Source organism: Pagrus major, chromosome 14, assembly GCF_040436345.1.
Source record: "Pagrus major chromosome 14, Pma_NU_1.0".
In the NCBI taxonomy this organism is placed as follows: domain Eukaryota; kingdom Metazoa; phylum Chordata; class Actinopteri; order Spariformes; family Sparidae; genus Pagrus; species Pagrus major.
The window spans coordinates 20870227-20933942 of NC_133228.1; the positions used below are offsets into that span (position 1 = coordinate 20870227).

General features: G+C 40.1%; 1 protein-coding gene across 1 annotated transcript; it reads right to left on the bottom strand.

Moving 5' to 3' along the window:
* Positions 1 to 372: 372 nt before the first annotated feature.
* LOC141008202 (liprin-beta-1-like) lies at positions 373 to 27606 on the bottom strand. The gene is made up of 25 exons (XM_073480450.1): positions 27447 to 27606; positions 19857 to 19936; positions 18147 to 18352; positions 16496 to 16576; positions 15098 to 15211; positions 14896 to 15006; positions 12630 to 12722; positions 10734 to 10842; positions 8672 to 8733; positions 8514 to 8580; positions 7409 to 7527; positions 7129 to 7202; positions 5617 to 5653; positions 5127 to 5274; positions 4127 to 4262; positions 3928 to 4050; positions 3698 to 3848; positions 3205 to 3316; positions 3031 to 3119; positions 2705 to 2827; positions 2489 to 2614; positions 2035 to 2223; positions 1196 to 1357; positions 982 to 1047; positions 373 to 855 (listed from the first exon to the last, which is right to left on the bottom strand). Exons 2-25 carry the CDS (start codon positions 19918 to 19920, stop codon positions 766 to 768), a joined length of 2652 nt encoding a protein of 883 aa, XP_073336551.1. The 5' UTR covers positions 19921 to 19936; positions 27447 to 27606; the 3' UTR covers positions 373 to 765.
* Between the last annotated feature and the right edge of the window lie 36110 nt (positions 27607 to 63716).

Genomic DNA, 63716 nt, shown 5'->3' on the forward strand with positions numbered 1-63716 from the left:
TTAGCCTTTTTCCTGAAAAAAAAAGCTTTTTTCCTGAAAAAAAAATTGCATTTTTTCCTGAGAAAATTTGCATTTTTCCTGGAAAAAAAATCAATTTTTTCATGAAAAAAAATCACTTTTCACATGAAAAAATGAGCCTTTTTCTTGAAAAAATCCCCAGCTTTTTTCTTGAAAAGCTTTTTTCCTGAAAAAAAAAAAGCTTTTTTCCTGAAAAGAAATGAGCCTTTTTCTTGAAAAAATTAGCTTTTTTCAAGAATTTTTTTTTGCTTTTTTCAAGAAAAAATTTGCTTTTTTCAAGATTTTTTTTTGCTTTTTTCAAGAAATTTTTTTTGCTTTTTTCAAGAATTTTTTTTGCTTTTTTCAAGAAAAAAATTTGCTTTTTTTCAGAATGTTTGCTGTGATTTGAATGAGGTGATCTAAAAGATAAAAATAAAACAACTTTACGTACCACGAATAAAAAGTCTGACTGCAGCTGAGGACATAAAAACTGGAGAATTGCACTCAGCTGAGGAAGACTAACCAGTTCTCTTACCTCACTGATTACTGAAAACAAAACACACATACTAAAATGATAAAATAAATGCAGTAAAATCTTCATGCATCATATGTTGGACGGCTTCAATAAATATAAAAGATCATGAAAGCTATGGCTGAACTTCTGGATGATGAAAACACTGGAAAAGGTCTGACGTGTTCTACTACGGATGTTGTTGGGAGGTGGAGGGAATCATGTTGGCACAGTTTGTTATTTCTTCACAAAGCGACTCAAACGCCAGAGTTTTCTGTTTCTGCTGCGTTGACCTCTGGAGGGCAGACTGAGACCTCGTGGAAGAACTCGTCTTCCTTCAGCATGCTCTGAAACACACAGAGGAGCAGAGACGAACTCAGATGACGACTCAGGTTTGTACAGTTTACAACATTGCTGGTCATTCTTATAAGTCAGGTGCAGTCATACTGTACGGGAGCAGCTCAGTGTCTCACCGTCAGATTATTGATTCCCTCTGAAAACGCTCCGATCTGTCTCACCGTCCCTTCAGAGTCTTCCATCTGCCAAGAAATAAACAAACAGAAGAACAGGAAACAGACAAATCAGATACAAAATAAAGAACCTTCATTCAAAATGCTTCAATCACAAACCAAACGTCTCGACGTGTCGTCTGAAAGAAGCTGAGCAGCAGTAGAAGTATCTCCGTACCTGTTCCAGGTGTTCCAGGTTCTCCTCGTAGATCAGGACTCTTCCTCTCTGGAAACTGCTGCTCTTTGGCATTTCCACGTTCATGGGGCAGACGTACTCCTCGCCATCATCCTGACGTTTCTTCCTCAAAGTGCCAAAACCACCGAACGACAGACGTCTGGGCTGAAGGAGACAAAGGGAGACAATCAGCAGTTTGTCCTTATGGGAGTCTGCTGACAGAGAAGCTACAGATGTTCAGTGTTTTGCACTAATTTGAAACAGATGAGGCAATTAGTTGAATAATTTATCAGCAGAAAATAAATTGGATTTATTATCAGACATTTTTAAAAACAAAATAACATTCTTTAGTTCCAGTTTCTCAACTGAGGATTTCTGCATTTCTGTTTTTATATATTTTTTTTAATTAAAGTTTTTATTGAAAATTTTCTGGTGCAAGATATAAATCCTCTGCTCCAGACTCAAAACAAACAAACTATCCAACATTAAAGAAAATACCATAATACACATTAGAAAATCACATTATTTTCATATATAATTCCACAACAGCTTTATAATTATACAAAATATCCTTTATTTTTAAAAGAGTTACTTACCGGACAGTAAATTAAATATCTGTTAAGGTGACAAAACAGCATTCTGACCATAGAAAGACACTAAAGCTTCTAGTAAACACCAAGAGTGAGATTTTTTCAGCAAATATTCATCAATAAAAGACTAAAATGAGCCTAAATGTGTCTGCTGACTGACCCACAATGACTTCAGTGTCCTGCAGAGAGGCTGCTCTCACCACAGTGACGGTAACAGAGAGGTTTGTTTGTGACGAGTGGACGGGCAGGTACCTTGACCTTGGCGGTGGCGGTGAGGACAGTGTAGTCTGGGTTTTCCAGACAGTCCTGTTTGAGCCGCTGCGCCTCGGAGCCGATGAGCAGGTGGAAGTGTGTTGCCAGGTGGCGTCTCAGCAGGGTTTTGTTGGGAGGAATGTTGAGCAGGAGGGCGAGAGCTTCCACGTTGAAACGAGGCTCCAACACCTGCAGAGAGTCGCAGACGTTTAGGAAACATCACGGTGAGAGGTCAAAGAGGGAAATTATTTTTTATATACACAACAGTGATCGCTGTCATTCAAGACAAAGTGTGTTTCTTCTGATTTTAAGAGGCGAGTGTTCGAGAATGATTTGCGACATCACAAATAGTTTAAATTGGCTGCTAACGTGTTCTTCTTGCTGTGTTTCCCCTCTGTGTCTGCTGAGTATCATCAGGTTGACCTTAACTATAATCTACTCCCTCCCTTCTCACCATCAGCCCTCCATGAACCCCGCTGCCTCTCAGATTTGGAGCGTATTCGGCCAGATCCACAGACCGCAGCCACTCCATCACTCTGTGGTTGGTCCACTGGGAGATCTCTGCTGGTGTGAAGTTGTTCTGGGAATCAAAAGAGTTCAGATCAATTTGAAACAGCTTTGAAACGGAAAAGGAAGAGGTGAGCGGAGGTTGTGGCTTCCTGTGCGATACCTCATCAGAGGGTCGTCGTCTGAGACAGTTTGGATCGTAGGAGTTGAGGCGGAGGACTTGAATGGCCCTCTTGATGCTGAGATGATGGAGAACACTGCCCACCTTCAGAGACAGCAAGTCCTCCTGGGAAACAAAATAAAAGAGTTATCACAAAAGTCTCTTGAAAGGTTAATTCCGGGGGAACGTTCACTCAGAATATCAAATCATTAAGAAGAAGACCTTTTGCCATAAAAGTTTCTCGTCACTTTCATGTCAGATGAGTTTTACGAGCCTCCACACAGGTTGAACTGCAACGTGACAAGGTTTAAAAAGTTCTGTCAGCTCACCACAGTCATGTAGTGCAGCACGCGTCCATCAACACGAGCCTCATCAAAGTGACTTTTGTACTGTGGGAGGCCGATGTCGTCCAGCCACCCTGAAACAAACATCAGTGCGTTTAATTTAAAAGTCTCCAGGAAAAGTGCAGACATTTTTATTAATAACGATGAGGTCACACTCACTGTTCACCCAGTTGTGGTCCAGTTTGCCCTTGAGGTCGTCGTCCTCTGAGCCGAGAGCCTGTAGAGCCAGCTGCAGCTTCTTCCTGTGGAGAGGCTGCTTCATGCACAGCTCCTGAGCACAGAAACACACACAACATTATAAACAAGAAACTTTTACTGATGGCAACAAACTCAGATCTTCATCTGCATTCAAAATTTTACTTACAGAAGTGTTAACATCCAAATCTAATCTAATCAAACCAATCTAATACAGCGATCTAATCCTAAGTGGTTCCTTAACATGATCTTATATATTGATAAAAGATTTTACTTCAAATAACAGTGACTTTTAGAAGTCTAGACTTGAGCTCGGAAAGTTAAATTTAATAAAGTTTATAAATTACTTTAAATACTTCAGACCACACCTTGCTCAGATTTTGAATAAAGAAAAAAACAATATATTTCTGTGACAAAGACACCAAAACCTTCACATTCCTGCTGGTGGCGGCCTCACCTTCTCCAGATCATGTTGTGACGCCTGCAGCAGTGTTTGTCCGGACTTGATCCAGCTCTGACACTGGGCCACATACAAGCCGAGGCCCTGCTCGTGAAGCCAAGCACACACTTCATCTTTACTCCACCGCGAGAACGGAACATCGACAGCACTGACGGGAACAGAGCAGGAATTATTGATCATCTGGTACAACTATGACATCAGCAGTTTACTCTTTCTTTGACACTTACTTTTGTTTAGATTCACGTGACCAGCCGAGTCGAGGGCCGGCTGTGGCTCGGACTCCGCCCCTCCTGAACTCCATCTCTGCTGCATCATCAAGGTTGAAGGAGGTGGAGTGACTCCTCTTTAACCTGCAGGAGAATCACATTAGTAACGATATTTGCCTTCCATGACTTTAAATACAGCGAGTACATCCGCGAATATTACCTGCCAAAGAATTTCCTGAAGCCTTTAGACTTCTTTTTGGTTTCAGGTGAGGACGGCAGAGGAGCTCCATCATGTGATTTTCGTGGAGGAACGCCGGCCAAGTCTAGATGCTCTGTGCCTTTACGTTCTGTCTCAGCTGTAAAGATAATCACACACATTAACATGACAACAAACGTACTTCAACGAGGCCAAACCAAGTCTCAGATCAGCTACAAAACTACAGCACAACAACTACAGAAGCACCACTACGACCGAGTTAACTTGAGTATTACAGCTGACACCACTCATGCAAAAGAACTTCAACCACTACGACAACTTTCTCATTTAAAGTGAATGAGAAAAGATTCACAATTTATCTGATAAGTACCATAAAACGGCTTCATTGCAGATGGTTTAAAGTCATGGATAAGGTACAACTGGACAGAAACACCTCACAGCAGAGTAACAGACAAGAAACTCTTGAAAAACATCTTTTCAACAATAAGTTAGAGCAGTGATTCCCAACTTTTCTCGTGAAACTGAATATAGAGAAACAGAAAATTAATACTCGTTTTGGTAACGCTTTATATAAAAAGGTCGTTGTAATAAGCATTAGTTAAACTCAAGATGTGTAATGTCTGCTGCTCAGTGTCTCTCATTCAAAACAAAACAAAAATCAGTGGTCAAATTCAGGAGTAAAAGTTGGGATTCAGAGAAGTGTTAATCTATCAGAGAACAGTATGACAGTATGTGACCATCAGAGTTAACCTACAGTAAGTTAAAAGATCACACTGCTGTGTCAGTATTGTGTTTATTCACATCCAGCTGTATAATCCAGAGCAGCCATACTGCAGGCCAACAAGCCCTCTCTGCTCTACTGTACCTAACACAGGCGCACTGGCACTCCGGGTTCGGTCTTCACAATTTACAGAGCCGTGAAAGAAACATGAGGATCAGCAAAATAACAGAGATAAATGTGATAAATTCAGGGACAATATAGGAATTAGGAGCTCAGTGTCACCGAGGTTTGGAGCGCTGGCCGCCTGCTTCCCTCCTCGCAGCTTGAAGAAGCCACGACCGAAAGAAGAACGAGCCTTCTTGGTGCCAAAACTCTCATCACTTGTGGCGTTTGACTTGGTGGGAGGTGAAGAACCAGGTTTATTTTTAGCCTATAAGAGTAAGACAGTAGAACAATCAGGACATGGCTAAAGATAAAACATTTTAGTTTAAGTTTAAGTAAAAGAATAAAAATGTAGTTGTGCCATTTCACCACTAGGTGTCAGAGCAGGACTGTCAGGCTCATGAAGCGAGTCCTGTGATTGGTCCTGTGACCACATGAAGAGTCATAAAAGAAGCTAAAACACTCTGACAGTCATTTATTCAACCTGCTCACATGGATAAAAATCACATTCTCCGCATTCAAAAGGTCAAAATGAAAAATTAATGAACACTGAGTGTTTGCAAACAATATGACAGTACAGTCAGGTGTTTGTAGTGTGTCCTGGTCTTACCTGGTCAGTGCTGCCCGGCTGCAGGACATCTGAGGAACTGAAATAACAAAGTACAAGTATTATAGTATTACAGTTTTAGTCAAGAACAACCCCCTGAACTCCACAACCTGCCAGCAGGATTGAAAGCCTCTTTTCTTTAAAAACAAGCTAGCTTAAAATAACAGCATTCATCACAGCCAGAGACTGTAAAAATAGAAATAATCATCAGAGTTTCACAATTCAAACAGTCCTTAAATGAATCATGTGCAACAAACGCATCGCTTTATCGCTGTGCCTCATTTAAAATTTCACCCAAAATAAACCGTTTGACTAACTAGATCCTGTAAAAAGCGTGAAAGTCTGTGGTCCTCGGGGTAACTGAGGACTCTTGAATGACTTGGCTGAGAACAATAGTTGACAAGAAAATCTGTAAAAAATTCAGCTGAACTGCAGGCTGTGTTTACACAGAGCAGATAGGAGAAGACAAGAGAGATAGCACCACAGAAAAACATGAGCAAGTGGTGCCATCCATCTCCTTATTTTTCCAAAACACTTGCTGGCACCTCAGAATTCAGCTGACATTTGTTCTTTTTTTATGATTTATGGCATTATAAATGTTTAATAATTCATAAAAGACATTAGTGCTGCTTTCATACAAGTACAGGACTTATATATCGCTGTGAAAACAGACCCAGCAGTGAGTATAAATGTCCTCGGAGAAAAACACTAAGAAGCTCCTTGAGGTTCAGAGGGGAGTCCTGAAATACCCTTCATGTCAGGTAACACAGACGAACCGTTTCTTTAGTGACAAACCACATAATTAAAAGTGACATTACATGATGCAAATGTTATTCGACGCCCTCATTCCATCAAACAGAACGAATGAGTCCTTTATTTGACACAAACATCCACACAATGGAGAGAAATTAGATGACTGTTTTCAGCTGCAACAGCTTCACGACTGGACAATTCACAATCAGTTTTAATTGCTGCTTGATTAGACCTCTTGTTAGGACTTGATTGTCATTTTCCTGACCCTCCAGATTTCACCTTTATTCAGACGACTTCACATTCCCAGCATAGCTACAGTATGACCTCCTTCAACCTGAGCAGAGGTCTATATGTTCTGTCACACACATTTTTTCCAATCAGAATAAATACATAAATTATCTGGTTGAGGTAGATCAGACTTTTTTCTGAGAGATGATAGGTGCAAAGCTATACGGTAAATGAAGAATTGTGGTAATATATTATGTTTTAAATGCGCCATGGTTGATTTAAAATTCATTTTTTGGCACCTTTTGAGTGAGTTAGCTATTCTGTCACCCAAAGCACTGTTACTCTATTACCCACAAACCCTATGTTTCAGTAATGCCAAGAAAGAAAGGTCCAAAACATCAGCCAGAATCATTTAATATATTGTGCAGACATTTCAGTGTATTTAATTCTATCCATGAGACGAAAAATAAAGCAGAGACGATGGGGGTTTAATAACACGTGGGAACAATAATTAGATCTGAAAGTCAGTTTTACCTCTCTGCTGCCTGCAGCTGTCGTTCTCTGTCCAGTTCATTCATTTCAGACAGCACAGCTATACATGGAATCGACTGAGACAACAGACAGCAACATGATTAATCAAACATATTTTCTCAACATTCACACAGCTCAAAAACTAATAACCAGAACAGAAGCTCCGAATTCCAGGGAGGAACCATTTCAGGGTGGGAGGCTGAAAATTGAGCTTTTCTAAAAGGAAGTGTGCAGTCTGGGGTTCATCCTGTGTGCGAATTGTTTTGACAGAGGTTGTGTTTACCTCGCCAGAGCTCCTTCCTGCTTCCCCCACCAACGCCAGGGTGACCTGATCCACCTCCATGGATACAGGAACAGAGGGATCATCTGGGATATCTGCATAGTCGTCCTCCTTTAACTTGTCTGAGAGAGGACGGTTAGGACAGTGATTAGGGATGTACTGCAGCCGGAAACCACAAAGCTCAGTTTATCCACATTTTTAGGATACATTAAGGGAAATAATGAAGCGTACAGGAACAGAGGTCTTCTTTAAATTTAGTTTTTGTTATGTTGGTGGTTGTTTTGTGGTGTAGGTGTCTCAGATAATTGCTGAAATATATGTTTCTGGTGGATACTGCAGTGCACTTTATGAATTTCACCTACTTATTATTGCTGGTACTGTTAACGGCCATCAAGGGACCAGTGTTGGAAACTAGCTTCAGCTATATTCATGTACAGCACACCGGACACTGCTACTGCAACTGTCAAAGGTTTTCTGTTCTCGTCCCTAACAAATAAACTAATGTTAAGAATAATAAAAAGAATTTAAGTTGATAATAACTTAAAGTATCTGTTTACTTGCTTTATTCTGACACAGGTGTACAGAATATAAAGATGCTGTCATTTCTTCTACTGTATGAAAGCACAATTTGCTGTAATTTTTGGTTGACTCGGAGTCTAGACTTCATTATTTATGTTTACAGTAATACAGCATAATATAAATAAAACTCTCTCTCTCGCTCTACATCATGTCAAATAGTGACCTCTGCTTACATTGCATGTTTTTTCTTAGTGCTATTTTTATAATCTCGGGGACACGACAGCTGCAAACTCTGTTTCTGAGGAGAATTAGTTACATTTTTCCAGCATTAAATTGATGATGAACAGTTTATTTTCAGATGTCCTTAGTGCCATAATTTGACACAGATGTCTTCATTTTGATTGCTGTGTGAGATTTTAAAGCCAAAGTCAGGAACAGAGCGTTTTGATTTGGAAATAGAGACTCTGCTGTGTGACAAAACATTTGCAAAAAGTCCCCAAACTTTGATTTAATATTGAAGCGGTGACAGCAATCTACATATCAAGTTAAGTAAATAACATGAATGTTTGTTCTGTGATCACAGTCTGACCTTTGACCGACTCCTGCACTTTCTTGCACTTTGTCAGCGTCTCCTCCAGCTCTTTTATCCTTCGTTCCTGCAGATAAAAACATACATGATGTTCCAGGTTCAGCTGCTTCAAGTAAATCAAAGCAGCTGCTCAGCAACGGCATCACATCACACTGTACCTTCTCATCGTTGGATGACGCCAGTGTCTCCAACACTCTCTTCATCTTCAACACTTCTGTATCTGGATGAAAAAAAAAACATGCTTTATACTTGTGGAAGGTTTAGTTTACCTTCAACTCCCACTGGCTCTGAACCAGCCAGCACGAACCAGAGATAATGAAGCCACTAAAGTTCAGCGTGCTGGTGGTCAGAAGGGCTTCTGTTTCAGCTTGTTGTGGCAATGATTGATTCAATTATCACCACAAATTATCAGAAATAGGGACTTTCAGAGTGTTTTCCTGGGAGCGCTACACAAGTTTTCTCTATTAAACATGTGCCAACCACTTGGTAATCTAATCCAAACCTTGTTTATCTGCAGGGGGAAAACCTGATGTGAACTGAAGTCTGTTGACCAGAGTAGAGCTTGTCATTACACTGAGGGATCTTAATGGGGTTCGAGGTTTGGAGTTAACTCAATCAAATCCGAATGATCCAATATCCAATCTTATTATCTTATTATCTTTTTTTATTATCAAATGACATATATAAAAAAGGGGTTGTTCATAGTTAGAATTAATTCTGAGTCATGTTTCAACCCAGAAAACTAGAGTCAGCTTCAGTCTCGCTTTTATTATTCGCAGTAAAACTCTGGTTAACCAACTGTATACTCCCTTTGCAGCAGCAGAGTTGGTAGAGACCATAAACAGAGCAAAGAGAGTGAATATTGGGCATCAAACAAGACTCTAATTGAGTTTTTTTAAATCAGAAAGAATGTCTGGAGAGCTTGGAAGTTCAGACAAAATGGGATGACGCAGCCCTTTAGTAGGGTGACCCTGAAGAAGGCTGTGACACAAAGCAATGCTTGTTTCTAAACACGCATTTGTCAGTGTTTTTAAGAATAACACCATAAAAAAACATCTGAAGAAAGGCTTTTTAACCTGAAGAGTGCCTCGGATCTTTCTTTTTTGAATCTTAGTAATATTCTTTTTCTGCTCGATGTGTAAATAATAATTGTTTGCAAACATGCTCGCCAAAACAACTGTTTAAGGTGACAATACTGTATGTTAGTGTTGTGTTTTTTCAAGATATCTCTGCAACAGAATACATAAATGTCATTGATGTCAAAATTGCTATTTTTTCCACATTCTGTTGACAAGTTTAGTTCATTTTTAAATGTTTTCAACTAAAAATCTTTCAAGAATAATATTATGTTTCAGATAAAAACTTACAAATTGACATTCAAAGTAGAAAAACAACCTGAATGCTTTGTACAGCGCTCTTTGCATTTGAAAAAAAGAGATTTGACAGGAAATATATTCCGCAAAAAAATGTAGGTACTGTAACAATTTTGTTCTCAGAATCCAGAGCGTAACAGTATGAGTCATGGTGACCTACTGGTCGGACAAACTTTGGTCGAAGCTCAGTGCTAACGATCATCTACCCTGTGTAAAGTGTCGTTGAGCTTTGAACTTCCTGTTCTCTGCCTCTGTAGTCTGATCTCAGAGAAGAAAAGCCAGCAAATAGCATCTTTCTGAGCTTTTTAAAATCATTTTCTTTTGTATGTTGCAGTTTGTTTTTTCTTCTAAAAGCAGACATCTAAAATCTGTAGCTTCACAGAATGATGTTGTCAGTGTCTGAACAAACAACCTGCACTTGGACAGTGAGACAGCAGACAAAACAAATAGCTACCAGTATATCTGGTTATACTGTATACAGGCAGACACGTATATGGCTCCCCTTTAAATAAATGGCATTCCTTTACCATCAGTGGATAAGATGAGGTCAGCAGAGGGTGGAAGGAGTGAAACGGTTAGATATGTTTGGTATGGAGACTACAGACGAACAGATAAGGAGTTAAGTTTTACAAAAGGGCCTTGAATCGCCTCATTACAGTTTAGACTGTGAAGAAAGTAAATAAATAATTAAAAGCGCCCATTATTTTTCCAGGAAAGGTTGCTGGAGGGGGATCTGGTGTTGTTGGAATGTGAAATGTCTATTTGTCTAATCCCCATAAACCCTTTTGTAATATTAGAGTCCATGAAAAACAAGACGATCCCAGACAGTAATCAAAACAGCTCCCACCTCCGTCAGCTCTGCTGTGGCCGTCCGCCCTCAGTCTGCTCTCGTCCTTCAGCCTCCTCAGCTCCACCTCTCGCTCCTCCAGCTGCCTCTGCAGAAGCTGCAGCTCCTCCTTTAATGAGAGAAGACTTGAAGTCATCATTCTGCCATTCATGAGATTCTCATTACTTTATTTGTGAAGGAGACTTGGAGAGACGAATAGATTCAATTTAGTCTTGGTTTGAATTACCTCTTTTTTCTACAAGCTTTTAGTGTCCGGACACATAATACGGAGCATTATTCTCTGGAAGCATCTAAGTGGCAGCCATGATGAGAGCTAGTCAAATTCTCTAAATCTGATGGAAGTTGATTTCTTAATTCCTTTAGCTGGGATACACTGGACCTACCTTCAACTAGAGCTGCAACAATTATTCGATTAGTTGTCAACTATTAAATTAATCAACAACTAAATTGATAACTGATTCATTGGTTTCAGTACTTTTTCAAGGAAAAACAGTTGACTGGTCAATTGAAAGAAGGATGGTTGCTACTTATTTTCATAATCTATTTATCGTCAAAGTCATTTTTATGTAGCAACGGGTGTTGTTTCCAGCCTTTTAGATTTCCTTCTTTTCTTTGCCTCATACTGAACTGAATAATTTTGTGTTTTCGACTGACAAAACAGGATATTGGAGGAACTTATCTTGGACGTGATTGATATTTTAACTGTTTTTTAATGAGGCCTATTTTCCTTGTCTTAATGTGTGTGTCATTGTCACTGTTATGTCTGAAAATTAGAAATTAGAAATCAAAAAAGGGGAAAAATTCTCATATTTCAGCTTCTTTGATGCGAGTATTTACTGGTTTCTTTACTCCTCTATGAAAGTAAACTCAAAAATCAATCTTTGGGTTGTAGACAAACGACTATTGAGGACTTCATCTTGGGCTTTGGGAAACACTAACCAACATTCTCACAATTTTCTGACATTTAACAGGCCAGAGACTGAACAATTAATCAAGTCAATAATCAACAGATTAATCGTCAATGAAAATATCATTAGTTTCAAGGAAAAGTGTTTAGGAGAAGGACAAATTTTAACAAACTGAGTAGTGCTCCTCATGATGAATAAACTCTTACTTTCGTGTGTAAAATCAGGAGACAACATTACTAAGAATTAGTCAGTCAGCAGGTCAGTTAGTGATTTGGTTGGTTAGTTCAACACTGTGGGTCTTGTGAGATGATTCAGCGGAAGCTATTACTAATCACTAAACTGTGGACACACTGAAAAACAGACAGAAAACTCACAGACATTACCGTTCAACGAATGACTTTGATGTACCGATTAACAAGATGTGTAGCTTTAAAATTAAAGAAATATACATTAGAGAGAAAATGGTTGCCGTCCGTAACAGCAAGTTTATAAATATAACGTTTCAGTCTACAGGTGTTAATAAAAAGAAAGGCTAATAGAGGATCTGAACCTGGTACAAATCCTGAAACCGGTACAGGTGGAAGCACTTACAGCGAGTGTGGTGAAAGTCAGGAAAGCATTGTGCAGCAGTGGAGAAGGAGCAGGTTTAGAGCATCTAAAAGGGCCAGAAAGGAGAAGAGGACAGGCTGGAGATTAAACCTCGTTCACCTCGGCTCCAGTGAACCGCTCAGTGTTCCACTTTGGACGCTTGACAGGTTAGCATGTTGCAGAAGGATGTTAAAATCACAGTAGAAAGGAGGGAGGACGAGGAGGTGAAAAAAGGGGGTAAAAGGGAGCAAAGGAACAAGGTCACTGGGGAAAAATTCACAGGTTTTAAAACACATAATGATGCATTCAAAGGGTAGAAATAAATTCAGATCTTCTGTCAAACGTAAAACAATTAGGTGTCTGCTGACTGGACCTTCAGCAGTTATCTCTACACACTCACTTTTGTAGTTTTGAGTTTCTTCTCACACTGCAGTCTTTCATTCTCTATGTCAGTCACCCTGAACCGCAGGTCCGTTACTTCCTGGTACAAACCCTGGGGAGGAGGAAAGAACTCCCATTACCCATTAAACTGAGACAGAAACCTGCACTGGGGAGGTTTATGGAGACTGTGTGGGAGAGAGTTCAGAGTTTTTTTTTAACAAGAGGGGAGATTTCCTGCCAAAAGCACCAAACATTATTTGTCTGACCGTTTGTCCCACTGGAGAGAATTTGAGAAGCTCGGTCTGCACATGGAGACAAATCCTGGACCAAAGGGGGGCGACATGGTCAATTAGTGTGAAACGTCTTTTTTTTAAAATAACAATCAACAGCAACAATGCCCTTTGGAGAAACTGTCTACTTTCACATCATTCCCAATCATTCATTTCAAACTTTGAGCTTCAGGCTGTTTATTTCAACGGAACCCCCGAGAGGCAAGTGAGAAAAAAATCTGGTGATCCATTTTGAATTTTTTGAATTTTTCTTTTTTTTTCCTGGAAAAACTGGCGAAATAAAGTATTTCCAGGATCATCTTTCTCTGAAAGTTTTGGCAGACGAAGTGTTTGTAAGAATTATTGGAACTCATTTCAGCAACAAGAGGCTGTAACAGTACTCCTTGTTTTAGGTAGGAGACTAAAATCATTTCTGTTTTCTTCCAGGTGAGTTTTAATTTCTCCATGCACTTTAAACACAAGGTACATGCAGTGTATGCTGGCAAACTAAACTAGCAAACATTATTGTCATGTTTTGTGTTCCTGACAAAACTTGTTTTTCACCTGTGCTCACAGATGGAGAAGAAATTAAAAGAATTAGAAATAGATCAGTATGTGTTTTTGAGTAGTCGTGTTACATTTTCCAGGATAAATTCAGCTTATTTTAATTGCAATCACTCGACTTTGAGTGGCACTACACTTACACTTCAGAGTTTCTGCAGTTCAGGTCCAATCATGCCTTGATTGATGTAAGCTGTTTCCCAGTTCATTATACACTCTAACCGTATACATTATGTTCTTGTGTTTACGCTACATTCATTCGGGAGCGGTTGACCACCACCGTCAGAACATTACCACCACAGCTCAAAAAAACAAAACAAAATAACACATGCATTAGCAAAAGGCCTAGTGTGTAGAAGTGACCTGTGAATCATGATCAAGTAACTGAATATAAATAACATTAGTGCTGCAACCACTTATAAAACTAGAGCCGAAATAAGACCAACAGGGATGGATGTGGAAATTACCCCCTGCCACCACTGCTACAAAACAATTACAGAGGAAACGCTGAGAAATCAACATGGCTTACCATTTTATACTGACAACAAATGACACAGTACATGCACCATCAGACATCCATCAAAGTGTGATTCGAGATGGTCACAGCCAATTACACAAGAAAAACATATTTTTTCTGTTGCTGTCCATCAACAGCAAAAAACTAGCGGTAAATTAAAAGTGTTGGCTGTGTAAGTTTGTACATTGTGGGCTAGATCTAACCCCCATCGTCATGAAAAGCCATTCAGTCAAGTAAAGACAACCACCTGGATAACTTTTAATAATGATTCAGAGTCTGGAGTTATAAGGAGCTCTTTTCATGTACGTATGTATTTTCATTTTTAAACAGACCAACTGCCGTCAATGGAAAGACTTGTTGGTTTGACTGGGTTGTGACTCTGAGAAGGGTTAAGATTTTGGATATAAAATAAGCCAATCAGGTGCTAAAGGTAGAACAACTGACATTATGTGTTCTTTACAGTTTGATTTAAAGTTTAATGGAGGCTAAATGGAAACAAAAACAAACTTGCATGGAATTCAATCAACTCCCTCCAGGCTTTTACTGTGTCGAAACCACATAATATTCTCCATATATATGTCCCAGCTAGTGGACAGAGTGTATGGAAACTATAACTCTCACAGCCCCTCAGAGAGGGGAGAGGAGGGAGAGGTATGGGTATGGATGTGGGTGGAGGGGCTCTGGCAGGAAACAGCTGCTGGAGCACAAGAAGTGTTTAAGCCTCTTTTGTAACCCTCGGAGAAGTTCACGCTGCACCACATGACATATCTCTGAGCCCTCCAGTGGAGTGAGACAGACCTTTGTGACTTTAAAACAATGACTGTGCGGCTGCCAGGACTCAAACAGCACATAAAACAAAGTGCAGGTGCGACTCTCAGAGCTTCTCAGCCATCTCTGCTCCACTTCACACGGAGTACATGTTAAGGACAGCGGCGTACCTCATTGTCCCGGTGATCTCTCTCCACAGCAGACAGCTTCAGCTTCAGACTAGACACCTCAGTCATCAGCTCCAGCTTTTGGGTCTCCAGCGCTGACCGGTTCAACAGCTCCTGTAGAGCGAGACGTACGCTCGGTAAAGTTGCACTTCTGTGTTCAATTAAACTCCAGAAGGAAAGTTGTGTAACTTTGTAGCAGCCTTACTTGTTGCAGCAGCTCCTCTGTAGCATTTAGTTTCCCCCGATGATGCTCCAGGCAGTTGTCTAGGTCCCGTATCTTTTCGCCTTGAACCTCCACCTGGTCTGTTAGAACACTTACCTGGACAATGGTGAGACATAAGGGATTTATTTTAAACTTGAAAGCATTCAAAAAATACATAGTGCAGGGACCTCCAAGGCCACATAAACACCTACAATTTAAGATTTTGATAACAGAAACTGTTGGGAAGACTTTGGTATACATTTTAAACCAGATTTTTACACAAATATACAACATTTGCACAAAGATGAATCCGTAGCTGCTATTTTAGGACGGAGATATTCTTTATCTAAACCAACAATGAACTGATTCTACTACCAAGTGTTGTCTGTGCAGCCAGCTCCTGATACATCTTCTTCCTCTTTGTCACAGAGCCCCATTGTGTTCCAAAAATTATTCCAAACACACATCAAAGAGCCACATTGTTGCTGTGTGTGAGATGGGACTTTATCACCACTGACACGGACACTGTTCGTTACGTGTGACGTAAACTGCTGAACCTTTTTATGTCCTTGTGACCTCTATGAATAAATGTCCGTGGGGCTGAGTGCCAAAGACAGGGCAGTAACACTGGAAGTGTTGAGAGATGGACTGAGAAGGAAAGCTGTATGTAAACAGGCCTTCCCTTTAAGAATTTTGCCCTACAGATACTCGACATTTGGGGTCGATGGGGCAGATTTTTTTCCTCGTCTACGAGGGTTTTTGGGTGAGTTTTCCTTACTTGAATCGAGAGTCTAACGACAGAGGTTTGTTGTTCACTGTACAGATTGTAAAGCCCACTGAGGCAATGTGATATCTGATTTTGGGCTCAATGAATTAAATTTACTTAACATAAAGTTGACTTGACTACCAATATTAGGGAGCAAAAAATACCTATATCAATATATCGGCCAGTATACACACATTTTACAACATATACACTGTTAACCAATATATCTGTGATAGGAACCAGATATATCAATCGGGCTCTGATAGAGAGAGGAATGAATAACCTTTTCCCTGCTCCTCCAAATATTTTAAAAAGGTACAGACGTTAGTGAAGACTTGGCCAAATTTGGAGACGAAGTTTTATGTTTTCTCCAAAAATCTGTCAACCGGTATTTATCGATTTGTCTTGAACTGAGGGATCTTTCTGCCAAATTTCTTGAAAGTCTGTCGAGCTGTTTTTAAAATATCCTGCTGACTAACAGACAAACATACAAATCAGCAAACGAGAATGAGAACACGTCCTCTTTGTCAGTGGTAATTATCCAGATGCAGCAACTTACAATACCACTTAATTGTCAATTCAAGAGTAATTGTGCTGCTGTCTTGTGGCTACAATGAAGAGCTTTGCTCACAAACCTGAAGAATGAGACACTCTTTGTCACTCTCCAGTCGTGATAGACGTTCTTGGTAGACTGCTTCTGAGCCGTGGCCGTTCGTCTAAAATGAGAAAAACAATAGCTGTCTTAACAAAAAACAGTATTTGCTGCATCTGTGACATAATGTTTTCCTCTGCTATTTCTTTTGAGAGGAGAGCTCATGAAGAAAACGGGAAAGGGGGAATGCCTTTAGCTGTCACGTTGAAATACAGCTCTGGCAGAGGCATCCAAATGAAAATACACACCAGCCTTGAGCCACACAGATTTTCTGATGGGTGAATGCCACCTAAGTGTATGACCATATAACATCCCACACAATGAACTCACATGGTTCCCTTGACCAGATATGCGAGTTTGAATTCTCAGAGAAACATGTGAGGTTCAATAGTGCTGTCACATGCAAGTGATTTGAAAATTGAATCAAAAGCAAACTCTTCTCTCAGATATCACACATGGAGAAACGAGGCCGTGAGGGAAGAAAAACAAGAGCCTTGGCCCGAGACAACGTGAGTTTGGAGGATGGAAACTATTTGCAGCAGGACTCCTATAGAAACTCCATCATTCACGAAGGACGTCATAACAGCACTTTCACATAAACAGTCACGGCATGAGCAGGATCAACAGATGCAAAGCAGATCAAAGAATAAGTCATACAGACACTCATATTATCATACACAGACATGAGCTGCAGAAAAAAGATGGTAAGAATGACACGTTTGTTTTATTAATCTGGACAAAAATAAACACTTTCTCTCTCTGGACACTGACAATAAGAATCAGGGACACCATCTGCACTCAAATGCATCCAAGAGGCACGAGATGAATTGAAATCCCATAATTGAAACAACCTGAGGAAGAGGAAGAGATGATTTCTATCCAGATGTTGAACACACTATCATATGGGCTGTCCTATGTGATAAGAATAGCTGACGTTACACTGGGATTGAACTGAAGTTAGGTGTTGTTCACCCTGTCTTACTAAAGTGACTTTCGACTGGTGACCCTAACTTTTAACTGATCTAGATCTGCAACAATTAGTTGATCGTTTGTCATTTTTCAAGCAAAAATGTCAAACATTTGCTTGTTCCAACAAGGAACTTATTGACACTAGGGCCGCAGCTAACAATTATTTCCATTATAATTTATGTGCCGCTTATTTTCATGATAAATCGTCAATAAAATGTCCAAAATATGCTCATCCAGTTTCCCTAGTGGCATCTTCAAATAACTTTTTTATCCAACCAATGGTCCAAATCCCAAAGACTCTTCATTTACTATAATAAGTGATAAAGAACGAGGAAGTGTTAGACTAACTGTTACAGCTGTAATTTGCGTGTATCACGACGGATTGCAATCTGATCTGTGGTCTTGTCAGTGTAAACGCATGTGTATTAAATCTCATCTGGATTTCATGTGTCACAAGAAAGCTGAAATGACAGGTGTAAATGGCACCAGAGATAAATGCTCCAATCACAAGTTACAGCACCTCAAGAGCGAAAAATATGCAAAGAGCCAAGACTGTAAAGACTCGGAGCGTGGTTAGAACAAACCACAGCAGTAAATGACAAGCAAAAGATTCAAAGAAAGCAAACACATACAACTAAGACCACACATAGAACGTAAATGTTTACCAGTCGTCCATGCAGCCACTCTGCCAGCCCCTCTGCTGTGGAATCAGGGATCTGACACCGCAGGTTGTCCCTCTCCTCGTTGTCCATCAGCTCCAGCGCCCCCCGCAGGTCCTCCAGCAGATGAAGCACCCGAAGGCCACCCAGGAACGGTGAAGTGGGCGACTGGCAGTCAAACAACCCGTTGGAGTAGTCCATGGCCTTGGAGCCTGGGGAGATGAAGAGGAAGAGTTAGATGTGGGATGACACAAAGAAACCCTCTTTATTTCACATGAGTCATAAAAAGAAGTTGTGAAATTAGAATAGATCATTGAGCTGGCAGAATATTCAAAACTAAAAATCTATTTGTTGGATTCTCACAGACAGAAAAGGAAAGATTTAAAGCCAATGCGACATTTGGTGCTGATCAGTGGGTGTGGTGGGAGCAGGATGACTAATTAACCAGAGCTGTAAATTTTAGCTTTTATGCAACTGCATGTTTACGTCTTTTTTCAGAAATTGTAAGTTGTGTCTGTCACCACACGCAGCCAAACTTCTTCATCGGCTCTGGGTGCCAAACAAACAGTGTAGACATCGCCGTCATCATCAGTTCATTAGGTTCCATCCAGTTTACTCTGCTTTGTATATTTTATTTAATCAAGTATTTTAAATGTAATCATACTTTTGTATCGTACATCATCTGCCCTGAGAACATCCAGTTTATAAGCTACTCAGAATCTTTTAACCGAGAACATTGAGTATCTTTTACCAATAATTTAACTTCCTCTCAAGCTAACATTTCTGCAAAATAACTATATTTAGGCACATATTGGTATCATCTCCACCCCTGCACAAACACAAACACAGTCCAGCAGACATGCCAGACAAGCAAATGTTTATAGAGATTTTATCAAACATCATGTGACACAGTTTAAGCAAAAAATATTGAAAATTATATCCCATCTATCTGGACAAATCAAATGTTCTGATTTTTCTTAAAAACTGGAACAGCATGTTGACAAAATTCAAGCGCATGATGTTCTCATTGTCTGCTGCAGCCTACTCCACACCATCTGTCATCTCTCTTAAATGTCAGACATAATGAAGATGTCCAACAACAAAAAGGGGGCTAAATAAACAAATATCCCAACAATCATGGCTTCCCCACAGTAGCGAGGGAGTGGGGCTTGATGACGGCTATGGTTTCTGCGGAAACAGGGGGGACTGGGCTGGATGTCATGTGATCAGTCGCCTCGCTCCCATTGGAAAGGTCAGTGCTATAATTACACACATCAGCGGAAAAGTAGGGACTCTGAAACTAAAGCCTGCTCTGCTCATCTGCAGCGGCACAAGTAGCCGGAGTGTGGCCAAAAGTTCCCAAGCAGGAGTTTGTAGTCCAAACTCACAGAGCTTGAATAATCATTAGTTTCCGTCACTGCAGGGACAATGGAAACTTTCTTTCATTTCTCATGGTGGAGGAATGCAGTGGAAGCAGAAAGAGCCAGTGAACCAGCAGCACAATTTCAGCTTTTATTCTGAACTTTAATGTATATTCAGAAGGATTAAATTAAACTCCAGGTAGGAGTAGAAGGAGAAGGGCACATTGTTTTACCGTCCACTGGACGTAGTATTCCCAGCTTGCAACTCAATGCTTTCCAGATGTGGCTAGACCCATGCCCACTTAAAAAAAGTGCTATTGCCAGGTCTTAAAGTCCAAGCGCACCATGTGGTTACCTGCTATGATCCCATCCATTTGCTCCAAGGCGGCTGCCAACATATCGCTGGCGTCAGACATCATCTTCTCCTCAATGAATCTGAAAGAAAAAAGAATAAGAGTAAGAAAAAAGTACAAGAAAGATCCTGAAGCACTCTGCCAAGGATAAGACATTAACAAATAACAGAGTACGCTTTGAATTCAACCACTGCACAGAGAGGGGGTTCCCCAGAATTTACATTACCCAGCAAGATGAGAAACGTAGGCAGCAAACCAACTTACTTCAAACAAATGATTACTTCAAAGTCAAGTAGCAATCCTCTGCAAAGTTATGGTTTTGGAAATGAAAAGAAGATGAGGCAACAGTATTTAAACTACAATGGTACCAGGACCCAACAGTCCTACAAGCCTAATCCAAAACCAAATAAAACATATCAAAAGCATACATCTGGATTTTTATTTGGATCTGCATCAAATTGTACTCACTCATAGACACCGGCCACCTAAGTATGCCCGATTCTTTTCAAGATCCATGCATTATTCCCTGATAAACTAACGAAAATGTCATAAAACCCCCTATCTCAAGGTGTAAAAGAAAGTGAGGAAAATGTACTTGATCCGTCTCTTTATCCAGTTCCGCACCAAAAGTTAATGGGATCTATTCTGGGCCAAGACCCATCCTCTCCAGAAGTTTCTGTGTAATCCCTCTGACAAACAGAACAACAAACGGCAGTCTGGCTGCTTGAGAGACAAAAAACAAAAGTGATTTCCAGGACTTATTACCCAGCAGCCCTTATTTCCGGCAGTCACGGGTGCACATGGGCTGGCTCCTATCTGGAATAATGGCACTATTCTCCCAGGGGTCTCAGGCCTTGAAGCATCGGCATGCTTGGCATCTCAAACTTCCATAACAAAGTTGGACAGTATCCCCATGACCGCTGGATTCAAACACTTATCACATGTCTCTCCTTGACGTGCATCGACCACTTATCACTTCAAACGAAATCTGATTAAAAAACAGGTCCCCCCCCCCCCAGCGGGGGGGAGGGTGACTGAATATACAGGGGGCACAAAAACACTAGAATGAATGGCCGTCATGAATTTTGGGGTAGTACAGTACGGAAAGAGAGCAGCTAAAGCCTAGGACTAACAACATAAAAACAGTGGCTCTACTTGTTCCCATGTTAGCGGGGGTAGGGGCTGCAGAGTTTACTTCATTTCCTCCCTCTCTGGGGTCACAGTGTCACACCCAGCAGGGTAAAACATGGGCATTAGGAGCATAATTAAACCAATAGCCTCAATATGAGCTGGGGGCTGGGGTCTGCTGTTAACACAAGGGGCCTTGAGTGCTTCATTGCCTAATTTCAACAACACACTCCACAGAAAAAGGGGGTTAAGTTCCTTCCAAAACATCATACACACTGCTGTGTGTTTGCCTGACTCCATAAACATACTATTAAGATTTATCATGAACAGATTTCTGGTTATGTAGACACACATGAGCTGCAGCTGCAACGCTTAATCGATTAGTTTCCAACTATTAGAATAACCAACTATTTTGATGATCAATTATTCGGTTTAAGTATTTTTTTAAGTCATTTTTCTTGATTAGAAGCCAATGAAGACAATGAAAATCATGGTTATTTGCCCAAACATGAACCATTTCACAAGATTTAAAGCACAAAGTAAATGGCCTTCTGGTCACTAAACGTGCCTCGGATTTCAAAATAAAACAACCTGCTTTCCAACTATCTTTTACAGTTCCCACGGGATATGCCACAGATACACATCTTGCAATTGATGTGTTTTCCTCTGCAGGTTTTTCCAGAGTTTAGTGGGAAAGCCTCACTCACCCTCACCAGCGTGGAAGCTGTATTTGGTCAGCTGCTTGTTTTCACTCCATGTGAGAACCCCAAATCTTGTTGTTGATTTTTGTTGGGAATCCAAAGTATTTTCTCTCTCCATGTGAGTGCAGAAAACAACAAATAACATGAAGAGCAAAACACCGACGTTTGCTCTATTAGTCTCTGCTCTGCTATCTTCTATAATCTACAAAGCCTGCATGCATCGTGTGGGTGTGGAAAAAAGTAGGATAAAGACATTTTGAGATAAAGCAAGATCACAGTGTGTTACCACAGCTGAGGGTGAGCTCATCCTCTCTCTGCTGTCTTGTGATTAACGCCGCATCAAATCTGGTATCATGAGTTTCATGGGAAATCCCACTCTGTGTAGCTGAGAGAGAATCAAACCACACATTTGCTGGTGGCCATCTGGCAGAAGATGGCATTGAACCTTGCCATTAGTCTATCCATTCTTCAGACTCATAAAATCTTACCAGACCCCTTTAAAAATGCCAGGCTGAGGTATTTTCTACTTCTTTTCAGGTCAGTGATGAGCAGCTCATCCATAAAGAATTTTCTGACCAAATCCTCAAGAGAGAAGACCACAGATGAGGGTCCACTTCCTCAGACATGTGACGGTGTTGGTGATGATGATTGATAACGCCACAGTGGAGGAGTGAGTACTACACACATTCCTGAGCAGGTTAGTTCTCCTGAAGACCAAACACTGAAGCCTGGTACTGACATCCCCGCTGACCTCTGTGACCTCCCTCCCTCCCTCCACCCTTCAGACAAAACTCTGAGCACTTTATTGAGTTGGAAACTAAGACACGAGTCAGGTCATCAATTAGCACCCTTAGAAGACAAAGGCCAACGATGAACTCATCCTACTAATGTGCATCCAAAGCCAAAGAGCTTTCATTTTTGTCCAAGAACTATGAAAAACACTTTAATGAGCCACACTGTTGCGTTTATAGACACGTTCCTTCATTACCATGGATGCAGCACCTGCCATTTTGACTCAATACCACATATACTGTCCGTCTGATGTAAATACTCTTTACAGCAATTAACGTAAATTAATCAGGTTTATACTCTCTGCTAACGGCGCATCCTTGATTGCAAAGTTTCCACTAAAAACTGGTGGAAAAAGCGTGCTGGTTCGCGAGATAGCACAAGGATGAGATTTGTTGATACTGACAGGAGTTTTCCATGGATCAGGTTCTGGTACAGTTCACTCACCTAATTTGGACCGTTTTGAGCATTTTGACCAAAAATACATTGGTCTGGAATCCCATTTGCCAGGTTTTCCTTGACCTGAAGGGTGAACTGAAGTGGGCGTGTCATACTCTACAGATTGTTAATAATTTGGTGGAAAATGGGTATGAAGTACTAAAGAAAGGACACTACCATTATCCTTTAGCTGTTACTGTTTGTACACTTGCACATATATTCCTGTCAAGGCGGCATAACTTTTCATTGGCTAATATTTGAATACTTTATGCCAAGTAGAAATCATTCGTATTACAAAGGTCATTAATGTGTTGAATAAAGGTCTAGTGACAGCTTCTTCAAACTGACTTCTTTGTCCAAAATGATACTATAATCAGTCACTGTATGTCTGAACGCACATCATTAAAGGCTTTAAGCCCTGACTGGCAGGCTAATAGTATAAAACCACATTAAAAACACAATGACTCTGCTTCCAAAAGAACATTCACATAATCCTGTTAAAAAGGGCATCAATGTCGCCTATCTAAATGTATCTGACAGTAGACATATTTCCAAGTCTATTTTATAGAAAAGACCCATCTGTCTGAAAAGCAAACTTGAATTTTCTAATGCTGTAAGGTGGTTTTAACATCAACCAGATGGAGAGAAAGATATATGGAGGGGGAGGGACAAATCTGAAAAGAAAATAGGCTGGGATTACTTGACCCTACGCTGAGTGGTCGGGGTCTAAAATACACACTCACACACACACACATATACACAAACACACGCCTCTGCTGGTGCCTGAAACACTCGTGCTCCAATACCCTAGTTCCAGCTGTGGTACAGATGTGCATTTCAGATTTGAACTGGCTCAGAGTACTTATAGAAACAGCATTAGTTGTTGTAGTACAGTAACACAAGTAGCAGTCAAGAGATTAGAACTACTTGTTGGATAAAAAGCCAAATTTGTTTGAGAAATCAAATCACAACAAGTATCAAAACTAGGAATGAATGACAAATATTGGCCTGATAATGGGAACTTTATAATATCGGTTATTTATCGATGCTGTGAAGCTATAGCCAATAATACAGAAGATGCATGCACTTTTAAGTTGATACAGCATGAGAACTTGGAACAAACGTTATTCTTTAACGATTGAATCCATTACCAAGATTTTCTTTTCAATTGACTAAATCAATTAATTTGTTGTTGCAGCCCTACAAACTATGCTATCTCCAGGCCATAATCTGCCTTCTGTCTGCGCTCTTTAAACAGCTCAAAACTTGTCCTAAACAATGCTCTCACTTCTCTATCCATGTCCTGAGTAATTTAACTCACATACTACAGAATTATCATCTATTTAAAAAGTCTAGTGGTATTAGCAAAAGTCACTGTGGCAGTAGGTAAAGTAGCAGTGGTGTTGGTAGGGGAGGTTGTAGTAATATGATGCAGCATGGTTTAATTGCAGTATTTTCAAATATGTATCCATTTTCTCTGTTTAACGATCCAAAACCAAAAAGCTGTTTTGTTTTAGTGTCATATAAGACAAAGAAAAACAAAACAAAGTCTCAAATTGTAGAACTTGGAACTAGCATTTCTGCTTGACAAAAGACTCAAACTACAGCTACTACAGCTTCAGCTCTATTAGTTGCAGTACAGCAGTAAAAAAAGGTAACGTGGCCATGAAGCATGACCTGGCATTTCTGGAAGTCAATCCCACGTGAAATCAAACCACCATTTAAACACTCTGCCTTTTTGTTTACACTTCCCCCTCCGATGATCCGCCGGACTTCTAGTTTGGGCTGCTGTGAGGTCAGACTGTTTGACAGAAACGACAATACAGACTTTAAACTACTGCTTTAAGTCTGCACAAACAACTCTTTGTCTTTCAGAGACTCACATGATAGCACTGCGACATTGATCCCAAGTTATTGCAGTTTTTCCATGTGGCCCTAACTACATCACAGTCAAAAATCACATTGGAGGGGAAAATAATAAAGAGGATTGTGGAAACGGGGCAGGAGGAACTGAGTAAGAGATCACAGCAAGCCAAGAAAAACTGCCTTTCTAGCTTTTGTTATCACAGTCTTTGCACAGAAGCAGCCCTTTCTAAGGATGAAGTCTTATTTTGGGCATTTCACAGCTGCGGCTGTAAACTTGGACTCAGGAGATCAGTGAGACGCTGCAAAGTAAAAAGAGATCCAGAAGAGTGCCTACAATGAATGGCTCCAAAACAGAGGCATCCCCAGACTCAGGAAGACCTTCACTCAGTCCTGTCAGGAAGCGTTTCCTGGCACATTCTGGAGAAATGTCTTCCTCTTACTCAGAAATTGCCATTTCCCAGAAATCTCCGCACTGACTGGACCAACAAAACAAACAGCGCAAATCCCCAAAAGCCACTAGTACAACTCTTATATAAAACCGTTCCTATGATTAGATTGTAGTGAGGACAAATGTTTCATATTAAGTTAGAATTTTAATTCAATTTCACAAGGACGTAAACATGCCAATACATCATGCGACTCAAAAGTGACACCTCCCTTCTTTCAAAACAAACCACCACAAGAGTACTGTACCAAGAATGTAAGGAATGCAGATGTCAGGAAAAAAGGTCGCCGAGATGGAAAGGTGCCCATCAAGTGTCTTGACACGTGGCTTCAAGAAAAATAAGAAAGGAAAAACTTATGTTGATGCCGTGTTGATCTTACTGCAGGCCAACTTAGCTGCTAATACAAACTAGAGCCTACAGTGGACTTTGCCTCCTCTTTACCTGCCTGAGCAACAAACAAACGCCTGTTGCAGTAACAAGATGATTGGTGCCAGGAGATCAGATTTATTTATTTGTGTGTTAAACAACCACTGAGCAGTGTTTTATTATGCTAGCTCTCCCACTGTAACACCAGATATGGCTGTGCAAGCAAGTGTGCAGCAGCAGCATGGATATCTCTGAGCGGCCATCCGTTAGCCGTGAGAGTGCGGCAGCAGGATACAAATATGGTTATTGTCAGAGAGGGAAATAAAATCCTTTGTTATGCTTTCAGTTCTCTGCCCGGAAGGCAAGACATCATCAGACGTACGCAGTGTGGAGAGCTGCCAGCAGCAGGTCATGCAGCGCCTCAGGAGGGAGGTTTTTTTCCTGAACAACTGTACACTACAGAGGTTTACCCAAACAAAGGCTGCAGAAGTCTGAGCGTGATAATAAAAGAAGCTGACACGGGACCAGAAGCGGCTTTAAACTGCCGACGCTGGGCTGGCTGCAAAGTAGATGTTAGCAGGAGCCAAAACTGAGTCTGACTGGTGGAGGTTCACCACAGTGAATCATGAGTTGGCTTGGACATAAGTGGATATGTGTGCATAAATTAGCTCTGGTTAAATTAGACACAGAGCTAGCATAATTCAGCTTACTAAAAGAAACTTAACCACTCAGAGAGGTAAAAAAATCTGATGATATTACTTTCTCTCGTTGTTCTTCTCTATGATATAAAAATAGCAGCGATGTGAACTCAAGTCATTGTGACTTCAACTCAAGTTGACCCGATATTCAGTAATATTTTTAGACTTCTATTCAAGTACAACTTTTGGATAATTTTAACAACACTGCAGAAAATAAATAACAGAGGAGTTTCGGCTTGGCCTTGGAAGTTAAAGACTCATGACTTAACTTGAGACAGGGCGACTCAAATGTCTTTTATTTTATTTATTTATTTTAGTGCTTCCAGTCTGGCTGTCCATATTTTACAGTTTAAAAGTGATTTGGGGGGTAGATATTTTGATTGAGAACAAATTAAGCAACAAAATCAGCTTTAAAAAAGTTATTTGCTTTTGTTTGACAACATGTATTTCACCGAATATCAATAATTATAATACAAAATCAATGTATTGTCCTATTTTTTGAACAGGTTAGATAATCTGGCCAATAATATAATCTAAGACAGGTACAAGTCCCTTGTCTTTTCTCATTATAAAAGCAGGACACTGCAGGTCAGACTGCAGTGTTTTTGAGGGGAAAATGTGACTCGACCATTGAAAAATGACTTGGGACTTGCTTGCTTGAGACTTGGATCAACATGTCTCTGATATTGTAGGTTTAACATGTCAGGTTTGTGCTAATATGAAAAATAAGCACTAATAATGCAGCTGTTTGTCTTTGTGGAGTAGTTTTGTGATTGTGACATGAATAAAACCATAAAATAGTAATAAAATATCACAGAAACGATGCAAAACCTAAAGACAAGTTACTTCTGGTACCAAAACAAGAGAATTGAAGAAAATAACTAGCTAAAGTCACCAGATGTGCTGTAAATATTGAGTCCCAACAGAAATAAAAGTCACATTAGACACGAACAAAAGCAAAACGAGCTTAACTCTCAGTTGGGATGTAAAAGTTATCCAACACAAACACATTTCACCTCCATTTAAAGCACTTTGAACCAAAAAACGCGGGTTTGGTCGCTAGTTTTTAACACAAATTAAGCTAGCAGCCCGACGAAGCTCGCATAAACAAAGCGTTAAAACTCAGCCGAGAAGTTCAATTAAAACTTCGGTGAACTTACTTTTCTGTTTTCGACCGAGAGAAACGTGGAAAGGAGGGATCCTGCAGCGTCCAGTAGCTTTACTCCAGGCTCTTCTCACAGGAGCTTCATGGTCGGTGTTCACCTTCCCATCGAAATCTGTGCGGACTGAAGTTTTCATCCCAACCGCCGCTGAAGAGCCGAGGAGCCATTCTGAGGCGGCAAGCTAGCACAGGGCAGCGCGGTCAGCCCCGGAAGTGACGCCTTCAAAATAAAACCCGGAAGTACTGCGCTTAAAGGGTAACTCCGACAATTTTACACATTTAAGTGTGCAAACAGGTCTGGGGGGGGGGGGGGGGGGGGGGAATAGCATATCCATTTATGTCCCTCAGTGGCTAAGTTGCATTGTGGGTAATGTAGGCACCAGGTTTTTTTTAAAAAGCAGTTCTGGTAATCCACTCCTATAATAATAATAATAATAATAATAATAATAATACATTTTATTTCATAGGCGCCTTTCTGTCACTCAAGGACACCCTACAGTAAAAAAGAGACAATGCACAGTACACAATAGAATAAAATAAGTTAAAAATAAAAATAAAATAAATAAATAAAAAGAAAGCCACAAAAGTACACAAGAGTAAAAACAGTTAAAATGGACAGGAAATTCAGTTAAAGGGAAAAGGCAATCTTAAACAGGTGTGTTTTGAGTCGGGACTTGAAATGTGATAGTGTACTGATGTTCCTTATTTCAAGGAAATGAGTAGTCAAATAACCAGTGTTGGGCAAGTTACTTTCAAAATGCGATATATTACATATTACTAGTTACCTTCATTTTAAAGAAATATATTACGTTACAATATTACTGTCTGCGTAGAGTAATAAATTACCATGTTGGTGTTGGTGACTCTTGTTGAGGGAGATGATGTAGTTCACTGAGCAGCTTAACACAAAACTCGATGATATTTTTACTTTATTTACAAAGAACTGCGACTTTCTTGACTTGGAGAAATATCTTTTAAATTGACAAATGTCATATGTGCAGTTCATGGCACAATTCAAGTGAGATCTCCGTTCACTACCATATAAAGTTTTGTACTGGAACCAATATGTGTTATTCCGCTGGCTTTACATTACACGTGTTTAACACTTGAAAATGAATAAAAGTTAGTTATTGGGAAACGTGCTTATTAAGCATAGTTTATAAAACATGTGAACAATTCCACAAGAAAGGGGGCTAAAACCCTAAATTACTAGAAAAACAACATGAAAATGTCTTGATAGAGATCAGAAATCATGACAAAGTCTATCATATACCACAACAGTAGCCTACGCTTGAACCCATCCTCATTAAAAAAACATAAAAACACGTGATAACAATTTAGAAAAATTATATTTGCTTAAAACAAAATTTAATTCGTCCAATGTTAAAAATTACGAGGAGACATTGAAGGCAACACCTGTTTGCTTGTCAGTCTTACCTGTGAAGCCTGAAATCATCTTTATAGCAGCAAACAACCTTTTTTTTCCTTATCCGACACTGTCAGCTTAATGCCTGATGTCAGTCGTAACCGGGCTTCAGAGAACAAGTGTTGTGATTAAAGTGTCTGAAATAATAAAATGAAGAATGACATAAAAACAAAGCATGTATCAAAGTCATCTCAACTGAGCTGCCACATTGTTTCAGGCTTTTAATTTCACATTCAGGTGCTCTTTTTCTTTTCTCCTCCACATATCTTCATCTGCAGCTGGAGGCATAAACATCTCTTACCTGGATTCACTTTGTTTGTGCACTTACAGAGAAAAAAATGTGTTGCTAAGGTACACAGATTATAAAAGGCATCCTATTCTGTCTGTGTGTGTTTTGTAAAGACTTTCCATGAACTGTCTCACCTCATAAACACAGTGGTGGAAAGTAACATTTACTCAAGTACCCTAGCTAAGTATAATTTTGAGGTACCAGTACTTTAAAGAAGTAATAGCATCGCCTCATGTGGTGGGGACATCAGGTCTAACACATTTAAGGCAATAATAGGGGGGTCAGTATGAGGTCAGCGTAGATGATAATAGCTGGAAGAAGTTGCATAATCGTGCTACAGAGTTGAAAATACAAATACTCAACATAACACACAGAATAAAGTCACAACAGTCAACCATCACATCCACAAGTTCAACACCATGTCAAGAGAGCAATGTAAATATCACATCTACTGTAGAAAGTACCAGTGCACGTCAGTCAGCTATTATTTGTTGACATTTCTGGGAATTTTTGTTTTTCTTGCAAGCTATTTTTCAGAACAAATTATGCTTTTCAGTGTCTCCAGTGTTAATGACATCTATGTATTTTCAATGTTGTTTTTTTTCATCCCATTACTGATAAAAAAATACATTTACTTTTAACTTCTTTTCAAAAGGAAACATTGTATTTTGTTACATTTATTCCACAGCTTTCAACATATGTTTCTATGCAGATTTTCATTTAAAACATATCAGTTTATTGACATATGGCATGGTTGTAGATTACGGGTAAATTATGCAACAGTTTATAAAATAGCGAAGCTCCACCTCTTACAGATACAACATTAAAAATTCTGCTCGAGTAAAAGATTTCAATTCTTCTTTTAGCCTGTCTGTTTCTTTATCTAGTCTGTTTTCTTGTGCTACTGTAACACCTCATTTCTCTCCCAGGTGTCAATAAAATCTTATCTTTTGTCCTCGATGCAATCTGGACACACAAGACATATAAACACTGAACACAGGACATATATTGATCGACATGAAGCTTAAAACTGAACAGATAAACTGTGCAGTCGCAGGCAGAGAACCCATGTGTTGCTAAGGCAGACACGTCCATTTCTAAAGAATCTAAAGAATTTGTAATAAAGCCTCTAAAGTGATGGACTTTTCTGTGTTTTATACCATTAAAAAAAGACAAGCTACAGACATAACATGTCAAACAAAAGTTCAAGTTTGCAATGAGATAACTTGTGATCTTATCCATATAAACACAGAGGTGGTATTTTGGGTTTTATTTGCTTGGTTTGAGCCTTTCTGTGTCTTTATCTGGTCTGTTTCTTCTCCTGGGTGTCAATAAAATCGTATATTTTGTCCTCGGTGCAGCATAAACAAACAAGACAGTACAAATTGAAATACGTAACTGTGACTTACAGCATACTTATTTTAAGAATCGTCAAGATCAAGAACCTAAGAGGTGCGATGAGTGAGAATAAGCTGAGGTTTGAGTAAGTAAGTGGCCGGTGTGTGGGTGGGCTGCACATGGACAGCAAATTACATTACAAGCTCAAAAGGTCACTTTAATTTCCAGTCCACTTCAGAATAATCACCTGGTGTTTGGGAAGAAAATACTCACCGTAAGTCTCCTGATGTATGTTTTCTCCTCCGACACCGAGAAGTTTAGAAAGACCAGAAACACAGACGGTTTGACCAGCAGGTGGTGTCAGAGCTGTTCTCATGATCCCACAGAGAAACACAGTGAGCTGCCCTTTTACAGGAGCCTTGACTTTGTCTCATAATACAACAAGTGCATGTAGACATGATGTAACAGACGTTCCCTGGAGGAGAATAACTGGAGGAAAAAACAGTGTCCCTCACTATTAGTCTGGAGTACACACACACACACACTTGGTACATGGTGTTTGATTTATTGGCAGCTTGAACAGAAACTGCACTGACTCACAGAGAAATAGATAATCATATAGCAGCGTTTATGGTGCAACATCAAAACAGGCAGACACAATAATCAGACGTTTTGAATAAATCTTTTGTGGAGCAGACGTATGTTCGCTTTCAGCTTTTATATCTCTAGTGTGTTTCCATAATGACTAGTACCCGGACTGGTCTTCACTAAGCCTGGTCCTAACTGCTAAATGAGCAGAGGAGAGAAGAAAGGTTAGCTGTCAGGGTAAGTTGTCATTTTACAGTAAATGCACAGTGTAAATTATAGACCGTCAGTGAATAAAAGCAGTTTCTCGAGACCAAAGTAAATCTCCTGTCTGTTGTTTCCATTGTCTCCCACTGTGTTGTTATTTGGCTACTCATTTCTAATTTGCGGCAATGTTATGAGGGATTGAAGACAAAGAAAAGGTAATGTCAGACAAGGAGAAAAGAAAAGAAACGAGAGTTAGAGTAAGAAAAATCTGACGACCAAGCAGTCAAACGCAATACCAGACTCCCTTTGAAAAATAATACCGTGGTTTCTGAACCATCTCATAGACGCTGAGATGAAGACACAGCTGTAGGCAGACGTGACCACATGTTGTGATGAATCCAATTTCGAAATGGGATCATATGCTCATTCCTCGGCAGCACTGAATGATCGATCTTAATAATGACGATCATTACAGTGTGTGGATGTAATCAGACGATTCGTCATGTTGAGCTGACTTTCCGACAGGAGAGCTCTGAGATAACTTTTAAAACTTTTGGGATGAAGAACTGGATTAATCTTCACTCCTGTTTATCAGCCTGACTGCAGCAGTGGACCTCCATTGTCTGGTGGTTATGTACTGTTATGTAGACTGGGAGTACATTCAAAAATATTTTTATGATATTACTTATATCTATCTATCTAACACTTCCACATCCAACACTAACAAAAAGAAGGAGAAGAGATTTCTCGACCCTAAACCATTAGTTTTCCCCAGGGATCGACAAACTTTGAAATTTGCAGTTTTCGTTGGAGAGTGACGGACACGCAGTATATTCTCCTCTACTAGCAGCTGCTCTGTGAAGGCATCTGTCAGTATGTCTGGCGGCGTATATGCTAGCTGATCTCGCAAATGACTCTCATTAGACATATCCCTCCGAGCCTCAGTCTGAGGCGAAAGCGCCCCTGTGCACCTCATCATATAGCAATCATAGCAGCAAAAGTAATTAGCACTTTTTTTACAACCTCCTTACACTTTTATGATTTTCTGAGTACAGCTCTTACAGTTGATGAAATCCTGAACAACTGCTGCAGCTGATTGTAATTTTGACACCCAACTCTGATCATCATAAGGGAAATTATGCTGCTGAAAGCTTTAACTCTGCAGCCAGCTGTCATTCTGGCTTCATTTGCCTATCTAGCCACAATATCTGGAGAAAATGTCTCAATTTCATTTTATGCTGCATTGATGACTTTAGTGGCCATGGCAACCTTGTTGCTTGGAAGAACTTGTACAAACCTGGGACGGCTTTTAATTTCTTTGCGTGGGGAGAGAGCCAGAAGCGACTCGAAGCCAATATGGCTGAATTGATGTTAAGTTGCTCTGGTTGAAGCTGGAGCGATTTGAGGTCGAGTGCTCCTGTTAGTGCACATTAATGGAGGTGGAAGCACTCCAGGTCGAAATAGAAATGATAATTCATATCTGAGTCACCTGCCGGTCCTAGAAGCTTCATTGAAACCTCCACACGGTGAGTTGTGCGTGTCTCACAGTGGGCTCTTTATTCTGTAGCTGCAACCCTGCCACATCCACAGAAACATCTCATGCCTGACGATCAATAAGCAATCAAAAACACTGAAAACAAACATCAGTTCTGGCCACTTTTCCATTGACATATTGGTGGATAAATGTCAAGTCCAGCACACCGATGTAAAATTTGCGAAGGACAGCCGGACCACTCCGTCTGTGACCATTTGCTGTGCTGTTATTGTCAGCAGGAGTAGGAAATCTAATACCTACAGACACTCAATGAACTCTTAAGCATGGAAAGAACACACAAGGACAAGGACTGTAAACTGCCTCCTATTCCGCTGTTGTTGCTGGCTCTCCCTCTCATGTTATGTTATGCCTTACTTTGGGTGTTATTTCTGCAGCAGACGCTGTCAGGAAAATGGAAAGAAATAAGTATTTACCATGTCATACCTTGTTGCCAAGCTATGCTCCAGGACCATCATCACATTTTTGTAATGTTTTGTATAATGCCATAGCTTTGTGACTGGGGAAAGTCTGAAGAAATACTGTTCATATTTGGTACACGCGTTCTTTTTACGCAAAAAAAGAAATATTTTCAATTATAACGTGTGCCGAATGAACAAGAAGGCCCAAATAGCTACGGATGTATTGTAGACAGGGTTTCACAGTGTTTATGAAGTTTCTCCAACTGCAACAAGTCTCAAAATTGAGCACTTTTTTAAGGGAGTCTGGGGACTTTCTCCTTGGGTGTCAAAAAAGTAGCCTTTATTAGATACCGTTTACTGTATTTGTAGTTGACATGCTTATTCTTCAATTAATTTGGTGTGTTAAACTGTGTGTTCAAACAGCTGCTAAATGTTGGCAGGTATGACGCACTTTAGACGCAGAAGCAGGCAGGCTGTTTGAATGATGTTGCGACAAACCGAGACTTTTTACAAGGAAAGAAACACCTTGTTGTTTTGCATTTAATGCCGAATATACAAGAAGGAATTAATGACTTAGAATTCACCATAGCCGTTTCACAAAGTTTGTTAAATTTCTCCTCATGCAACAACTCTTAAAATCACACCATTTGTTAAGGGAGTCTGGTGATACTGGTTCAACGGTTAGTTAAAAACAGAGAGTGTGGCTTCTTCTTCTTCTAAAAGAATGTGGTCACATGTGTCCCAGACCACCTCCGAATGTGATCGGATCTCAATTACGTCCTCAATACGTCTTGGGGGTGTTCACACCTGTACTTATAGCTGTCCAGTTCGGATCACTCAGGACGGATGGTGATACCACTTAAAGATAAAACACAAAGAGCAGCAGAGGATCCATTGTTGTAGAGATATTTCACTCAAATCTTGAGGTACCGCGCAGAGAATGAAGAGCAGCTGAAGCGACAGGATTTCAACTCTCCCTGTCGTTGAGCCCTCAGGATTTGCCGAGATCAATTTTGAAAGGATGAGTGATCCCTTCATTAGCCAAAAGTTGAGGGAAGAGACGCTGAGATGGTTTTATTTCATCACTCAGCTCCCTGCTGATGAGGGCCCGGAGATCACATTCCTTTGTTGTACCTTTACATCTTATGTAACACACCTGACAGGGTGATAATTAATGAGCGCCAAGGTGGAAGGGTCCCAGAGGACACTGAGTTCGCCTCAGTGACAGGTTCAAATCCATGCCCTCATACAAACCCCTGGCTAAAGTGCTCTTCAAAGCATCTTCACTTTTCTCACCCGTCTGCAAGGAATCCAAATCTTTCTCTTTCCCAGATTGACTGAATGCAGTTTTTGTTTCACGTGAAACCAAAACTCAACATTACCTGAATTCATCTTACGTAAGTAAAAACAGAAAGGACAACTTTCAACTTGCCCTTCCCCGATTTTCCCTCTGGTATAACTGTAAAAGACAACGTTAGCAACATGGCTACCACTAGCAGCAAAAAACAACTGTAAGAATCCCAGTTTGACCTAGAAACCCTGATCTCAGTGCTATGAATAGGCAAAGTAAAACACATGGTTGTATTATTAAGTAGGCAGCTTTTGTTACTTACTGATCTCGTTGAAAAAACGCCGGTTTTGAACCGTTTTAAGTTCCAGAGGTGAGGGGGAACACATATCAGCGAGGGAACAGACTTTGACACAACACTGGAGTGCTCTCCATTGAGTGAATGCTCTCCATTGAGTGAACTGGAATTGATAAATTACTGTATTTATGACTACGGCAACTCCCATCCTTGATTTATTGTCCAATAGATTTGAAAGCACGTTCAACCAATTATTCTTTTTTTGACCTTTTATTTACACCATAATATTAATACATTCCATAGTTTAGTAGTTAAACATCTCCACATTATTTTCTATAGCTCTACGTATGAATATCATGAATTGTAGATGTGTGTAGAGGAACCAAAGACCCACGGAAAAAAGACATCAACAACAACAACAACAACAAAATAACAAAAAAGAAAGAAAGAAAGAAAGAAAGAAAAACCTTAATAAATACATTATAAATGAAGGCACATAGCTGTTTTCTGTATTTTGAGCTCTTTATGTTTGACATGGCTGATATCCATGGTGACCATATTTTCCATCTGGAATACCTCGTTCACATTCGACTGTAATATTTTTTTGGCAATTAAAAGTAGGGTTCTTAATAAATACCATTGACTTTCTAGAGGGATCCCTGAGATTAATAATTTCAAACCAGTTTTTTTAATGACAACTGCACACCTGATCTAGGCTGACTATAATTGTCTGCCTCATGTCTTTGTCCACCTTTTTTCCTCTGAAAAGGCTCGACAAACCTTTAATTTGACAGCGTGAGAATGTTGAACCGGTTGTCTCATCTTACGCTGATCGATATAACTCTTTTATTCAACGACTGAGTGATCCATGATGACCGTTTCTCTCTCTGCACATTGAGCATACAACCAGCACGCATTACATGTCGTCTATACGGAGCTGCACACAGAGCAAGTGGGATCTACATGGCTAATCTTATGTGACAACTGATTTACATACTGTGACAAGACACTGGCAACCGTCACCACTGACTGCAGGCATTTAGCTCTGCGTTTCTATTCCTGGTGAGCTGAAAAGAGTCATTCGGCCCTGCGTGTCACGTCCCTCTGCCTCTTAAGTGCATGGTGCACTAACAAAGAGAGGGACACGGCGCAAATAGCTTTGTCCATCAACTGCGGAGAAACCTCCTGACATCCCATAATTATTCCCTGATTGTCAGGTGGCTAATAATAAAGTTACAGGCCGACCCTGTGGGAAGCCAACTGAAACATAGCACTCACACGTGGACGGAAGCCGCGGCAATGGGAAGAGGCCGAGAGAGATGGACCACAAATGAGTCGAAGAGACTTTGACTCAACGGCATTTTTAGATGACGAGATGCACGAAGGAGAAAAAAACAACTTGTGGCTCTTTGAGATGGTCTGATACACTGATAGCCATGGTGGAAGGTAGTGGATGTCCTCTGATCCCCAGCAGTGACAGAAAGAAGCTAATTGCCTTCTTAAATGGTCTAAACAGTGTCACCAGAACTGATTAAGCAACTGCCAACAGTGTCGCTGGTATTTTTTCCTCTTAAAGGGCCAGTGTAGAAATCATCAGCGTGGTTGTTATTCTTGTATTTTTGTCCATTATTACTATTGGTCATAACATTTTACTCATTATGTCCATGAGAGGTTTGTGGTAGCCTCCTACAGCTCTTCAGAAAACTTCAACTAAATAGAAATAACCTCAAACATTTGTCTCTGAGTCTGACCAAGGAAATCCCCGAACTACAATGACGCTCACAAAATGCTCTTAACTGTCAACATATTTAACTTGTTTTGATACAATATCTGCTCATGCATGTTGTCGCGATCGTCTTTTAACTGTCAGATTACACAGTAAGACACACATGCAGGCAGGTGATGGAGCATAAAGCTGAAAACCAACGTACAATAAATCCAGAATCCAAAAAAGAAGCAACAACCAAAGGCAGGCAAACGGCAGATAACAAAACCGGGAGAAACCCACGAAACAAAAGAAAAAGTACAAACCAGGACAACACAAGGAATCAAAAGCAAGAAACACACCAGGGGGAGGTGGGAGACGGAGACACAGGGACAGACTCAGGGAAACTGAACAGACAAACTGATAAAAAGAGCAGGGAGCACACAGACTATGTACTTCAGGGAGGTGGGGATAATTGGACACAGGTGAACTACATCAGGGTGGGGCAGACAGTCAAAAAAGTGGGAGGTAGAAAGTGAGACACAGGAGGACTTCAAAATAAAACAGAAAATAACAAAAACCACAAACTCAAACTATGACATTAACAACTCAGAGTGAAATAACATAAAGACTGGTTTACTTCTCAATATCTTAACCCTGGACTGAAAATTTTGATATCTGAGTGGCAAATTAGGGAGCAAGAACCGAATTTTCACCGTTTTCCGCAGATAAAGAAAATTCCTTGTCTGTCCCCTGAGGTTGTCACCGCTGCAACGCGTCTAACCTGAGGAAACACCTGGTCGAACATAAAATATATCTAAAAGCTCAAGAGTGCACCGTGTTTGACAGTCTGAGAGCCAGGTCTCCTGCAGCAGCCACAGCTGACGTTAAGACGCCTTCAGCCAGCGCTGCACTCGTTCACAGAGAGCTGAATCCTCCAACATGTCATCTTCATGTGTAAAAATGACGGAGAAGCTCTGCTTTTACTGAGTTTGTTGTCGGTTTTAGCCCAGGAAGTGTTGCTGTCCTGATGGTGTTTGTGGCGACACAAACATTTACATAAACTTCAAAATTTCTGCGACACAGGTCAGAATTTGACAAGCTGCTAATAATTAAAAACAAGCTTGATAAAAGGTGCAAATGTACAACATGCAAAATAAACAGCATGTAAGAAAGATTGAATTAAAACACTTCCACATATAGATATATAATTTCATGTACTCGTTAATGCAAAAGTCAACAGATGTATATGGGAGGATGCTGATGTTCACGTTCCATTTGTTATATGATTTTGTCAGAGTAATCTAGTAACGTGTCTAACTATGACTGCAGTTCATTAAGTGGTCGTATACAGATCGCAGCATGAACATTGCATGACATTTACCGCAACCAGTCCCCATTATAGAAACTCAACAGTATTGGCGACCATCTTTCCTTCCACAGCTGCAAAAGTTACTACAAGATTCACCTTTTCTCCTGTTTTACACTCACACCTGTTGCAGCAGCCAACATTACAACCTTCACTGTGAAGATTAAATATAATATATATATATATATATATATATATATATTTACAAAGGCTGGTCTAATCAGTGTTCCTGAGGTGTCACAACCAGCAGGTGATATATTTTTAGGACCCCGCAAAGCAAAGCATTAAAGAAGTGATGATAAAAATCTTCAGTTGGATTCTGAATTAACGTTGAACCGGTGTGAAGAATAACAGCATCGTAAACAGAAAAAAAGAACCAAAGCTTTCCATCAGCTTGGAGTAAGGCGAGCTGAATAAAATATGTCTATTATCAGCGTTAAAGGTGCCCTGCAGAGGTTTCTGTAAACAAAGCCCTGCTTTACATTCAGAATTACTCATTAAAACACACAGTGGGCGGTCTGACAAACATGTTTTTGCATTTTCTTCCACACTAAACATTTGGAAAGCCAAGCTTCTGAAAAAAAAAACAATGAAAACCCACAATATTTATATCCTACGTGCTTCTAGCTTGTTTAGCACCTGTAGATTAGCGGAAGAGTGTGAAGACATTGGCAGGAGTGTGCTAGCTAAGGGTGCTAGGATCATGATCATGACCTCGTGATCAGGATCTTCTCCTTTTCAAAGACCTACAGTATCTACCTGAAGGCGTGAGTCATGTATGTGTGTATAAAGTACAATGTGTGTGTATCTATGTGTATGTATGCAACTAATTAAATATAATTAAAAATATGTACAAACTTATATTTGTCCTGGAAATATGCACAAAGGACACAAAGGAAATATCACCACTTCATATTTTCCACTGATTATACAGTACAAAGGAACAAACATCTGTGCAGTATCCTTAAAAATATTTTGACAAAACAATTTCAACTCAAGGTCTGCTTATTTGCTTTTTCTTGATCTGGTGCTGGAGCTTAATCTGTTGGTGTTACGATATAAACGCTGTTGTTGATGTTTATTTTTCTCCATCACTTCTGTTATCTGTGTTTGTCCACATATATCGGAAGAAAACAGAGATTAGGAGAAAACAAAAACAAGAGAGAGATGGAAACACTAATGTAGGCGATGAAATCTGAAAATAAACACATAACACCATTTTCACATGAACAGAGTCTGTGAAAGATTCACCTGCTGACCCGAGACAGGGACATTTAATAAGAATTATATGAACCGAGGAAAGTCTGAGGAAAAACATGTTGTCTTTACTTTATATAATATATATATATATAATAATAAAAAACATGTTGGTTTGACTAATTGGACATTTTCCTGAGACAAAAGCATCTGCTCGGTTGATCTCCTGCCAGGTACGACGCAGGGAAACCTAGCAACAGGCTGCAGCACACCGAGCTCGTCTCCGCTCTCAGAACGACACACTCATATATGTGAACACACACATGAGCATCACTTGTAATCTCGGTCGGGTAGACAGGACACACTGTGCCACGGGAGGCACGTTACACACCACATGGACCTGAACTTATTCCACCCTGTTGATCATTCCAATACTAAAACCCAGATGAGCGTTTTTTGGGCAATTGCTGCTAAATTGACCAAATTGTCTATCACACAGAGTGGGTTAGAGGAGCCGCGCCAAGCCAACTGTTTTTAATCACAAAGCACACAGGCAAATGAGTCATCTGTTCAACGGTGTCATTTTGGGCTCGAAGAAAATATGAAGCATTCAAAGACCTTTTTGTTTGTTTATGCTCTGAAGCTTTTATCGCTCTGTCACGTTTTAAAACATAAAATGGAAGGAGACAGATGAAAGAGGATGTTTGGTTGCTGCTTCCTGGCAAAGAAAGCACAGCCAGATTTTAGAGGATCATGGGTAATTTTTTAACAGACCTTCTAAATTTAAAAAACAAACAAACACAAATTGAATAATTTGTAGGCACGGAAATGTCAGATGCTGCTCTAAAATGCTTTTAATCTACTGCAATGACAACAAAACAAACTTTGAAATCAAACAAACTTTGATGAATAGAATAACATATTAATTCACTATATGAAATAGAAATATCGATAAATAATGTCTATTATGCAATTTTACAAAAGCTAAAGTAAAAACTTTAAAAAGATTATAACTTAAAGGAGCACTTCAGCAATTTAGTATTGCACTTGCTCCTCCTCTTTGGATCACTCATCCTCCAAAGCAGTTCTTCGACATAACTATCTCAGAGACACTGCAGTTGTGACGGCTGAAGAGGACGGTGTGTTTACCGGGGCAACTACACCTCACAATCCGCAGTATCAGTTCTGCCGCCGGCCATTTGTTTTATAAACCAACCACCAGAAAAACACAGACACAGCCCATTAAAACCAGAATCCGAGTGAACATACAGTTAGGAAATAGCACACCTCCCTCCCCCTGGTTGTCCAACAGATGGTGGGAAGGGTCAGTTGCCTTCTCCTGTCGAAAATCTTTACAGATGTATTTGGCACAGAGTACCGGGACCACAAAGCTGCCATTTTGACAAATTGTCCTTGAATGCTTTTGGCAATATTTCTCTTGACACTTTCATGCCAATAAAGCCCCTTTAAATGGAATTTAAAGAGATCAAGTCTCAACATGCGTCTTATTTTTCTTATTTAAATAAAAGATCTTTAACAGAGTCCATGTTATCCTGTTGGGTGTTTTCCCATTTCATTAACTGAACCCTATGGTCAAACAGTTCTCTCAGATTCATCCCAGCTTCTTGTTTGACTGATGTGTGTTTGCAATTACGGTGACGTAATGTTTTTTCTTAGTGGCAGTGTATTGGCTTTCACTCTGAGGCTTCACTGAAACTCACTCTTGCCAATATGGCATCTAATAAAACTGTCTTGCCGAATAAGTTTGATGTTTCTAAGTTTAAACTCACCTTGAGGGTAAACAAACCTCGAGTCTCTAAATGCAGAATCAAAAGGTACATATGCTCAGTGGCATTTCCCACACGCTGTTCTGTTTCTGGCTGTTTGCATTCAGTGTACTGATACCAGTATAACAACACCCACATCACACTGTGTAAATAATGGATTTGGACGAGAATCAGGAATTGAGACGTCTGATGTTGCCGCAGACTTTGCCAGAAGGGTGTGGGATTCAGTATGAACATTAATCACATACATGGCAATCATCAGCTGGTTTTAATCACCCACATCATGAAGCAAATGTTTAATTCTGGAATTTACCTCTATTTTTTGCAGAAAAGGAAATAATTAAAGGTTATAAGGAAGGACACGTGGAGGATAAAGTATATGGGTTGATTTTTATTACTGTATTGTACAGTACATTACTAGCTAATAATTGCAGTAAATTCACAGTAGTATACTGTAATTATTTTTGCAGTGATACAGAGAAAAATCACAGAAATATATTGTGTTTCTATGGTAACCTGGACATAACTGTGAAAATACAGTACTTTCATGTAAAATGACATTATGCTGCTGTAATGCACATTTGTGTTTATTGTAATTATATAAATGTACAGTAGATTTACAGTAATATTACAGCGATGTCATGTTGGCCTCATAGCATTTTAACATGTTGGCTGTCTGTCTGTTAGCATGTTAGCATGTGTACCTTGTTGGACCACTTGTAGGTCTGTAAAACTGTTATTAACATGTCTGTCTGTTGTTAGCATGTTATTATTATTATTCTCTTTTTTTAAATTTAATATTTAATTGTGCAGCAACAAACAAGGTGTTGCCACTCCAGGAAAAAGACAAAGTGTATATAGAAAGAAAACAAAATAATAAAAACAAACTAACTAGCCAACAAAGAAACAAACAAGATAATAAGTTTACTTGGAATTTATTGTGAAAACCTGGTGTTTGTGAACAGTGCAGGTATGATGATGTGTGAAGGATGTGATTACGGATGAGCCTGTGAGTGGGCGATGTGGAGGACGTTCTCAGTGTGGTTTAAGCCTCATCCAATTAATTCAATTAGCCGCAGCTTAATATGCTAGAAGTGGATGAAGTGATATCCCCACTCTACTCTCTGGACGGACAACAAAACGGATCATCCCGGCCTCTCTCTGCTCCTCTGACTGATGAGATGTGATGAGTTTCTGTCATAAATGTGATTATGTTTCTAGCGAGCCTCCACTCTGCTGTCTGTCTGACTATTGGAGATCACATTACCGCCTCGTCCTCGAAGATTTGTCCTCCTTCAAAATAAGAGACACTTTACTCTGAGTGTGAATGTGTTTCCACTAGTGTGTTATTACACAGTTTAAACAGGTACTTGAAGGTGAGTGCAGCATTATTGGTTTTGTGGAGAGGAATCGATAAAACTCACCCACCCTAACTCTTTCATAACAAGTGATAATATTGTATTTAATAGTTATAAAACAAATATACTTTAAGGGACGGCAGCTTTATGGTCGACGTTAAGAAATATATGACAGCGTAAAGCTCCTCTAATCAATATTTTTATATTAACAATGGATGAAAGGACAGTGTACAAATTTCCCCCGACTCTGTTTCTTTCCTTCAGCTCCTTGTTCTGGTTTTAGTTAACAGCTCTCATCAACCTGGTTTCAGCGAATATGCTCTAAAAATCCACTGTACACTACCTGCTCAGCACCAAACAGCAGACCGACACAGCTAGCTTGTGTACATAGTGAAGCAAGTCTGTGGTGCTGTAGTAGCAGAAGACTTTGTTATTTCCCCTTTTTCTTTCAGCCCCAACCCTTCTGTCGGTATAAATGGTTTCTTTACAGTCATTTTAGGGGTGAAAATAACTTGAGTCATGACACTTTTGCACTGTGACAGATTATTACAGAGGTGCTGCTATTATAAATATCTCTGCTATCACACCTCCTCCAGTTGAAAACGAAGAGGCTGGCTCTTCTGGGAGCATTTATTTTGCTGCCCGTCTCTTAATTCAGAAAACAGAGCAAACAGATCAACAACAGCTCCGTTTGGATATGAGGTGTTAATGGCTGTGCTGTCAAATCCCCCGATTCAAACAACTGGTTAAGCGTGGGTGTTCCTCTGAGTCCCTGCTTCAGTAATCCTGTTCTTAATCTCCTGCAGGGTAAGCTCTCCTGGAATGACTGAAGGATAACCCCATGTGTACAGTAAACACCACCGCTGCCTCCCATTGAGATAATATTACATAATTTCAAGAGGGGATAAGGAGCTAATATTAGCTTTGACAATATGAAAGATGTTTCGTCTTAAATAGACTCTCCTCTGCAGTAACAAGACACTTACACCAAAAACACCAAGACAGAAAAGGTAAAATGTATATTTTTCCTGCTTTACATTGGTTTTTGCACATACTGGAGATAATCAGTTCAAATATTATTGAAACAATCTGTGGAAAAAGTTAACTTGGACTATAAAAAACATTTTTTTGTTTAAATAATTTGTTATTTCATTCAGCTCTGATGAGGAAATATCAGAAAATGAATGTTTTTTGTGGTTCCTCAATCAGGCTTAAGATAGAAACTCTAATAGAAATGTGTACTTTTGCTTTCAGGCGGAGAGTTAGACAAGAGGATTGATAAAACTTTCATATTTGTCTGTTAAATACAAGGCTGCAGCCAGCAGCTGGTTAGCTTAGCAAGTATAAAATGCAGCTACAAGCTATTTAATCTGAACAGAAATTAAGTATAAAAACAACCAATTTTACAAGATGTTTAAGAATTGGATTCCCAACTTTGGGAAAATTTGCAGCAAAAACGCTTGTGTTTTTGACAATTTCCAGCCGTATTTCAAGACAAAACATCATTTTTCCAAACACTAACCAAGTAGTTTTTGTGCCTAAGCCCTGAAAATCTGTTATTTGGAGGAATGTACAATGCCAACATTTATATTGGCGATCAATTTGTGGACAAACCTAACTGAAAATACTGTGGTGGATTATTACTTCAAAGGTATTATCTGGAATCCAGCAATCATACTACAGGTCGGGGCTTTAATCTTCATGACAAACACTGCGACCGCTGGTCAGGATGTTGTTTTGAAAGCCACATGAGACAACACAGCTTGAAGGGGCCAGAATCAACTGTGCCCAAACTGCAGGTGCATCAGTCAAAAACTGTCAGATCATCATGTGCTGATGGGAATAGCGTGGAAAAATCTGCCAAACACAGACAAGCTGTGTCAACAAAACATCGGCCACAAGCAGAAATATAACCAACGGGGATATAAGAGGAACATGTTCAGGTGGATAATATGGTGCTTATTAAATTTAATTGCCGGTTGTCTTCTACTCACATCCTTCTTTCTGCTGTGTCCTGCAGCTATGTGATTTCCTCACCGGGACTAATCCAAATGTGAGGGGGCAGTTTCTTCAAAATGTGATCTGCTGCAATAAATCTGTGAATTTCGTTGCTGTTGCTGTTGTTGTTGTTGTTGTCGATGACAGGACGAGGAAACAGCCTGAGCTCCTCAGGTAAACTCGGCAGGTGGTTCTGGATTGAAGCCAGTGAAAAGACAAACTGTTAGCTTTTCAAACAGGGCACTGGAGGTGTTTGACACTAACACCACAAGACAAACAATCGTACCGAGATCCCGCCTGACGAACGAGGTCGTGCACTGAAGAAAAAAGTTTATAAAGGTTGCCCGAGGTCTGTCTGCTGTGCTGCTGCAACAGAACAAAAACAGTTTGTGTCAAAGGATTAGATATTTTGGGGGGGATGTCAATCAAAGTGCAGTCTATTCCCTGCACATTCTCATCTAATAAAGAAGACAGAAGACATTATTAATTAGGCTTTCTTACAAAGATATGAAAAACAGGATAGAATTTGCACGCTTTGTTAAGAATGAATCCGTATTTGTGGGAGTGTGATGTCGTTTGTGATAGAAAAAGGTCAAGGTTTGTAAGAAGTCGGCTTAGGTTATGCAAAAACAAGCAAAAAAGACTCGAAATTCAGCGAAAGCACTGGTCACAACAGAAAGGTCAGCCGTCGTCTAGACAGCTCGCTCCGGCTCCGGCACAGCTGAGTGCTGTGTTGAGAGAAACGCAGCGTGATTCCCGCTGATTTCTTCCTGTAGCCGGTGTGATATTACAAGTATCAGCCCTTCTCCTTCAATAGAAGTGGTCCTTTTTTGTCTGAAGACCGAGGAGGCAAGCTGAGAAGTTAAATCTGCTGGTACTTCAGGATCGTCAAAGATTTAAATGGAAAACGAAAAACATCGAAGTCCTTCTTGTTACAAATCTTCGTGGAGCAAAACAAACAGCACCAGGGACGCAGTGATAGGTCTCTGTGGAGTCTAATCCCAGTTGATCTTCTGGATGCTGCTCTACTTGCAGTCACAATCAAGGTGTCATTAGGTTAGAGCGAAGAAGCCTCATTATCACAACTGTTTGATATAATACCTGTGCTCCTGCTGCTGCTGCTGCTGTTTCTTTAACCAACAATAACATGGAGGTGAATGGCATTTTTGTGTATCCTAATTAAATGACATATAAAATTAGTTTTTAATATTCAAAGGTGAGAAAGATCTTCAGTGACTGATTTTTAATGCCTAAACAAACTCTCTGAATAAACAGACTGACCTTAAAGGACAACACAATTTCATACTGTTTTACTTTGTTTACATGTGGCGGACCCTGCCACCTTTCTAGCATCAGACAGTGTTCTGGAGACCTTATTTTCCCCTGAGAAAGCTTGTTTATTCACTTAGCGAAAAAAAATAATTCTGAGTTTGTATTATTACCTCATTAATATTGTAAATATTAATATACTGAGTTTGACCAGAACCAGCACACTCCAAGAAAAAAAGGAAGCTTAACCTGCTGCCTGGTTGCTGATTGTTAAGTTACAGTAGATTGTGACAAAGCGGTGTTGATGGATGAAGGTTGAAGCAGCGATTTATCTCATTTCTCCTTCCATTATATATTAATAGCTGGTAGCAGCAGCAGACATCTGACACAGACTGCAGGTCAGCAACACTTTCACTCTGTAGTGGCTGTGAGGGATCAGCCTCAGGTTTACTGGGGCAGTTGTGTGGCAGCCCGTCAATGCCGGCTGAGGTTCCCTTTGGCTTTTCTCTTCTTAGTACCGAGACAGCAAACACACCAGGCTGAACTACAGTCTCATGGCTTTAGAAAAAGCTGTCGTATGTGCCAAGAATTTCTGCTGAATGAAAAATAAATCATGTGGGATTTTGTGCTGGATGTATTTCCTGTCATCACATCGAGCTTACAATCACAGCGGTCACTGATCGAGCAATCATTGTAGAGTCTCGTCTCAAAATGTGCGAGCGTAAAAGGATTTTGCCATGAAAGCGTGATGACTTATAAATAATAACACTTGATATTTAATGTGTGCACATGATGTTCCCAACACATGAATACAGAGGAGAAATATCACGTCCTCTGCTCCTCCAGTCTCCTTCCTGAGTCCTGAATGAAGAGCAATACTCTGTACTTTGATTCCAGGGACATTTAGAAGACACCTTTAAAGTTCAGCTCCAGCACACTGTTTCCTGATGTCTGACACGCACATCTACACACACATCTAACATCAGCAAGTTAGGCAAACACACGCAGAAGTGATGAAACTCCCCGTGAAGCCGGATGCGATCTACAGACTGTTTTTTACATTCTGTTCCGTTCTCGCTCGAGTCTGAGCTCCGACTCGGAGGATTTCGCCACATTTTATTCAGCTGCCTGCTCAATATTTGTCTGGCCTTTGAGTCTTTGGATGCTCTAATAAATGCTGTAATATGCTGTAAATAAATCTGAATGAATTTGCAACAAAAACCTTGTGAGAGCTTTTTTTTTTTTTTTTTTTTTACAAAAGTCTTGAATTTGTCAGTTTGTTATGTCTTTCAAATATGTGTGTTTTCTGATCCGACATGACAGAAAGTACAGCATGTTCTTCCTTATCAAATAAAATCAAAATGCCAACAAAGCCCAGAACTAATAGGTACAAAAAGAACCTTATTGTGAGATTCCAGGTCAAGAATAAATCTAGTTAGTTTTCCTTTTTGAGTGCCGCTCAGAACAGCGAGATATTAACAGGGACTTCTTCTAGGTTACTGTGGACCTCCTGGTTTATGATATCACTGACCTGTCATCTGGGTACGAGAGGTTCTGACTAGGATTACTTTCTTTTGTGTATTCCATGTTGCTTAGATGTATTCTTATATCGTATGTGTGTATGCATGTTTATATCTTACTGCTGCAACCCTGAGGTTACAAACGGACTTGGGAACAAGCAAAAAATAAATATAAAATCTAGGGTAGTTAAGCGATTAAAAAAATGTAACTAATTAATTACAAGCTTTGTGATTAATTAATCGAATGAGTAAATGGACATTGTGAATTTTAAGGTGGAGGTGATATTTCCAGGAGGGACTGCAACAGCCGAAGAATGCAGTGTGTTTACTGGGGAAACTACAGGTCTCAATCCACCGTTATCAGCACCGCTGCTAAGCATCGGAAGAGAAGTCCGGAAAGTACGACGCCTCCAAGCGGTCCGTGTCGCTGCGACGTGCAGTTACATTTGTGGGGACTTGCACGTCAGGCTACGCCGTAAGGCAAGCACCTATACAGAGGCTACGCTCAGCAGCGTTTAGTCATTTGTCTTCATCATGTTTACAAAGCTGCTGGTCAAGGGGCTTCATGAGTGCAATTAATCTGCATGATCTTTTTTAACGCGTTATTTTTTTCCATAATTAATTAATGGAAACAACTGGGTGTTTTACTCTGCCTTTTCATAGCACTGAGATCAGTGTCTCTAGGTCAAATTGGGATTCTTGTGGTTGTTTTTGCTTTGGACGGTAGCCAGGCTGCTAGCAGTAGACATGTTGCTAACAGGGAGATGCTATGTGAGTAGAAAGTTGGAAAGTTGTCAGTCTTATATTTTATTCATTTTAATTAGTCTACTTTATAGTATCAGCTTCTGTGACGTTAAACTTTCTCCATAATAATCTTTTCTGTGAAACACATTTGACCAAATTTAGAAGCTTCTTTAACTCATGTATTTGATGCTCAGAGGAATTTGTTCCTACAATCATTTCTCTAATGTAATTACAGGTTTGTTGTCTTCTCCTGCATACATTAGCTTAATTTGCGTTTGTGTGCATGCGACTTACTCTAGGTCATACATAGCTTTACATCTCAGCTAAGCTACAGGACGCCTCAGACATGTCAACACTGATATGTATTCCTCACTTCTGTTAATAGGATTCTGTCAAGCCCGTGAACGTATCAGTCATTTTTCAGTTTGCTTGCAATTAGCCCCTAACCTCAATAATGTAACGGCTTACTGCACCTCCCAGGCAACTAGTGTCTCTGAAGCTACTTCATTAGTAATTATACATGAAGGAGAAATTGTTGCGGGAAACAAGCGTTCTTGTTTGCCGACATCGATGTTTGCGAGGGAGAATGGCAGGGGGATTGAAGCGTGCTGCATTAGCTGTGGGTCACAGGCAGGACTCGGCTCATTATTTCCGTTCACGGATACAACATCACACTGAGAGCAGGGAGCCTCGCGGACTTCTTGATTGGCCTGACAGCTGGCTGCATGTCCATCAAAATGTGCTCTCAGGTCTGATGAAAGGTTCAGGTAGTGGAGGCCATAATGGATTTGTGAAGGACAAAAAGGGAAAGGGAGCGGACATCCAGTAATTGTACTGCCAGTGTGCTCAGACCTGTTGGCAGCACTCTTTGATTTGTTTAAGAGTCCAGCTGGCAGGAGACAACAAAGGAGAGGATGCTGCCCGTCCGTCACCTTTTGTCTTCGAAAGTAAAGTTTTGATGTACTTGTACCTTACTTGAGTGTTTCCATTTGTCATTTTATACTTCCACTCCACAAACATTTCATTTTTCACTATTACCTGACAGTCTGAGTTACTGGTTACCCCGCAGACTAAAATGTCACATTAATATAGATTTAAACTACAGTGCATTGATAGAGAGCAAGTGGTACCAATCATTTTGACAATGTACGTTTCTGCAAACCATGGATATGTTGAAATGTAACATTTCTTAAATTGCAATTTTATGTTTCTTTAGGTTCAATTTTTCAATTTTATCTTGTGACACTGCTGTGCTTATGCTCTGGTTAGGTTAAGACACAAAAACAACCTAGTTAGGATTCAGAAAATATCATGTTTTGGCTCTAAATACCTCCTGTGGTCGTCCCAGACAGCTGAAAAATTACTTCTTGTCAAAAATATCCAGGTTTTGTCACAACAATTGTGGCTGGAAACTGTCCAGATGTCTCCTTGAAAATATTCAGTGGTTTCACACTTACAAATGTTGAAACACAGGCTTGAACTGTGGTCACTGGCTTGGCAGCCTTCCCGTCTGCAACCCCATCACCTCCACCTGATGACATTTAAGTCAGGTCACACATATGTCATGAACATTGTTTTATTCTGGATGTGCTAAAAATTCAGTCTATTTTCGATGAGGCTGTCACATTTCAGATTTCCATCCACCGTTTATTTATTTATTTATTTATTTATTTATTTAGTACTTTTTCAATTTTACGAGGCCAAAAACAGTGATATTAAAATTTGGCATTGAAAACTTGAAAATTTGAACTCAACAGAAGAAATATTGGCAATGAAACATGTATAATGGCACTGAAACTTCAGAACACAGACATTAAAAGTAATTAATTTTTTTGTATTTTGATGAGGTTTTCAATGACAATCTGTAGTTTCTTCATGTCTGTCCATTTTTCGCTTGTTTCTTTTTTCTGCAAATCATCCCGACTGACTCATAAATTAAAAAATACATTTCTGTTGCCAAACTCGCGGCTGGAGATCGTCCTGACGTCTGTCTTGAACAGTGGTCTCTGGTTTGGCAGTCATCTCACCTAGCTATAACACCACCACCAGCCTGTACTACACAAGTTTAACGCATCTGTTGATTTCAGAAATGTACACTGCCATTCTGGCGACTGGGCTGGCCTTCTCCCACAGACCTAGTAGGTCTTAAACCAGATGAAACAGGTCGGACTGCCCTTTGCTTTCAGGCTGGACAACAGAATTATCCCGGGCTGCTGCTCATAATGGTATTGAAAGGTCAGAGATAAAGCCAGAGGGCAGACCCAACTCAGCCATAAGATTAAACACACTCATAAACCTAAATATCAGCTCCTAAAAGTTAAGTTTGAGTTTGCTACACGTTCGGAAGCTGACAAAAATATACATGTTTGCAACCCACCCCCTTTTTTTTTAGCCAGACATGAAAATTAATAGTTGTGTTGTATGACTTAATGCAGCAGGAATAATATTTGCTGAGAGTGCTTCTCTTTAGTATTTGTTTAGATGGTTTCCAACAGCTTTAAAGCTGCAATTACAAAAAGTAAAATATGGTGGCAAACAGTCATTTCCAGCACCAAACAAAAGCGCATCAAGCAGAGTACACTGCACTCGGGTACAATGAAGACGTCTCTGCCCAGTGAGCAATCTTGACTCTGAGCAGAGGAAAAGCCTTTCAGAAATGCGGCTCGTTCCCCGTCTTCGTTGCCAACTTTGTCACAGCCAAATGGTCTGTTAAGAATGATGTGAATGTTCCTGACACGAGAACAAGAAAGTTTAGACATGCCAGCCGCTGCCAGAAAAGCCTGAAGTCGACTTAACCGTTTTGCATTGTGACTCATGAGTCAGGCAGATTTTTAATAATAAATGCATTAACTCTCAGCTCAAAGTGCTCCAAACTCATTGAATATTTCCTGCTCACCTGCGGCTCCGAACCCGCGATCCTGCTATGATAATAGGCCCTTTTCGGAGATCACAAGAGGCATGTGGGTTTTTAATGATGTAATATACTTGGTAGGAATGGGATAAAAGGGACTGAACAAGTATGAATCATGTCCATCATTTTTTTGTATCATGTAACTTTGCACACCAAGGGAACATTGTTGAATTTGTAAAACTTGCTATTCTACATCGATGCCAATTAGACTGCGAAGAACAGAGTCAGATTTGGTCTCTTTAATCTATGATCACTGAGGGGTTTAAAATGTGGAAACGACTGGGCTACAAAATTAAAGCACAGTCCCCCTTTTGATTTGAGTCTGGACCGTAAGAGCAGTTAGTCAGAAGTTTCCGAGTAATGAGCAGTAAGTTAACACGAACATCTGTCTCCTGGGTAAACGTCTTGTCCTTGTTTGACCCGACTATCTATCTCCAACCTCTTCAAAGTGTGGTCTTGTCGCTTATTATACTACTTTGCCTGACTTCCTCCTTTGCTGCTGTAATAATCAGTACGGCCGCCAGAGGTCGCTGCCAAACAAGAAACGTAAATTTGGGTTGTAATAAGCTGCTTTCACAGTTGACTTTCTGATGAGGACAACTTGGACTACTAACAAAGTTTGTCTGGGACACATTTCAGTCTTCAGTCCTCCAACGTGAGTATAATTCCCTGAAAGACTGGCTTGTTAGCAAAAAATATATACTTTTAACGATACAGTACTGTGCTGAAATGTGTAAAACTTTCTTAGCTCTGATGACATCATTTTATTTGTTTTGAAAACAGAGTAAGTATAAAATCAGGACAGAAACACCTTTTAAGAAGAGGACTGAAGAACTGAACAACCCCTTCAAATTAATGTCTGCTGCCAGGCTCCACGCTGGTCTTGAGACAGTGAACGCCGCCTGCCTGACAATAGATAAAATGTCTCTTCTAGATGGATTATTCTCGTTTCATGAGCATGGACACGACGTTAAAAAAGTAGAGCGCTAAGAATCTAATCAGCGAGGCCATCAACAGAGACAGGCAGGACTACTCCGCTGCTAATGAATGGGCTTCTGGCTTTGTTGTAATGAAAAGTGAGCTATTCCCATCAGAGCAGTTGGCACTTACATGAATCAATGCTGAACCATTCTGCTGTACAACAGGCTCGACAAATGATGGTACAAAGAAATCTAGTATCCTCATAAATGAACCGATTTAACCTGCAGACTTGACTGTGAAAAGTACAGAGATATTGTTTTTAAGATAAGATATGAATAAGACCAAAAGCTGGTATTCTGGCTGAGCTTTTATTTATTTTATCGATGCATTAACTCCTCCAAGAATTGCAGGTATCAGTGGTAGCTGTGTAAAATTGAAGATTGTTGCTATACAACAAAATCCCTGTAATTTGATTACTCTGTCATTGTTGACTTACACTGTTTAAAACTACATGAAGCCATGTATTGGATGAAAAGTTCAATCTCCCTTCAAGAAATTTCTGTAATTAATTTACAGTTTAGGATAGTGAAACGTTATTTGCTGCAGTTTAACTGAAGAAAGTTATGTTAATAAAGTTTAAAGGTATTATTGTGCTTTTTCATATTGTTTTGGCCATCCTGGTGTCATGGCTCTTGGGGTGGCAATGTGAGTATGTTAGTCGCGAAACTTCACAAGTGTGTAGTTGAAATCAAAATGAAGGCCGAGTTCGAAGACGTGTGTGGTCCGAGCCATGAGTGATAAGTACTGGTGTATGTAGTGTTGACTGGTGTTGGAACGTGGACATGTTGATGGACGTCGCGGCTGGTGTGATCCCATCTAGTTTATATGCACCAATTGAAATAACCAAGCATCAATGACGTAAACACGAAGTCCACCTCTCCTCGTCGCGCTGTAGTCCTGTGCTCCGTCAGCTCGGCTTGTTCCTTGATGTTGTGGTGGAGACAGGTCTCTGTAAAGATGTAGGAGCATCAGTTTATGATATTCCTGTTGTTTGGTCCTATTTCGTCCATTTTATTTTCCTGCAACTCGACATCAGTAGGATCAGAATTAAGTCCAAAAGGGATTAGCATGGCTCTTGTCCAAACTCCCTTCCCCTCCTGCCTGGAGCGTAAGCGGCTGGTCAGGATGGAGTCAGAAGATGCCGTGGGCAGCGATCGTTCCAAAGTCTGTCGCTCTTAATCCGAAATCCATGCTTCCTTCTCCGATGCTGATGATTTCTGTCGTACATGTTTAAGCAAAAAAGCAGAAACATTTGAAGTGGCTACTGTCTGCTGCATCTGCATGTGTGTGAACATGGTAAACATGTCCGCTAAGCAACCTTTACCTCGGAGCACTGCTGTGTGAACAACCTCACAGGGTAATGAGCATGGATGTAGATTATTTTTTTTAACTATGTAATCATCATTATCATCATTTGAATGTAGGTGTATCTTTTTCTGTCTGGATACAATTTAAGTGCTGTAAGGTACGGTTTGATGATGATGGTAATCCAGTCAGCAAGGACATCTTGTCTGAAGGTCTCATCAAAAATGTATTAAGGTAATTTTCAGCTACTTTTCTCCTGTTTTTCTCTCTTCCAGTTCCCCATTCACCTCATCTCTCCTACTCATGTTCCAACTACAGGGATATTGTGTAATGCATTACTGCTGAAAAGAAAGAAAAATAAGTCTTTAAATGAATAAAATTCATCACAAAAATAAAAGCTGTCACCACCAAATACTGTCACTTTAGAGCCATTTAAAAGCCAGACAAGTATTGGTGACATAAATTGATTTTGACTGTCATGTTGCATCTCACAGCTAACGTCCCCTCAGTGGTGTGAGACAATCACACCGAGGATAACGACTGGATTTCCTGGTGACTCTCCAGTGCAGGGTTTTCCCCCCTGGTTTCCAGTGGCCCAACGTCTCCGACCCTGTCACTACCGATTGCTTGTATTCGCAATTATGCCTTGTTTACTTCTGTCATTCCCCTCAGCTGCGGCTGGATGCTTATGTAACACAACATACGATGCATGATCATCAGCGCTGCTGTCTCCCTGAGAGAAATCAATTTGCCCCATCGGTTCCCGCCTTGCCCTTTCTGATAGCTCAATCCCTTTCTTTCTTCTCCGTCTCCCCTGCCTGTATGGGTGAACAGCGGGAGTCCCTTAATGGTTACTAACTGTTACGGCTTCCACTCGCGGCACAAACTAAAACACAGCTTGGCCCGAGTTTGAAGCTTATTCCTTCTGAAACATGGCACCCAGAGACAAAATGCACTCAAGCAACTGGATAGTGCTTTTGGGTTTAAACCACTCAAACAGTTTTATAACCGCAAATGTGAGTATTTTGAAAGTGTGTCTGTGTTTCTTGTCTTGCAGTCTTTTGTGTGAAACATGCCAAAAATGTTTCTAAAGATCTCAAAGGCATTTACAGCTCAATCTGAGAAAAGAGGACGTGTTAAAACGCGTCACGCTGCCTTCGCTGTACGTCTCAAATGGACAAGTGTGCCGCACATATGACATGACCATGACTCCCAATCAACGCTTCGCTGCACAAGGAGGGCTGGAAATCTATTAACCTTTAAGGCAGCAGGAGAACCACCCAGCTAGCCGGGAGGGCAGCGAATGCATCTGTATGTAAAGGTTAAGGGAGATGTGGAGCAATGATGCACAGACCTACAGGAGTGGAGGGGGGATTGGGTGGCAGTGGGATTTTTTAGGATCATAAACACAGTATGACAGCTCACCGAAGTGTTTGCATGTATTCTCAACAGGCATGTTTGAATAGAGGAGCTCGCTGAGGTTGTAACCTTTCCACTTCACACTCTTCAAACTCAGGCTGTCAAAAGGTTTACATTTGCATATGATGCAGCAATGAGCATATCTGACAGCGGCCATTTTCCTCTACCTTCCACTCAGGGTGGGAAGCTCGGATAAGCTGCCATGGTCTTTTAAAACATAAGGAATCTGACAAATTGTTTCTATTTTACCACTTCGTGATTGATCAGCAACTAAAAAGATGATGGATGGTGAAAATCTGGAGGGAGGTCGGAGGACATATTTGATAACCCATCAGCTAATTTTAGCATTCAACCACTTCCTAGCTAACATTGCGGTTTAAATTGATGTCAAAGATATGTGTTTTAGAATTAATTTATCCTTTTCCTATTGCACCGATTAACACTATCAAACAGAATGTTAGATTAGAAGTGGTTGAATGCTAACGTTAGAAGCTAACAGGTTAGAAAATATGTTATTTTACCTTGAAATATGGCCCGTCTCCCTTTTCAGTTGCCAGAGGAAAATGGCCGTCGTGTGAATACGGTCTATTGGTCGGTTTGTCAACAATGGGAGACAAAACGGCATTTAGGAGTGAGATTAACGCTTTGGTGAAATGCTAAATAACTAACAAGATGGGGATGAATTTTGCTAAATTTGTCCATCAGTAGTCACAATAAAGAGAGTATAGACTGTATTCCTATTACATCATGCTCAGGGTGGGAAGCTCAAAAAGTTGTATATACAAAAGGAATCTGAATAATAATAATTTCACTGCTTCCTGATTGATAAGAAACTGAAAATGTAGAGGGACATTAGGCCATATTTCAAGATAAAACAACATATTAAATAACCTCCATTAGATATCAGCTAACATTTGCATTCAACCACTTCTTAGCTGACATTAACGTTAGACAAGTGTAAGGCATAAATTAGTTCTGAAACGTCAACGCACATCCTGGACATTTACTTGAGACTGGAAGTGAAACCTGCTGGATGTAATCAAATGGTAATGTTAGCTAGTGACTGAATGCTGACGTTAGCTAACAGTTTATCAAATATTTTGTCCTCACTTTCCTGAAATTTGTACTTCACGTGAAAAGACAGGATTTTCTTTTATTCACTGTGTTTCATGGTGGAAGCGCCTTAAATAAAGACTGCCTCTGCTAGTGTCAGAAGAAGTTACTACATTTTTATGAAACTGGACTTCAGGCTTAAGGCGAGATGAGCAGTGGTGCTACATGTCAACATCCCTGCTTCCACTCACACCAGCAGGATGATTAGCAAGGTGCAGAGATGACTTTCACACCACAGTCGTCCTCCCATAAACGCTTCCTCAGGAAAGAGGATTCACTCTTGTCTTTCTGACATTTGAAATAATCATATTCATTTATTTACTTTTAAAATGCATTTCATTTGAAGCACTTTAGGCATTTAAATTGTTCATTTAGTTTGACTTGGTACCTTCTTCTGTACTCTGGGAACACATGATGTTGGATATATATAGTTGGAACCAAAGTGGCATTTTACTTCTACTACTACTACTACTACTTTTGACGATATGTTCACTCTGCAGTTACATACAGTGCAATGGCTGTTGTGGTTTATATTATGTGGATTTCTAGCAAAATGTTGTGGATTTAGTTTGACCCAGAATTTGAAGGTAGCTTTACAAAATATATGGGGCAGCGTATTATCAGACTAAACCAAGCCCCCAGCAAGAATGCCAAGCTTTGAAGCCAACTTCAGTCAACTTTGGGCCCCACAATGCAGAAGATCCGGCATCCGCCTCCAAAGCTGTATCCAGATTTAAATTGTTGGATTCATGGAGTAACCAGCAACTGCTGCTCTCTGCTAGATATCCTTAGCTGAAGCAGAATTTGCCTCAAAAATGACCTCGGACCACGGCAACAGTGATTACTTAACCAGATTTAGCAGTCTGATAGTGAACACCGAACTGGGAAGAACAGTCTCCAAGACCTATGAAGCTCAGTTTGAAGACGGGATAAAGTATGCAGGCGATTTACAGCAGCATGCAAATATGGCCTGTCGAGCCAAAATACTTTGCATCTTACTAGTTAAATGGAGGATTTATTTCGACCAAACCAGAGGTGATCGTGAAAAGACAGACCAAGACTATTTTCGGGACTTTTTTTTGTTTATGTCAAAAAAAATGTGCTTTGTTAAGCGCATTTAACGTTGACAGTAAGCTTGTCTTGGAAACTTGAATCCAGAAGTTGTAGGGTTGGTAAGGAAAATGTATTGTATGAGTATTTCCTTTTATTACACTAAAAGCTAAGAGAGCTTGTGAAACATAACGATTGTGATACAAAGTGGCATGACGAGGCAGGATGGGCTGGGGCTTAGCTGGTTAGCATGCACGCCATGTTTCAAAAATGGCTCCCCTGAATCTTGAAACAGACAGCTGGTTTACGGTAACAAAGCAATAACTCTTGAGTAAGACCCTGCTGAGTGGCAGGAGTAAAGCTATTTACCATATGCAACACTGCAAAACATATAATTTGGCTTTAAGTTTGCGATAAATCACATACACATGATTGTTACATAGCTCAACCCAAGCTGTCAAAATGACAACGAGCAACGACTGACAGTGAAAACATAAAATTAAACCTGAAACATGTCAGCATGTTGCAGTCACGACGACACAAACGTGGCACAGAAAGCTTTTTCAGTCAGGAAACGAGAAATGAAAACTTTCGAGTTCAGTCCACTGTGACCTTGAGAGTTATAAACAGCAGACTTTTTTTTTATTTTTTATTAAAGTTGACGGTGCAGTGGGTCTCTGGCAGAGTCACATTGAACTGGATCGGAAAGGAGAAAAAGGACGGCCAAGAGGAGCCGACAGCTACATGTCTGTGATAATCTGCCAGCGTGAGGAGGCAGAGTAACCTGTCGGCTTAATGAATTTTATCAGGGTCAAAATAACAAGATGCTTAATATGAAAACTGATGCAGAGACATTTTTAATGTGATTGAGTTGCCTCTTCCAGATGGCACGACTCCTGTAAGGCTGAGCGGGTAAAGATCAGTCTTTTTAAATGCATGCGGGAAAACTGAAGCTCTATCTTTAGTGTGCTTTACATCATAATAAGAGAATATTTCTATGCATATAGTTATCTCCAGGTCCAACTGTGGAGGCCAGGAAGCAAAACCCTTCATTTTGAGTGGTTAATGATGAGAGTAAATGTCTTGATCTTCTGTGGATGCCTGCCCAAGGCCATATTAAAATATTTAATGAGATATTTAATGGATAGCTCTGCGTACCTATCTGATAAAAAGGCATGATCTTTCACACATGCAGGCTGGGCTTCAAATCCTTCCCCTCAAAGGCAATTTCTTCCATTTTTATGACATACTGTGCGTAGCAGCGTGTAAAACGGCTGCAGCTGATGGCGGAAAGGTAATCAGAAAGGCCATTTTGAATCCATCATTGTGTTAATAATACACAAAAATGCTTCACAGGTTTTAGGCAAGGAGCACTTTGCTGAATTGAGGCAAATTCAAAGGCATTCAAATCGGAGGCACAGAGTGACAGTTGCATTCAGACCCAGACAAGAAACGTCTGGAGGAAAAACACTTGAGCTTATATTCAAGACAAACCTTTTGCTTTCCATGATAAGCTATCATCATCATTTTTTTTTTTTTTTTTTACTTTACTAGCAAGAAAATGAAAAAATCACAGAGGGAAATGAGTTCATAGGGCGTAGAAAGCAGATGTTAAAGTTAAAAATCGCAATATCTCAGAATGCGAAGCAATTAACGTTCATAATCGCTTTTTTGGCTATTACCTGAACAATTTGTAATGTGACTAAAAAAATGAGACCTTCCCCAACTCGGCTTGTGGATAAACTGTCTTTATAAAAGACTTGATAACGTTAACTTCAAAACAGAGTCCACGAGCAAAGTAATTTGTAAAAGGCCAACCAGACAATTTATCAGCAAGATCAGCTGTGGATGTCTGGATGAATTAGACAACATTATCCACTCAAACTTCCAGTAACTAACTTTCCTTTTTGCACTTCAGGTTCCCTTGTCTCGAAGTCAGTGCGTTTTTCGGTTAAATGCCTGAAATAAGGTCTGATGATGTTTTCCATTGTTTTTTCCTTTTTTTTTTTACCAGCGCCTTGAAATTACAGCTTGCTCGGTGGTATTTTGCATTTCCAGGCCTTGGTAGAATTACATTATTATTATCAGGCTCTAGAAAAACGTGTGTTGCATTGTCTTCTCCATACGAGGTCAGTATGAGGCCGTGCTGCTAAATGCTACACTACATACAAACAACATACAAATAACTGAATAACCATCAAATGGTTGCCGTCGAGTAGCGAATAGCATTTTTGCTTAAATGCCCATCCTACATAGTGACATCATTCTTTATGTGATTGTAATTTCCAGCGCGTAGTCTCGTCCACGTCATGTTTTAACCAATATTTGAGGGTGTTGACTGCCATTGACTGGTCATTAACAACACAGATTTTCTCAAAGTTACACAAAGCCCTTTGAAACATTTCACAAGACGATTACAATAATAATCCAGCTGTGAACAGACGCCATCACCTTACGTCATCCACTGCAGCGTGTAGTGTTTCTAGTGGTGTACTCTGGTGTTTCAAGAGTGCTGTAAATGACATGACAGTCAGGTGAACACAGGGCTTCAATCTGTGAAGCCTCTTGTCATGCACCCACATGTGTAACCTCTGCATCAAGTGCTTATCCTCTCCACAGGAGGCTCTGAGGGAGCCATGACTGCCATTAACTCACTGGCAAACAAGCACAGATCTGCCAAAGTGGCTTATCGTCACGTTAGAATGTGTTTTGTTAGAAACAATCCGACTCTAAACTTGACCCGGTGAATCCGTTTTATTTCAGCGGGTATTTTTCCTGCTGACGGCCCTTTTGCATTAATGAGCGGCTCTCGAAAGTATAATGCAACTCGTTAACGGTTACATGGTGATCACACTTAAAGGCCCGGGAGCTGGACTGACATTTCACAGCCTAACATTTGCGGCAACAATAGAGGTGGCCATTTCTCTTTTATGCATCGTTCTTTTTCTACCTGTGCAAGTAAGAAATGATATATTACAGGACAGCTCTGGATTACTATGATTTACTTTTCACTTCCCATTTTGTCGAACAGAACACTTTGGAAAATGTGTAACAAGAAGTACTCCGTTGTGAAGATGCACTTATGTGTGTGTACTTTCTCTGAATGTCTCTCTCTCAAGCATTTTGTGTATTTCTGAATGTATCTCTCTGCATTTCCTGCTCTGTTACTTCAGTAAATTAAGTTTTCTGATCCAAAAAGTTGCACTATTGGGTAAGTTTGACAGATTCGACTGCTCGATAGACACAAATTGGATTTCTTGATCAAACTGATGATAGAGGACACGGTGTTGCTTGGGTTCAGTTTTTCATCACACCTGCCAGGACAGCAGCATCTGCCAAACTATATATATATATATATATATATATATATATATATATATATATATATATATATATATATATATATATATATATATACATGGCAACCATTCCTGGACTACATATATATAGACTATTTGTGGCTAAACCTGAGCTCTTCAAAAGTCCTTCCAGAACAGCATCAAATCTGGACAGTTATCTAATCTGCATTCATCAAAAACTTGTTTCTTTGGCAGCACCGGTACATTACCCTTTCTGTCGCTGCTATTTCTGCCTCTCACTTCTCAAACCTCTGCCCCCGTAAAAGCCTGAAATAAAGAAGAGCCTGACAATCCACATCGCCAGCTTTTACATCCCTGCCCCATCCATTCCCCCAAACCATTATCCCGAGTCTGATAATCTACTCCGATAAAAAGGAGATAGACCAAGACCCGAGCGGTGTCTCTGTTAGCTGTGATTACACAACAGTGTTATCCGTATCTCCTGCTTTGGCCTTTTGTCCCAGGTGATGTGCTGATGAGCAGTTTCTCCCTATAGGCACGCTATCTCTGCAGCTCACCCCTAGGGAGGGGGCAGACAGCCAGATAGCATCATCGCCTGCCTGCAAGAGGTCCGAGCTGGAGGCAAGACAGGGTTTAGTTTCATCTAGCATGTCCTTTATTTGGTTGTTTCACAGTCTAAGTGTTGGTTTGAGGCAAGAATCAACAATTGAAACAGGTAAATACTACTGAAGGTATGGCGAGATGAATACTCTTTACATTTGTAATTATTAACTGTCTTAACCTCTCGTGATTGTACATATGTCACCCAAAAATAAAAATTCAGTCATTATCTACTCACCCTCCTGCTGATGGAAAGTCAGGTGAAGTTTCGAAGCCCGCAAAACATTTCTGGAGCTTCACAGCAAAACGGTGTTGCAGCGTTCTCCTAAACAACTGAAGTCTGAAAAATCTATATAGATCCATACAGCTCGTCCGACTTAATCCAAGTCTCTGGAAAACCTGAGCTCCCAAATTGATTTCAAAAGATGTTATTAACTCCCTTGATCCATGCTAATGCTTTTAGCTTAGCAGATATAGTGAAGATTTCAGCTTTACACAGGTTGTAAATATGGTGTTATTTGGTCAACTGATTTAAAAGTTGTTTTTTTCGTCGATAAGTTTTTTTTTCTTCTCTTTTTTGAAATTCATTCTGAAAACAATCCACTTCTGAAAGCAGATCTTGAGTTTTAGTGGCCTAAATGTGCCTCGAGTTACATCGCTTACGAGATTTACGTTACGTTACTTACGTTATGTTACTTACTTATGTTTCGTCACATTAAGTAAGTTACCGAGGCTGAACGTAGTAATTTTAACCATCTTTTAATGATCTTTTCCAAAACCTAAACAAGCGATTTTTTTGTGCCTAAACCTTTGTTTTAATTTTGTCATAGCATAACAGAATTATTAATTGTAATCTTAATCATCTTTAGATTGTATTTTTTGTAGGTTTTTTTTTTTAAATGAATTGAAAACATAATTAAATGCAAATTAAATCAACCATTTTTTGACAAAACTGTTCAGTTTATGAATTGATAAGCATAAACACTGGATAAGTCTATAATCTCTCCTCTGCCACACTCCAGACTCATGTATTATGTGAGAAACAGAAAATAAAGCTTCAAGCAGTCAACCTCGCCTCAGTTTGTCACTGTTAGCAGACTTGCGGTGATTATCTAAGTGAAAAGATGTGTATCCTTCACAGCAGGTGCTGCTCAACAGGTGTTACATAACATGGACCCGCTCTTATGTAACCACCACAGTGCATCTTAGCTTTGCCTTTTATTAATAACCACCTGGCTGATGTTGTGCCTCGTTATCTTTCATAACCTTGTGAAAAAAAAACTTTGAAGACTTCCTCAGAGGAAGCTCATTCACATTTGTGTTTTGCGTGGAGGGTTTAAGTATAGATCACGCAGCGTCCGGTCAGTGGAGATGGACAATGAAGTAGTTCAATACCGCCATCTTTTCCAGCGCTGTTTGTTTGGGTGTCGGCTGATTTCTGTCAAATGAACCCTTTCTAATAAAGTTGTCGAGGCCTTGTGACTTTATCGGGGATTATGTGTTCCTGTCTCGTCTGCTCTCCTCTCAGGAGATTTGTCTCCAGCTATTTGTGGAGGAAGCACATGGAACAAATGAACGAGTAATTGTCTTTGTTTTGGGAGATTATCTGAACGAGAAGCCATGTTTGCAGTGTGACTCGCATCATAATTGAAAAAAAAAATACATGTCTCAGTCTGATTCGTGCTTCTTCTTCTTCGACCCGGAGTTGCTTAAATTAGCCAGATTAGAGCACGGATGTTTGACCAAGCTGATCAAACCGAGACGTGGAAAAACAGTGCATCTAACGATCGGGAACAATTATTGCTGTTGTTTTGGCTGATTTGAGGCGATCACACCACTCATCCTTGCACACCGTCGCACTTATTCTCCAGAGGATCACACTTGACACGCACTCTCCACATCATCTGCAATATCCACAAGCGCCACCAAGACAGATTAACGCCGCGGTTGGCTCTAAATTGTGTTTAATTATAGCTCTACAAGAAGCGGGGAGAGTCTCTCCGGTTCATCCCCGTATCTATCGAACATCCAGGTAACCATGACAACAGCTCAATCAAACACAGCGCCCGCTGGATTTGTGGATGTCTGCTGGAGTAATGTCTGGAGGAGGAGGTGGTTTCCTAACATGAAGATGGGAAAAAATAAAATCATGTGTCACTTTTAACCAAGAAGAAATAAGATGGAGATACGTGCAGTATCCGATAATGCACTTTTTAATTTATAATTCATGCTACACAGCGTTCAAATGTGGATCTTGTTTTTCTCCAGAGTGATATTTGGAGAGAGCAAAGGGTGAAAGACTAGCAGGAGGTGAGACATAAAAAAAAAAGAAAATCAAATGCCATGAATTATATAGCAACATGTTTAATTCCCGTCCCCCCTGGTAGGAGTGAGCGCGGTTATTGATTAGTTCACCTGAAAGAGAATACATTAGATGCAAAGCACACAGTCGTCTGGCTGTGGGAGGAAAAGAGCATGTATGCCACAAATTAATACCTTCTCTCTCTCTCTCCTTTTAATTTGTCTACTTTTCTGATGAAACAAGCCAAAGCACACAAAGCCTTTGTGTTCTTTTGCCTCGTGAAGCTGCAGCGAACACGAGGCTCAGGTTAAGTGAAAAACACTCGAAAAACCAGCGTAAACTTCATCTAACCTCTCGCTGATACCATCCCCGCCGCTGCCTTTAATCAGAGAGATATGACTGCAGACGACGCATTGATTATAATGATTACAGGGTCCCGAGGTCAGCCTTGATATTTCATATTGAGTGTACAGTAACAGAGAAGATTAGTACGGACTGAAAAGCAGGAGACGGCTGCCGTATTTCCTCTTGCTTTCAGCACGTCCATTAAATGTTCTTGAAGCACGACAAGAGAAAATCAAATTATGTGCCGGTACGACACAAATGTATCGTCCTGGATGCTGAGGAAGGAAGCTACGTCTCAGACTATATAATTAAAAATCTAGCTCCCTTCCCAGTGTAGCCGATGGGTTGAGGGAGGTCATGGTTCATTTGATGTAGGAAAAGCTCTACACACGACTCCAGGCTCGGGTAATACACCAAACCATTCATGGACCAATGCAGTAATGCACTGCAGGGATAAACCATAACGTCTGTAGAATCTTTATTTTGTTTGTTGCTTCATTTATTTATTATTTCATAATATTAGTTATTATTCCACTCCCGGTGTGTCTCCTGTGGGGTTGTGACAGGTGGAATGCAGATGATGCTATATAT

What these genes read in the sequence shown, in the direction of transcription:
- LOC141008202 (XM_073480450.1), bottom strand. Translation starts at nt 19,920, where the DNA reads ATGATGTCTGACGCCAGCGATATGTTGGCAGCCGCCTTGGAGCAAATG. An exon ending in TCACGTGAATCTAAACAAAA is followed by an intron (nt 3,849 to 3,927) that starts GTAAGTGTCAAA and finishes TGTTCCCGTCAG; the next exon opens with TGCTGTCGATGTTCCGTTCT. An exon ending in GACGACGACCCTCTGATGAG is followed by an intron (nt 2,615 to 2,704) that starts GTATCGCACAGG and finishes TTTGATTCCCAG; the next exon opens with AACAACTTCACACCAGCAGA.